The sequence below is a fragment of the Marmota monax genome, unplaced genomic scaffold, assembly GCF_021218885.2.
Source record: "Marmota monax isolate L192 unplaced genomic scaffold, Marmota_monax_Labrador192_F-V1.1 WCK01_AAM20220418_F8-fsc00076, whole genome shotgun sequence".
NCBI classification, from domain to species: domain Eukaryota; kingdom Metazoa; phylum Chordata; class Mammalia; order Rodentia; family Sciuridae; genus Marmota; species Marmota monax.
Genome location: NW_026692843.1, coordinates 6,626,427 through 6,698,515, shown reverse-complemented (window position 1 = coordinate 6,698,515; position 72,089 = coordinate 6,626,427). Strand labels below are relative to the sequence as shown.

Here is a 72,089-nt window from a genome sequence, read left to right as displayed (position 1 = left end):
CCGGGCAGACGGGGTCTGCAGATGGAGCAGACAACTCATGACCAGAGACTCCACTGGAGCCTGCGGTGTGCACCCGAACCCTGAGCCAGCCCTGAGGTGAAGCCGCGCATGATCAACACCCTCATCAGACAGGGGGTACATGAATGTGAACATAGGGTGCCCTGGTGACTGGACTCAAAGACCCACTTCTTCGGCATCTCTAGCTATGGTCTTCGAGACCACCTGTCTCCCCCTAACCTTGTCATAGAAACCCCTAGACAACAGTCACCGGGCAGCACCCTCCTGGAGACCCTCCTGCGGCAGAGCTCTTAGCTTTACCAGATCCTCTTTCTCTGCCCTCACCCTTGGTGTCCCTGGATCTCGTTCTTTAGATCACTGGACAAAGCATTCACAGATTCTGTGTCTCAATTAGCCTTACCTTTGTCCTCTGACGCCCCTGAGACAATCTCTGTCCCCCTCTGGGAGGCCCTCCAGCCTGGAATGACTGATGAGCCCCACCTTTGCTGGCTGCACACCCCTGAAAGCATGGCACCGGACCTCTCAGCAGCTGGACATCTGTGCAGTTTTCGCGGCTGTTATAAAAACCTGAGAACCAATTTAGAGGAGGAAAGACCTAGCTTGGCTCGTGGTTGCAGTCCGTGGTCAGCTGGCTACTGCTGTGGGTCTGAAGTGAGGCAGGACACACGGTGGAAGGGACTGCTCAGCCCATGGCAGCCCGAAATGCAAATGGGGAGTGGGGCAGGCTGGGAACAAGAAATGCCCTTCCAGGGCACACCCCACCTACCTCCCAAGAATCCACTCAAATGATTCATTAATCCAACTCATTGACCCACTGATAAGGACGGAGCCCTCATGATCCTGTCACTTCCCCGGGCCCCACCTCTGCACATCGCTGCACTGGGGGGCTGACCTTCAACACTGAGCTTTGGGGGGCATTCCAGATCCAAACCAGAACAACATCCCCTCTGGATTTCTCCTATGTGTCAAATGACATTTAATCCTGTCAGTACACTTCTCGTTAGTTCCTTTTCTATTGACAAATCTGTTGAGATTGCTGAGTTTATTGCCAAAATATTCATGTACAAAGAGCTGGATACCCACCACCCCCCCCACAGTCCACCCTGGAACATCCCTGACGGCTGGCCTTACGGAATATCCCAGGGATGGACACCCTGGCTCATCCGCCAGCTTGCAGACCCTGGGCAGAAGCCGAATGTGTCGGGATTTTCTCTCATTGAAACCAAATCTGCTCTAAACTGCATATGAGTGTGCCAGGGCGTCTGCCCCCACTTCCTTCCACCTGAAAAGTGGGGCAGGGAGGGTGGAGACAGTTACCTGAATGTCCACCAAGAAGGAATCATGATTATGTCAACTGAGGTCGGTCATGGCAGGGAAAGAAAAGGCACCGACACTGACAGTGAGTCTCCCGTGACACCAACGTGTCCAGCATACGCCACAGCCCTGTGCAGGCCGGCGGGTGGGGGCAGGGGAGCAACATACTGAATGATGTGGATAAAGAAAGAAAGGAAGAAAAGCAAGTGTCTCTTGCTCTGTAAACTCATGAGGAATGGGGACCTGGGACATGACAGGAGTCCTGACAGGAGTCCCCTCTCCACAGGGCTCCAGGGGGCAGGTAGCGTGAGGCCGGCTTCCAGTGAGGCCACGACATGGTTTGACTCTCTGCAAAGAGCATGTGTAACTCTTGTAATTTATGAGGACAGAGGGGAATGTTCTCCAAGGCCCTGTGCAGATGAGGAAGCACCCTAAAGCCCAGTGGACCTGCACAAGAAAACCACGTGTCCACCCGTGCCGAGCCTCAAAGCAGCTTCCACAACAGGACCTGCCACCCTCCTCGACAGATGGGAAGTAACCAGGCCACCTAGCTGCAAGTGTGCAGAGTCCAGGCTGGCGTCCAGGTCCAAACCCAAGTCACAGGCCCTGTCTGTGTGGCCCAGGGACTCCTGTCTGCTCAGGGTCTCTTCACCTGGACTAATGCAGACAGCTTTAACCTCAGTGCAAGAAGCCCACCGCCCAGCCTGAGGCCACCACCAACCTGCTCCCACATAGCCCCAAGGGTCAACAGGCAAACACATCGTATTTGCTCATGGAAACCAACACAGTGCCTGAGAGCAGAAAACACTCAATAAACCCATGTGCTAGAATGTTCTAGAACAAATTCCATCTGCACATTGATATCACGTTTGAAGGCAGACATTTGAATTCCTGGTGCTCCTGAATCTGGGACCTTTTATGTGCCTGGCCTGGATGAAGATTTCAAACCACTGAGGTCTCAGTTTCCTCATCTCAGATGTGACAATCACACTGATGAGGTTGTCTGAGGACTGAGTGAGAATGAGTGTGGAAAGACCCATCACAACGCACCTGAGTCCAGCAATGGGTGTGTACACACAGTCAGCTTCTCGCTGAGGCCGAGGGGTCAGTGGCACGTCAGTGCTTCAAGAAGTGTCACTGGCATTTGGGGACAGGTGGGAACTCGAAGCAGCCTCACAAGGCTCAGAAGGCAGGGCCAAGCAAGCCCCATGTCTGCACCCAGTGCTCCTCTAGGACATGGCCGTCCAAGTGAATTCCATCCAGAAGGTTCTGCTTGTCACTAAACATCCTCCACACCTGCTGCCTGCCCTGACCAAGATGGAAACCCTCCTGGGGCAGGACGCCCCTCGGGATGCCTGGAGAACCGGCCTCCGGTCCCTAGGGCTGGCCCAGGAGCCCAGGCGGCCCTGCAGGCTTCTCTCCTCCCATATCCACCTCCCAAAGCAAGTCCCAGCCCAGGGGCCTTCTCAGGTGGACATGAATGTTCCTGCACAGAACACTCCTGATGGCTTTTACAAATGCCACATCTGGCTTGCTGAGTTAATTAACAGAACGGAATCGTGGTAAAAACAAAATAAGCTAACGCTGCTCACCATGGCAGCAGCAGGGGGAAAACCAAGCCTTCACAGTTCTGCACAGGAGAGTGCACCGTCGGTCAGCGTCTAAGTGACACGCATTCATTCCTTTGGCAAATACATTTCCATAATCCTCCCCTCAACCAGGCCAGTAACCCGCTACCTAAGTGTTGTTCCCTTAAGTTTTCCCAGTTCCTCTCTCGACCTTGAAACTACCAGCCCACAGCCAGACACGGGGCGGCCGGCCGAGCTCTGCGTCCTGTGTCCTCCTGCCTCTCTGCCCCTCCATCTCAGCTCGCCCCTGCCTCCTGTCTGCTGTCCACTGTGGCTGAGCCTGTCTGCTGTTCAAGGGGCTCTGGTGGAAGAAGGCCCGAGTGCCAACCCAGCCCCTCTGCTGACCAGCTGGGTGACCAGGGAGACCACAGAACATGAGTCCACATGGCAAACTGGGACAGCACGCCCAGGCCTGCCGTGAGGACGGGGCCTCGGGAGAATGCCTGACGCGCCGCCAACAAGACACACTTTACGAAATCCCAGCTGTTTGCAGGCCTGCGCGCTGCTCAGACTCGCCCCGCCACCCTGCCTGGGCTCAGGGAGGCCTGTGCTCTAGGGAAACCGCAGAGGCCTTGGGCTCAGACCCACAGGCCTGGCTCAAGAGCCCACCACGCACCGCACGTGCCTGTCCTCCCTCCTGAACTGCTGCACCTGTCGGCAGAGCAGGGTCCCCACCACCCGCAGTCTGGCTGCAGGCAAAGTGCACATCAGCTGCTGGTGCTTGGACACTGGCCCCAAAGTGGCCCTGTGACCAAGTCTGTGCCCCAGGAAGCAAACCCTCGGCATGGTCCATGTTCAGAGAGGCAGAGCCAGCAGGGACACTGGTCTCCTGAGGCCCCCTCCCTCAGCTGCTGGCAGAGAAAGACGTAGGAGCCCATGTTGATGAGGATACTGTAACTGCCAACTGTGACGCATCTTCCAATATCCTAGAACCCTGATGAGGATGTGTATAAGATTAACAGATGCAATTAGAAAGAGACTTTTTGTTTCATTTCATGCAGAATCGGCTTCTTATTGCACTTATTTATAATACCTTCACATTTTCAAAGTCAAGAAACTCAGAAAGGAAGCACAGCATGCCGAAGCACACCCCATGTTATCATCTTTGAGGAAAATGAGGACAAAACCACAAGATAAATCTCAGTGAAAATCCACAGAAACACAAAAATGCCCCTACGTGTGTGCTCAAGACCAGTGTCCTTTTAAGTTGGCTTCATAACCTCTCTGTGACCTTATAGAACATGGCAGCATCTACTGGCCAAGATTTGGGGCATGGAATAACAGTACTTTGGGACTCTGTCATACAGGATTCTCAGCACGTTTCACAGCCTTGACCGACAAAGTCGGAGGTCAGGCAGCAGAGGAGCCCAGTGCCAGAGCGGCTTCACCCACAGGCAGGCTGGGGGCAGGACCCCAGGGTCTGCAGGCACACCATGTGTGGCTGTGTGACTGCCCCCTGGCCAGAAGCCCAGGGCTGGTCGACAGGCCATGCCCTTAACCCCAGCTACAAAGAAAGGGTGTCTTTTGCCCTACCCTTTGCCCTCTGTGACCGGCAGCATTGAGGGCACGTCTCCTCAAACATGAGTAAAGTTAAGAGTCCAAAGACTCACAGAAAGTCCAGGCCAATTCAAGGATGCTGGACTTCTGACCGCTGCGCTTGAACTGAGACAGCCTGGCAAGCTCATAAGCACAGGGTAGGTGCTTTGTGCCTACGGAGAGGGGCATCCCAAACAGGCCAGACCCTGGGCCCACGGTAGGCAGAAGACAGCAGGGCACCCACCACCCAATGCACAGACCGCAAGGGCATCCAGTGACACTCTGACATGCAGAGCACCAGACACGAGACAGAACCACACTGTCATTAGCTGACGCCTACGAGGCCCAGCGCCCCAGGGAGGGAGGGAAGGACACCTGGAGGGAGAGGAGGAGAGAGGAGGAAGGAGCGGCCAGGGGAGGAGATGGGGCAGGAAGAAGGCCAGGGCCCATCTTCAAAACAACCAAGCAGACGGGACAGCACAAAGCCTGAGCAAGTTTCCTGGGGACATCACACTCTGGGAGTTGGGGCTTAGAACCAGGGTCTCTGCAGGACTGAAGGGAGACCCGAGGGAGCCCAAGGCCTGGCTGCTTCTCCAGGGCGCAGGTAGTCAGTCGTGAGGGTCGCCCACATCTCTGAAGTTGGGCAGGCTGCCAGCAGGAAGCCCAGACACTACATCCCCTCCTGACCACCAGGGTCCTGGGACGACCCTGGCCATGCACTCCCCACCTCCTCATCCTGCGATGGAGCAGCATCTTCCAGTGACTCAGCTGACTCTGAACTTGTGCCAGCCCCACGCCCTCCCACAGGCCAGCAAGCTGCCACAGCACAGCCCCGGCCAGGGACCCGGCCCTCCACGGCGCCGGCAACCACCACCAGCTCTGATGCCTTCTCTTGCCAGGGAAGCAGACAATGAATCGCCCACCTTGCTGAGTCCTGGGTGTCAACAGGACCACGTGGATGCGCCTTCATGGCACATAACAAGAGCATTAAAAATGACCTGTGGGAATCGTTCAGACTTTCAAGAGGCCTCTTTAAGGGTGGTGAACGAGAACTCCCTCACGGGAGGGTCACTGTAAGGTCTCCTCAGATGTTAAAATCTGACCAAGAGGAGGAAGGAGGGACCTCCCTTTCTCAGCTGGAAAGGGCTTCAGTGTGGGGAGCATGGAGAAACTGCAGGGACCGGGCACATCTGCTCTGTGGCGGTAGGCAGCTAGCCCAACCACAGCAGAGGGCACCAGCAAGGGGCAGGGTCTGCACGGGTGAGGTCAGCATCCATTGTGCAGAGCGCGCTGTGCGCCTCCACGTTCTCAGGTATGAGGTGGGGGAGGGCCAAGCAGCAGCCCCAGCCCCGGCCAGTGGGCACAGGGACCAGACTCAGCTCACAGCTCCGGGGCCACAGACACAGACACCTGTCTTTCAGCACACAGCAACCTGAGGCCCAGATGTTTGGAGGAAGAAGCTCCTTGGTGTCACAGCCCCACTGGGGACATCCTTGCCCTGCCCCACAGAGCCTTCGTGCCCCAGGTGCAGCCACTCCGTCTACCTCCACACTCAGAGCTGCCCCCTGGCACCCTACCACCATGTGGGAGACCCAGGGATTTTCCTTCTTCCCTGCCATGAGGGATCCTGTTCAGGGACCTCTTCTCCTCTCCTCTTCCTCCTCACCCTGGGGAGCAGGACTGGGCTGCCCTCCTGGGCACAGACAGTCCTAGGAAACAATGAAAGGTAGACACCGGCTGGAAGTGGGTGAAGGACATACAGGGAGGGTGGAGATGCTGAACGGCACCTCGGAACAGCCCGCCATGTTGATATGCAAACGTTCATCAGCCTGACATCCCTCTAGGACAAGCAACTAAAACACGCCTCGATTTTCATCTCCAGTGCTCCTGTGAGTCCCTCTGGGGCAAGTGTGTGACTTACAAGGCTCCAGTGTCACTCTGAGGGAAGCCCAGACTGAAACCGTGCCTTCACAACAGCACTTCCAGAAGTGAAGCCACCGTGAGCTTCTGACCCAGGCGAAGGGGCCCGCCCTTTAGCAGCCACCTGGCCACCGTCCAGGAGTCAGACACAGAAGGTCCAGTCGGGGTCACCCAGATACAGGGAGCCCTCAACCATCCTGGAACGTGGTCCTAGAGCAGCGTTTCCTTGCAACCTGGGCTCCAGGGAATTCACGATTAAAAGCAGAGACTGTTTTAGGAATGATAAGATTTTTATATTTATGTTTATGAAAAAGCATGTGGAATGGTCCCTGAGGTAAAAGGGCCTTTCCATCAACTCACACGTGCCTCTGGTTTCCACCCCGTCTGTGATGCAGAGTGCTCTTGAAGGTAATGAAGTCAAATTGCTTTCTCAATGTTCTGCAGCTCTGACTTTTCACTGAGAACCAGAGAGCTTTTTATTGAAGTATCATCTTGCTGAGCACCTCTTTAGAAGGGTTGTGGCTACAATAAATCCAGCCTGCCATGGAACCTCTAGACAAAATGTCCCTTCCCCACCACTCACTGGGATAAAACAGGCACAATTCTCAGAGAATCCCAGGGCTGCTGGAGAACACCCAACTCTCAGTGGCCAAAGCCTCCGTGTCTTTCATTTCGATGCTGAGCTACATTTGAAACCAATTATCCAGAGAACAGGTAACTAAACATGTTCCCAGGAGAAATCTTGCCACTTGTCCTGTCACTAGGTTGACTTTGGTGCTTAGGAGGAAAGATAACCTGCCACCTTTGGACTTAAGAGACAGATCACCTAGCCCCTTTCCCAGGTGACGCTCCTCCCTCGGGGGACGTTGTGGCAGGAGAAGGGCGCCCTGTGGGGACCAGCTACTCTGTAGCTTGATTGTGGAGGGAGGAGCATGAGCCTGTACATGGGACAAAGTCACACAGAACCACTCACACAGACAAGTACACACAGAACTGGTAAATCTGAGTGAGGTTACCAGACTGCACCGGGGTGATACCCTGGCCGTGTGACCACCCTGAAGCCTGCCCTCCTACCCCCTGCTTTCTTGCTTCCTTCCTTCCTTTCCGCCTTCCTTGGTGCAGTGCTGGGAACCTCATGCAGGGCCTCCAACATGCTAGATGCATGCTGCACCACAGAGCTATGCCCCAGCTCTCGGCTACAGTTCTGCATAATGTTCCCTGGGGCCTCTCTGTATGATTTCTTACAATTCCACATGGACCTACAACTATCTCAAAAAGTGTTTTTCATGTCCCACTGGCTGGTGTCCGGACAAACCATACCAGAACCCAGGAAGATGCACAGATGGACAGATGGAGGCCACTCTGTAGCAGGCAGAGCCCCAGCCAGGGAAACATGCATACGTACACGGAGAAGGGTTCAGGGACAAACTTAGGACCTGCTGGCAGCCTGGTGGAGGGTGCAAGGCAGGCTGGAGAAACAGGGATGGAGGATGACTGTGGGGCATTCATAGGGAAGGAGGAGAAGGAAGCCAGTCTCCCCAGGACTGCATCTCCCAAGACTCCCAGCCAAATCCCACCCAAACAGCAAGGTTTCGTGGAAATGAACCAAACTTATAACTCTGACAGGTCATGTGAGTTTGGGAACCAGGCCAGTTTGCTAAAATGATTCTTCCCTCTTTAATTAAAATCCTTTGTTAACTGCCAAGCTAATGCCTTCCCCCAAGACAGACTAGATAATGTGCACACATCCATTGTCCCAGACAGGCACCATCCAAGAGGCTGGGGAGGCTCAGGAGAAGGGAACCAGGCCCAATGCACCCCTCATGGCACATGGGCACAGATGCTGAGCACAAGTTTGGAGGCACATCAGGGAATCCCTGCAGGAAACAGGGTGGCCCCAGCCAGTGCCCAGCAGACCAGGGCTTTGTGGACCCACACCGCCCGGCAGAGTGTTCCTAATGGACAGTGAAAGCACAGAGCGTGTGCCCAGCAGGCCCATTTGGGAGGGCAGGGAACCCAGAGAGTTTTAGAACTGCCCTCTTGGTCTGTGTCAGCCAAGCAAGGGCCCTGGGAAGACCTGGCTTAGATGTTCCAGCAGCTCCTGGCATGACCACAGCCATAGCACAGACTCGGAGCTGGGGCAGGGGGCAGATGCAGCCAGAGCAGCCGCCCACCAAGCCCAGCCCTCCTGGCCACGGGGCCAGGCTCGAGTAAATGATGAAGGGCAGCCTGGTTCACCCCCAGTGTGGGCCCGAGCCATCATCTTTTCATCTCATTTGAACTATTCCACAGACAAGAACTGGAATCCACAAAATAAATGCCCACATGTTCACTCTCCTACTCCTGAAGTATAAAATAAATATTCATCAGTGCACACTGATATGCGTGGTTGTGTAAATAAATAAATGAGAAAAGAGACAAATACCCATGAAACTCCAAATGGAATTCCAAGGAATTTAGGTAGAAGCTCCCCCTCAAAGTTGCCCCTTCACCGTAGGCTGCAAACTGACGTCCAAAAAGTGCAGCCAGCCAAGGGGAAGAGGAGGAATTTCTCAGCCAACTGACCAAGGGCAACAGCAACAGTGACAGGTCTGAGGGATCGTTGGTCCCCTTCACAGGAGGTGAGGAAGGGACACTTCACCCCTGTGGCCTTCCTCCCAAAACCACTCCCCCAAGAGAAAATCCTCAGACAAATCCCAGTAGAGAAACACCCCGAGGAACGCCTTCCCCTGACTCTTCAAACTGTGGGGACAAAAGGAGGACGGCAGAAAACCTAGGGCTGATGTCAAGTATGGACTTCAGTGAGGACCACGTGCCCACACTGGTCAGTGAGTGACTGTAACAAATGTCCCGCGCTAATGGAAGGTGCCAACAACAGGGAAACTGGAGCGAGATACGCGATAACTTTCTCAACTACCTACTCAATTTTTCCATAAATCTAAAAATATTCTTAAAAAAAAAAATAAAAGCACATAACCCCCAACTGTCACTGCTGTCCCTCAAGGTCTCTTGGCTCCCCGCTTTCAGGGAACACTTAAGATTCACTGGACTAAATAACAAAAGCGGGGCTGGCACCTCTGGTGTGCAGGCCACCTGCGGTCGGGTGTGCAGTGCGGGCACCGGGCAGCCCCTGCAGCGCGGGAGGCTGGGACCGCTCACGCGCGGACGCCACGGGCTCCGCCCTGCAGTCCCAACAGGCAATCCCGGGGCGGACGCACGTGACATCCGCACGGTGTACAGGTGCGACTCCCTGGCTTGGCGCCCTTCCGACAGCGTTCCAGGGGCTCCAGGGGCTAAGGCCCGAGCGGGAAGGCCGGGGAGGCCGAGAGCCCCGGACACCTGCCCACAAAACCCGAGCGAGCGCGACACGGCGGCGCGCTCCCGGCTCCAGCGCGATCCTCGGTCCTGGCACGCCCCCTGGCGCCCGGAGGCCGCCCCTGCAGGCGGTGCGGCCGGTGGGAGCGCGGTCATCAGCGCCCTCGCGTGGGCACCCGCCGCCACCGCCTGCCGCGGGGGCCTGCGCTCCAGATCAGTGACCAGTGAAGGAGGGCACTTGCCCAGAGCCTGCAAGTCCCTCGCGGCCTCGACCAGACACAGTGTCAGGAAAGCTCAGGGCCCACTGGGTCCTTCGTTTCTAGTACTGTGCTCCCAAAGGCCTGGCCTTCGGAGGGCAGCTCTCTGGCCACTTCTCCCTCCAGGAGAGCTACTCTTAGCCTCACCCTCGGTCTACCATTAGAATCAACTCCTAAGAGCTCGGCCCTAGGACTGAGGTGGAATGCCCCTGCAGGGCTCGGGGGCCTGAGCATCCAGCCTGGCCGGACTCTCCCCAGCGAGGCCACCATTACATCCGTTGGCTTCCCAGGAAGGCGCACAGGGAAAGGGTGGATCCTGAGCAGGCCCAAAAGGGAGGCTGTGTCACCAGGACATCCGTGACAGAAGTGCACTGCCCCCCGCCCCAGCAGGGTTCAAGGCCTGAGCCTGAGCCTGAGCCTGAGCCGCAGGGACTCCCAGAGGGCACACGTGTCAGCATCGATCCAGGGCCCTTGAGGAGGTGGGGGTGGAAAGGGAGGCAGATCTTGCGCCTGTCCTGACCCAGAACAGCCCCCAAAGCCTGATCATTCTCAATTCACGTTGGCAGGCGTATTTGTCAAGGTAAGAACACAGGGCAGATTTTCCCGGGTGGTGTAGTGTTTGCACACGGTAAAGGGTCTCCACTGGACTGCTCTCGCGGTGAGCGTGGACCTGCTTCACCCTGCTGCCCAGGGAGCGCCTGCGTGTGGTCCTGGCAACCACAACCAGATCAGGAGACAAACTGAGGACAAGGGCGTCCTGTCTGGCCCTACCCCACCTCAGTGTCAGACTTACTCATCGGGGAAATCTCATCTCCTCACAGACTCAGCGTCAGGAAAGCTCAGGACCCACTGGGTCCTTCCTTTCTAGTACTGTGCTCCCAAAGATGAGTGGCCTCATCTCCCCACTCGACTCCAGTGCTTGCTAAAACGACCACTCCCTGTGGTCCAGTGCCCTAGGCTCCCAGCCTGGTAAACCTACATGACACTCCTTAGGTGACAGGGTGCAGACCTCTGAGCCTGTTTCCCACAGGTACAAGCAGCACCCAAGACACTAGTGTTGGGCCCACTGGGTCTTTCGATTCTAGTACTATGCTCCCAAAGGCCTGGCCTTCAGAGGGCAGCTCTCTGGCCACTTCTCCCTCCAGGGGAGCTACTCTTAGCCTCACCCTCTCTGTCTACCATTAGAATCAACTCCCCTCCACCCTGCTCAGTGCCCTTCACATGACCACCTGGGGCTGTCTTCCTTCCCAACCCACAGGAGTGGATTTAGTGACCCCTCACGCAATGTGGAAGTAGAAGCCAGACCCTGGAACCAGGAGATCCAAGGTCAAACCCCAACCCCACCAGACAGTGTAACCGTGAGCAGTTTCCCCTCACTGTCGTGAGAACTAACAGGTTCCTAAGTTGGTGACTGGTATGTGGACTGTCCTGGCAGGAGAACACACACAACAGGGCCCCCGATGCTGACCATAACCACACTAGATTATGTGACGTCTCTCCAGCAAACAGCTTGTTCATGCTCCAGGAAAGTCTCAAGGAGAGCACCAGGTAAATGAAGAGACCTTCCACAGATCTCCAGAGGACACCCAGGCAGGCCACCGACCCCTACCCAGCCATCCCCAGACCACACCCTAGCATGGCTGCTTCATCTACTTCTGGCCCGGGCAGCCACAAGACAGGACTCTCATGTAATGCTGTCATCTCAAAATATTTTTCTTTTGTGATGCTAGGGATTGAAGCCAGGAGTGTCCTATGGCGAGGGTGTATCTCTGGCACACACACCCCATTACTGTGAGACAGTCTATGTTGCACAGGCTGGTCTCAAGCTCACTCCTGCCTCAGGCTCCCAAGTAGCTATGGTTACAGGCATGAGTCACTGTGCCCAGCTCCAATCCTCAAAGCTCTCTAACCCTGATGGGACAATAGCATGTGAGCAGGAGGCCAACCCATGGGCTTGTGGTGCTCCTGATGCCCCAGGAGCACAGAATCCCAGTGGACATGAAGGCATACCCATGACCAAAACAGCAGGTACCAGCCCTGCCATGCTTCCCAGGTAAGCAGACACAAGCATCCAGCAGAGGGCAAGAGCATCCTAAGAAACACAAGCAGCCAAGAACCCCTGCCCTGTGGATGTCTTCTCCATCGATAGCATCTTCTCCTTCAGACCTGGGGCTCTACGCACTGCACTCAGGATGGGGCGAGGGAGGGAAGGAAGGAGCAGTGCTGTGAAGGCTGGCCGGAAACCAGCACGGGAACCACAGGCCACCACTTCCAGATTCAGCTGTGGGACAAGCTCCCTGCCCACCAAGAGCTCACGGCTCCGGGACCAGGCCCTCCTGAGGTGACACCAAGAGGCACAGGAAGGCGAGTGCCCTAGGTTACTCCAAAACCAGTGCGCACTTCTTCCCTGCCGCATTGCCAACTGGGAACTTTCATTTAGAATTCAAGAAATAAGGGAAGAGGGAAGGATAGGTGGCCAGGCTCTCAGGGTACCCAAGCTGCTTCTGGGTTTTGCCCCTCCCCCCGCCCCCGCCATTATATCCCCGCTCTTCCTTTTAGGGCACAAACATGGAACAACAGCATACAACCATTTTAATTACCATGAAAAAATTCCCAACCCTCCCTTCTTCCAGATATCTCCCTGCACAGGTCAGGTTACATATCTGAGGAGTAGCAGTCCTGACACCTTGACCCCCGCCTTGGGGCCCCACAAAGGTCAGGCTCTCCCCCATAGGGTTCATGTGGGAAATCTACAATTTCCTTAAATAAATGTGGCATTCCATAAGAAAAATAAATACATTATCTACTATTGATAACCATTTAGATAATGGAGGGAGAGAATAAGGGGGTTTTAGGGTGGTTTTGATTTGCATTTCTCTGACAGCTAGAGATGGTGACCATTTTTTCATGTACTTGTTGATTGATTGTATGTCCTCCTCTGTGAAGTGTCTGTTCAGGTCCTTGGCCCTAAGATACCATCTCACTCCAGTAAGATTGGCAGCCATTATGAAGTCAAACAACAATAAGTGTTGGCGAGGATGTGGGGGAAAGGGTACACTTGTACACTGCTGGTGGGACTGCAGATTGGTGTGGCCAATTTGGAAAGCAGTATGGAGATTCCTGGGAAAGCTGGGAATGGATCCACCATTTGACCCAGCTATCGCCCTTCTCGGGACTATTCCCTGAGGATCTTAAAAGAGCGTACTATAGGGATACTGCCACATCAATGATCATAGCGGCACAATTCACAATAGCTAGACTGTGGAACCAACCTAGATGCCCTTCAATACATGAATGGATAAAAAAAATGTGGCATCTATACACAATGGAGTATTACGCAGCACTAAAATTACATATAAGAGGTTGTGAGGGGAAGGGGGGGAACAAGGGAGAGAATTGAACAACAGCAGATGAGGTAGAGAGGGAAGATGGGAGGGGAGGGGAGGGGGGATAGTATGGGATAGGAAAGGTAGCAGAATACAACAGTCACTAATATACCATTATGTAAAAATGTGAGTGTGTAACCGATGTGATTCTGCAATTTGTATTTGGGGTAAAAATGGGAGTTCATAACCCAATTGAGTCAAATGTATGAAAGATGATATATCATGAGCTTTGTAATGTTTTGAACAACCAATAAAAAAATTAAAAAAATAAAAGGGGGTTTTAGAGTCAGAATTTGCTAAGTCGTGAAACTTTAAAAGCCATGCTAATCCTAACACAAATGCCACAACATACCAGGCACTGTGGCACACTCCTATAATCCCAGTGATTCTGGGGAATGAAGCAGGAGGATCTCAAGTTCAGTGCCAGCCTCAGCAACTTAGCAAGACCTTGTCTCATTTAAAAAAAAAAAAAAAGAAGAAGAAGAAAGAGAGAGAGGGAGGGAGGGAGGGAGAGGGAGGGAGGGAGGGAGGGAGGGAGGGAGAGGGAGGGAGGGAGGAAGGAAGGAAGGAAGGAATTAAAGGGCTGGAGGATGTAGCTCAGGGGTAAGGCACCCCTGGATTTAAACCCCAGTACCACATTTAAGGAAATAAAAAAATCACATTTCAGAAGCCGAAGACATCTCCAAGTTAGCTAGATGACACAGCTCTACTTCAGGTACCCAGGACACTTCTGGCAGAGTGCCTAGGCCTGGACTTGGGGCTGATTCAAACCCCACCCAGCTCCTTGCCCTGGAAGTGTGTGTGTGTGTGTGTGTTGGTGGGGTGGGGGGTAGGGGAGATGCATGGCAAGCCCAGCCCATACCCAGCCCCAGACTCTCCCTAAAGGCTGGGTGAACTGGTCTCTTCCAGGTCTGAAGATCTGCAACTAAGACAAAATTGTGTGGAAAAGGCCAAGACTGACATCAGAAGACCGTAACAGTTATATGAACCTGTCCATTTGGTTGAATTAGGCATTAATAGGCACATCAGTTTGTATCCATTCCTAGGACTTAACATCTGAAATTTGTATTAAAAAAAATTTATCTGCAAAGAACCAATAACTAGAAAGAAAATGTTTGAATTTTGATAGTAAGTCCCTATTGTCAAATTTAAGAAAATTGACTTTAAAAATTAAAACCAGAAATCGTGTTTCATATTGCAATCTTAAGCTTTCAACTTATATGACTGCCGGACAGGCCTTATTTGTATAATTTTTTCCAATGAGGCAGGTAATAATTTTCAAAGCCAAGTGCTTAGATCATACTACACTTGTTGCAGAGATTAAACTTATTTTCTTGAAAAGAATGCAGTTTTAAGTTAACGAGACTTCTAATTATAAAACGAATGCCTGCTATTTTAAAAGTCTCAAGCGACTTTCAACACATTCACCTACAGGCATCCCCAAACCAACTGCTGAGCTTCAGGAAGTCTGGGTCAGAAAGACTGAGGCCTGGAAAGACAAGAGCAAGAACTCTGCCTGGCACTCGCCCAAGCTCCTTACCACAGGTACAGAGGCACTTAACCCAGGCCGTCTGCTGAGTGAGGGCCTCCTGGGAAAGGTGGATTTCAGGTTTGGGTACCACATTTGCTTGTACAAGTGGGCCCCTGAGCAAGTTATTTATCTTCCCCAGGCTCAACTATAATCTCACTCACTCCCTCTTGTTAGAAAATTTGGCAGAGGAAGTTCAACCCAAGATACTTACTTTGTAAAATCTACTTAATAAAACCAGGCTAGGAATGGCTTTCAAAACAGCTTGCACGAACAAGATCTCCTGACCAACGCAATTGTGGTCAAACATGGGTAAATATAAATATTCCTGTGTCCAGCTCCTCATCCCCCCATACCCTGCAAGGCCCCTGGAGTCAACAAGACCAACAAAGAAAGAATAAACCATGAAGGACACAAAGGCAACCACCCACAAAGTCCCCTGACGGAACCCAGGAGGCCAAGCAGAGAATGATGTCTCTGACACCGGGTTTCACCCAACCATCATCCCAGAGGTGGGAGTTTTCCTGAAGTGCGCTAACCCTGTGACACCAGAGCTACAGCCTCTGGCCACATGTGTTCCCAAGCTGGATGGAGGTAGGTGCTCATGTTAAATGGCATTTCATTTTTTGAGTGTATATGGGGTGAGGGGTGCCTATCAAATTTGTGGTAGCAGAGATTTTTGCTTAGCAAGGTGAGGGTAAAAGTTGACATAGTAGAAAATAGAACAGGAGGCCCTTGTATACAGAAATATCATAAAAGCCACATGCAAATGATTCCAGTTTGACAGAAGCATATAAAAAAATTATAGACCCTTCTTCCATGACTCTCACAGCCCTGAAGCTAATGGCTTAATAGAATCTGTTTGATTTCTACTTCCACCTGTATTTTTTGCTTACACAGTGATTTTCATTTTAACAGAAAAAAGTCATTCTCAAAAGAACCTTCTCTATACATAGTGGCAAGAAAAACTTCAATCCCGGGGCATCCCAGGTCCTAGCAGGAAACAAAGCCACATCTACTTTCCAACTGGTGCAGAACAGACCAACCTCTACAACGCACAAAGGCCATCAATCAGCTCTCTGGTCCTTACACCATCAAAACAGGAGAGAGACACAGCCCAAGTGCAGAGGCAGCAGCAGAACTCCGGTGATGGGCTGTGTGTGCGACCCCTCCACCCCTCTCACCTCAGTTACTACCCTTCCTACCTTAAGAGTGTTATGCAACTCCAGCTGCCTGGATCAGCAGGCTAGGAGAATTTAATGAAAACAGTATGTGTCTGAGGTATCACAACCCTACAACTCACAGAGATGAGTTCAAAATCCTGATAAAGGTCTCCACCAGTGGGGCAGCTTTTATCCCAAATGATTCAGGATCAAAACACTGTTGGAATTTTCATGGCCCTGAGAAAAGCTCTCAACCTATCTGAAAGGCTAAACCAGTATTCATTATAATGGTTAAAACAAGCCATGAGGCTGCAAACGGACTGACACTTTCCTGCTTTGTCACGACCACTCACTCTTCTACATACTGACAAAAGCACCTGCTGTGACACGCTCCATGAGGAATCCCATGCCTCCTGAATGTGCCTGGTGTGCACCCTCGAACTGAGCAGGGGGTCTGAAAGCAGACCTCCTGTACTGCCTCCACGCTGTCACAGTGCGGGGCTCAGATGCCAGCAAAAGGATTTCATCTCAATTTCCCAAAGCTGCAGAGAGAACGCTCGCCAGTGAGGGGAGCTGCTGGGCTGGTATGTGAGCTGCTCAAAGGCTGATGGGGAGGGAGCACAGCACAGCTCTCAAATTCTCAATACTGATATTCCTCCAGCTACAAAAGCCCACATGTTAAGAAAGAGAGATTTAAAAGGGACTCATTACAGTAACTACATGGTTAACATCCCTACAAAAATACACCTTTTTACACACTTATTTTAATTGAAGATGTTTATTGCATTCTATTTTTGGTGGAAAAAATGTAACATATATTTATTTAGTACAACCTTGTGAGATGCACAAAGCATAACTGAGTAAGAAGCATTTTTTATTCCTAGTCCATTTCTGAGGACTAAATCATGAACTGCTCCACTGTAATTAAATATTTCTTATAATACTTGGGCACCACACTTGTTAATTTTCTCCTCTCAGTATAGGTAGCAATTCACCATTTTCTTTCAGTTCCTAAAAATAAAAAAAAAGTAACAATAATGTAAATGCACATATAAAAAATGAAAACATCTTTGCAAGTCACAGCTTTCATCAACACCTGAGAACAAAAAGGAACTCCTATTGCATTTACACCCCCAAGTCTTTCAACATTCTCAAACTAAACATTATGTCACAAAAACCGAATATAGCCGTTCCTTGGTATGCACAGGGGAGCAGTTCCAGGACTCCCAGGACGCCAGAAAGCATGGATGCTCAAGTCCCTTGCACAGAACTGCACAGTATTCACATACAGCCACCCACACCTTCCCATGCGACCTGTGTCATCTCCAGATGACCTATAATACCTAATGCCAAAGAAGTGTTACATAAGCAGCTGCTGTGCTGAATGGTCTAGAGAATGACAACAGGGGCTAAGTCTAGACGTGATCAATATGATGCTTTTTTTCCCCAGATACTTTTCAATACTCCATTGGTTGAATCTGTATATGGAAAACCGCAGGTGCAGATGGCCCTGTGTGTGTGTTTACGCATGCAAGCATGTAAAATGAAAAATGTAGGTCTATTTTTGTTGCTTTACGGTTATCCAAAAGCTAGTGTTAAACATTTTTTTCCTCCAGGAACGAGATCAGCAAAACTACCTCACTAATGTGTTTCAGAGCCATCATGGCTGCAGCACTCAGCAAGAAAAGAAGCCGGAACAGATGCAACCTCCATATGAAGGCCCCACAGACAAGGTGCTCAAAAGCCCTGGCTTTGTAAACGTGCACTAGTGCCATTTCAGCTGGGATGGGGTTCCTCCACGTCATGAAAGTGCATGCTAAAAACCTTCCCTTCACAATATGACCAGAAGTAGCACTTCTTATTAGTTGTCTTCCACTTCAAAAATCAGAGATCTGACAGAGAAGACTTGCTAACAAAGCAAGCAGGAGGAAGGCCTGAGGGTAGTCTGGGCCTTGGAGGAAGCTCAGCAGCCCGCCTTCTGTGACAGTCCCAGCTTCTCAGGAACCAGCATTCCAGCTGGCCCTCCACTTGACCTACCACAGCCACCTCCCAGAGTGGCAGCAGCAGGGTAGAAGGTTTCAGGGTGTCAAAGCTGCAGCTTCCCTTTATTGTTGTGGGCTAATCAACAGAGCTGTGCAGCACACAGGTGCTAGATGTGGGGCTGCCCTAAGTTCTAGACATTGAATGTAAGAAAAGTTATATCCAACAAGCCAAAAATTAGTGTACCCATCAATCACTTGCTGAGCTCCTAAAGTACACAGAGCATCAGAAGGGATTCAGAGAGTACAAGAGGAACCTCTCAACATGCTTATTACCATCCAACAGTTACAGAGTAATAACATCTGACTGAGGCCAGTGATCTGCAGCCACTGTGGTGCGCAGGGCAGGGCCAGTTCTGGGCCTCCAGGCTCCTGCCTCATCTTCACGCACCATGAACAAATGAGGGAGGATAAAGAAAATGCAGGAAGAAAATCATGACAACATAAAAAGAGGCACAAAAATTTCAGGAATAGGAGCAAATGTCTCTAGCTGGAGGGAGCCAGACATTTACAGACCAGTGAGTTTTACAGGATAAAGAAAACAAGTTTAATTACAGACTATGAAAGAAAATCCAAAACCAAGGGGACAAAGGTGAAGAAATGCTGAAAAGCAGGAAAATATGGAAGAAAGCTCTATGGACTTAGTGCACTATGGTTTTTTTAAGCCTGGCCACAGTCTAGGGCTCGCTGAATGCCAAGTGAGAGTTTGGATACTGGCTGGCAGCTGGATGGGAGCTGACGAGGTTCTATAGAAGGCCCAGAGCAACAGGGAAGGAAATCGCTGGCTAATCCAGGAAGAAGAGGATGAGAACAGTCTGAAGCAGCAGAGACTATGAAAAGGATGAGACATTATACACTCCAAAACAGAAGTACTAGTCCAGAACAGGCAGACTATGAGGCTGGAGAAAAGAGGAGTCCGACAACCCCAAAGTTTCCATTCAATGTGAAATGATGGTTTTCAAACGTGTCCCACTTATCAGTGCTGGAGGGTAGTGGATAGAGTCTCCTTACCTTAACAATATCCAATCCTCCAACAAGCTCCCCTTTCACATACAGCTGTGGGTATGTCGGCCAATTGGAGTATGCTTTTAATCCTTGCCGAACCTAAAGAAAAAACATAATCCTGAAACCTTCCTACAACATCTACAATGAAAGCTAAACAAAAAACAAAACAGAAACCCCAGAACTTACTTCTTCATCTTCCAATATATCAAACGTTTCATATTCAACACTACAAAAAGGAGAGAACATTTTAACAGGAAATACAGTTGTAAAAGAAAAAAATTATAAGACCTATTTGGTGTTTTAAAAATAGTCAAGAAAAGTAGATATTGCTAACAAAATGCCCTAAGTTCTAGGCCAATGGAAACTGTTTCACTTCTTAGATCTGCCAGGGATGACAAAGAACAAATCACCACAGGACACAGATCTACCTGGATCTCTCTCTAGACAAAAAAGGGTCAGACCCAGGGTTAGAAAAATGTTCGTAAATAACAAAGAAAGGGGTCATTAAAAAAACGACCTAAAACCAGCCAGCCTCCCCTCCAGGCCCAGGAAAAGGGGGAAGACAGAGTGGGCCTGAGGTAATAATTACGCTAACTTGACCATATTTTCCTTTATAAAATGCCAAGATAATTTGAAGAAATTAACCATTTTTCTTTTTGCCTCTAACATTACATTCAGTCTAAGCTTTTAATCCTGCTAAAGAATGCTGAAGTATTTAAGATTACCTTCCCTATAACTTCATAGGGTAGGCTAATATAATCTATTTAAAGCTATGATTTAAATACAAATTATAATTTTTTAAAAAAGCAATTGTGAAACAAGGAAGAGAAGTAAAAGTAAGCAAAGCATCTGACAAGCCCAACAGAATATTTGCTACGTATCTCCAGGTAAGTGGTTTTGTTCTGAACCACAGAAGTCACCGGCAGTGTTCTCACCTGGCAGCTTCACCACGGAGCACATCAGAAGAAGAGGTGCTGCAATGTAAGTTCAACTGGACCCCTCTCAGATCCTGGTGATGGACCTTATGTGTGCCCATCAGTTTCATGTGTTGCTTAGAAAGTACAACTTTTTTAAAAGAAAATTTTAAAACAACCTATAATATTCTCCCTGTCCTATCTTTACGCATGGTGAGAACACTGGCCCAAAAAGTTCTACTTTGGTCTTAAGTTAAAGCATTCATAAAACATTATAGCAAAAATAAATAGATTTTAAAAGTATGAACAAATCCAGACATTAAAACTGAAAAGCATTAGTGGCAGAACTAAAGTTAGAATTTTTTAAATACACCATTTGAAAACAAGATTTACATACCCAGTACTATTCAGTATTTCCAGAATTTGTTTGCTGAATCCACATTTTGCTTCCTAAATTTAAAAAATTACATTTTTTTATATGTCCCAATTGTCATGATCGAAGCTAATGCTTTGTCAATCAATGCAGCGCTTGTCCAATGTCATGGCCACTACATTTGCTCGGCTCCTGTGACTCTGCATAGCCCTCTCCTTCAAGCACTGACCCTCTAGACATCTTCCCAGACACAGCCCATAGACCTACTCAGGCATGCAGCCTCATAAGGTGACATGTGCTTTAGTGGCTCATGGTCTGTGTGGTTAGAAGGTGCCTGAATCAAGTCTAGACCTTCTAGAGAATTTCTTCCTTACTTGATTTACCTGAACACACTTAACCTTTCTGCAATAACTAAAATAATCATTGTCATGTTCCCAACTTTGACCCCATTTTAAAAATTTATCTTTACATTATATGGCATCAAATTTTGGGGGTGGTTATGGAAATCTTATGCTTTTTTTTCATGCCACAGGACCCCAAATCCTAACAATCTTGTGGAAAAAAATTGATACACATAAAACATTTTAAAAGTTCCAACAATAGTGTTTCTGAAATGTATGAATTCTTTCTGGGCTTTCAGAAAAAAAAGGACTGTTGAGAATAAAAATCTACTTTAAATAATCTCAAAAGGGGCGGGGGGGGGATGCCGCTTTATCATTACTAGGAGTTATTCATTTCCTCCATTTATTTTTAACAAATACACTGAACCAGTGAAAGAATCTAGATCCTAACATAGCATGGATTTCAACATGCTAAAAATTCCTATGATCTTCCTTGCTGTTATTACTTTCGTTATATTAACTAATTAGTTGTGTTAACTAATGAGTTTCATTATATTTGTAATATTAGCTTTCATATTCCTTATGGTGACCTGACTCTCAAAACAGTCCTGTGAAGCCCATTTACAAGGGGCAAAGCAGCTTTCTATGGCTGAGTCACCTGCCCAAGGTGTCCTGTCCTATGTGTTGGGCAGTTTCCTCACTCTGTCAGCCTCAGCTAGCACAGTGGTAATTTCCACACCTCCATGTAAGCCAAACCCTGTTCAGCTTTGCCTATCCTAATGACTGGCTGAGAATTCAGGAAATTTAAGACAGATTCAATTGTTACAAAACCAGTAAAATACAATATAAATGCAATGGCTAGTCTGGGGAAATTACCATCTTAATCCCAATCCAAAAGTTAATTAGTTTTACTCAAGCCATCCGTGGCAGTGATCTATCAAACTTGATATTCAAAATGATGCAAAATTAATATGTATTTTCATCAAAGATACTACAAGAACCATCTCATTATAAATGAGAATTACTCATTCATCAAACATATGAGGAGCACACACACCAAAGCCAGGGTTTGTTTCCCACCATGGACACTTGTACTGTAAGAACCCAAGCACTACCAGCTTCCCCGCACAAAGTACACCAAAGCAGCCCACACACTCAAACAAAGGGTAATGGGACAGCAACTAGCAGACCAGCAAGTGTTAAAATAGTGTTGACCATGTTAGCTGACAAAGTTTGGCAGCAGAAAGAAATGCACCCTGCTGAGATGTTGATGATAAAGTCAAGCAAAATGTAGATTACTTTGCTTGATCTCCATAAGCACCAATTAAGGCCTGGATAACTTCCTGATACTGCTACAGCTTCATTAGCTAAAGCTAGGAGAAGAAGATTTAACTGTCCCCTTGTTGCAGATGTTAACATCAAAAGAAATTACAAATAAAACCATTTTTGAGTTCTTTACCTGTTTGTTTCCTTTCATAAAGAGCATCACAGAAGCTTTATTTGTCAGCACTTTAAGCCTGAAGAGAGAAAATTGATATAAAATGGCTCAGCTCAATTATTAAACACCACTTTTGCTCTGCATCATGAGTAACATGCGTATTTGAGGGATAGCAGGATGATAGTTCACAGCTTTGAGTGGTATTAAACAAGCAAATGCACTGACATTTTCCTTTATTTCACGCTCTCCCTGAGCCACTGTAAAACACAATATGGCTTCCTAGGCAACGAATGTTCCTTCAAGTTGCAATTTAAGCCCATCAACTCAGAGTACTAAAAAAAAAATAATAATAATAACCAAGTCAGGAAGGAATTATTCAATAGGGGGCTCATCTATTGGGCAGAATTTCCAGAACTAGATCCACGAGCCCTATGTCTCACAACTCTGCAGAGTTCTGCACTCCTAAGGCTCACAGGGCAGGCTAGAGGATGAAAGCGTTAAATCCTAGAACATCGACTAATGCTAGCTGCTAAAAAACTAATGCAATAATGACTTTATACCACCTTTCAAACCAAATAACCTAACTCCTGTCAGGAACTTTAATCATCTGTAGTTAGCCCCAAAGTTTAGTCACACAAATCTCAGAAAAAGTCAGCGTGGGGACAATGGGTCACACCACCATATTTTCACTCCACTGGTGCCACAGGGTAATTAATCCACAGCTCAAAATCTCTCTACAGAAAAGTCACAAAGAAATGCACAGATCAAGAACACGGCCACATCATCTCACCTCCAATGAAGTCTAGCCCATTCTCAGACACAGCAGCAGATGCAGAAACAGGACGCTGGCCCGCATCACTCACCCAGACCACTCTGCACTGTCAAAACACGTCACAAGCCCACAAACTCTGCTCACGAGGTACTCTTTAAATTACTATTCAAAATACACTAAATTCTGCTGGTCTATATAATCCTGGCCAGTTACTGTCTGTGTCTAAAACACAGGAGATTTAGAAGCAGTACATTCAGAAAACGGAAGGTCCAGTGGACAAAAGAGCATAAACAGCAATGAGCATCTATTTGAGAAGGAAAATGGGCACTGAACAGCAAATCTAGACATAAAAGAACAGCTGTCTTCAGAGGCTACAGCTGCCACAAGCCAAGGGCGTCACCACACTATAGGAAAGAACAAGTGAGGACCGTGTGGTCAACAAAAGGACACCACTTTCTCATTAAGAGGCAAGAAGGGCAATTAAACTTAAAAAATAAATAAATAAAACTTAAAAAAAAAAAAAAGGCAGGAAGGGTGCTGGCTGTGAGGGGTCAAATGGACACCCACGGAGCACTAATACAGTCCTACTACCCACGGAGGACCACTTCACTACTCAAGCACGAATGAACAAGGTATTTATTATTAAACACTAGCAGAAATTTTCAAAATATTAAATGATAAGAAAACTTTAAGAGGGAGGTTTATTTTACAAACTCAAGCCCAACTGCAAATGGCTGACTTGATGTATTTCAAAATCAATTCCTTTTTAAACCTCTACATTAATCCATCTGTATCTGAATAAAAGTCCCTTTAATTCTCCCTACATACCAAAGTCCAAAATTTCTATGAGTTTCTTCTAAAGTTGACTGAGATCCTCCATAAAATAGAGAAAAGTTTTCCAGCTCCAAAATCTGCTGGATTTTAAGGTGTCATAGTTAGAAAGGCAATGAGACGTATCCAGGGTCTGATGGGAAGTCTAACACATATGCAACATCAGCTTCTCACACCGCACACACTCAGGGTTCTAAACAAGAGTGCTGTGTTGACATCCTCAGGCAAGAACCAAATAACAGGATCCTGGCTCCAAATGCAGGGAGGGAAGAAAACTTGGTTAATCCACCTGAAACCATGACTTTCCAGAAGAGCAAAGAATATCTAAACAATCACTAAACTGTTGCTAATGCTTCTCCAGTTCAAATTAGAGTTTCCCAAGTCTGTTTAACTAGTTTGACAGCAAACAATGACCCCTGGCAGGCAAACATCAAATCTTTGATTTTTTTTAAAGAAAAAGCAACGCAAAAACAGGATTTAAAAATATTTTTAAAGTAAGAGTAGACTCTGTGAAACTTCTATAACACTTACCTTTCCTCTAATTTGGGAGCTTTGGGGCAAATTGTATCTAGTTCTTCAGATGCTTCTAGCTCCTGAAATAAACATAACATACACATCAGTTTAAGAAACCTTTACTATGACATAAATCTCCATCACACCATAATACTGATCAATTACCTATTCAGAGATACTTTTATTCCAAATTGATATTAGTAAATGCAGAGATTCATGTGTACTTTAGACTAATTATAAGTATGCTCTAAATGGAATTTCTTTACAAGGTACAGATTTCTCAATCTTCACCTTAATTATATCAAGGCCTCCTATGAGCTCTCCAGAAACATAGAGCTGAGGATAGGTGGGCCAATTGGAGTAAGTTTTGAGCCCCTGCCGAACTTCTTCATCTGAGAAGATATCAAAACTGCTAAACTGAATATTATGTTTGTGAAGAATTTCCACCATCTGCTTGCTGAAACCTGCATACAGAAAAAGAAAACAAAGAATTTAGCATGTCTCTCATATACATAAACACGATTATAAATTAATTGAGAGTACATATCACCCAGTGAACACAGATGCCTGCCTTTATTCTGCCAGTGATTTAGCTGGCACAGCTGAATAATATGTGAAGAGAAGATACATCCCAAGCAACTCTCATATGACCTTGAACCACACATGTTCAGATATGACTTAACTCTTTAACACAACTGGAAGCTTTAAAAAAAAAAATGGATGTGTATTAATCAAAGTTGCTCTTACCATTAGGAACATTTTTTGTGGAAGGAAATTTAGTGGCTAAAGAGCAGAGAGCTCTGAAGCTCTGGCACCATTCATCCACCGGAGGGCAGAAGGCCCTGGACAGCCACCTCCCAGTACTTCTGAACAGCCCCTCCCACTCTCCCATGCTGAGAGTGGAGGAGAGTCAGCTCTAGCTAGAGGAAAAACTCAAGACAGCAGTTATTTTTAACCCAACTGTGTACTTCCACTGCCATTTTCCTGCTTCCTGAGTGCCCACTTGAGCAGTTCTCAGTCCTCAACATCTCTAAGGACAGATGAGAAATCAAGGAGGGACATCTTCTCTCTCAAGCTGAAATGGGCACAGCACATTGAATTTTAAAGCCATCTTCTCTGTCATTATATATGAACTGTCAATAGATTGACAGTGTTCTTTCTCATCTCATGTCATCACTTGACAGTTTCTTTTCTAAAACTATTTACATTCCCTAAAGTGTGTAATGTAATTTCTTTGCTACACTGTAGTGACAATTTTATGTTCCATGATTTTATTATACTTTTGTGACACATTTCTGTTCTGTACTTTCTTGACATCATCATCTTATTATAACATTAGTACTGAAGAATAAGAGTGTGAATCAGTCTTTTATAAACCTGTTAGTCCAGTCTGAAAAAAGGATATTTTTCTTTCCATAAACTAATTCTTACCAATCTTTTTTCCTAGTTTGAGCCACCCTACGCTTTCACATCTCATCATTCTTCTTTCCAAACATAGTCGTAACTCACTAGAAAATAACCTATTCTTCAGATTCAAAATTCCTATAAGACTTAACAGCATTTGCAATTATTTTCAAATCATAATATTCAGCATAAGATTAACTGAAAGATAAGCTTAACCTGATATCACCCAAAAGCATGTTTAGTATTAAAACAGATCTACAACTGAGCTTCATTTTCCAGATCTGCTGTTGAAGATGAAGCACTAGTATTTATTTGTACAGCTATAAGTTCTTTTCCTACAACAGAAGTGTTAAGTTCATGTACAGCCTGCAGTAAAACACTGATTCTGAAATTTTTTCATTCATCTGGGAGTTCATTAGTAAACAGCTAACGGCTGATTGCTGATGGTTATTCTGCTGCCAATATATTAACTCATTTCTACTGTAACTGGCTGAGAAAGAGCTTTATTTTAGCTTTAGGCAATTACATGCAGACTAGAAAGATTGATTGGTAGTATTTCATTTTTAAGGGTTAAAGTGGTAGACTGGAAATGTTTTCCTTATGGATAAAGTAGTAAGAAAGCTTTATTCTAATGACAAAATATTTACACAATTTGAAGAAAAATGCATGCAAGAAATAAAAATACTTAAAAGTAAAAAAAAAAAAAAAAAAAAAAAAGATTAACTGCCACAAAGTCACCATTTCTATCTGCAGTCATGTCTACTCATGACATGAGTAATACACCTAACTGCCACATTTAATAACTATCTAACAATAAACCCCTAAAGAATAGTTCTGCAATATGCTTTTGTGACTGAAACAAGGCAGATGACTCTCACTGCAGGAGAAATTTCTATGGTCAGACACCTGCTTTGCTACAAGTCTAACTTCAACAGCTGTAAGAACTCCCCAATTACTTAATTAACTTGCTCTAAGACTTAACAATTCTGTTTAAGAAGACAGACATCTCAGTGCTTCTAGAAACTCTTCCTTCACACCTAAGTGTCCTCTCTATCTTCCTGAGCTGCACAGAACAGGGACAACCAAGTCTTTAACAACTGAGGCTCTCTCATGATACACCACAGGATTCTACAGGCAGAATCCACAGCAAAGGATGAGAAGGCAGAGCTGTGGCCTGCATGGGAGCCAGGGACAGGCTCCAGAAATGGCTTTTCCAGCTTCCTGGATTCAAATTTAAATGTTATTTATTCATGGTTTTCTGACTTTCAGAAAGGGAGATGGGGGCCATCAATTTAAAAATCAAGTGTAGCCATAGTCTGCAGTGGCCATCAAAACGGTGTTACTAAAGCGTAGTACTTTCAAAGCGAACTCTGCCAAACCAGGAGAGTGGCCACTTGAATTCACAAGGTGAAAAAAACTTGGTTTTTAATTACAGGAGCTCACCTACACTTCTTCTCTGAGGTGCTAACAAAGGAGCAAAAACAATTCTCTTCTAGGCAGGCTCAAAAAGACAGCAGAAGGAAAGGCCTTATGCTCCCAAAAGAAAGCAGCTTCAGGATGAAGTTATGCAGCAAAGCACACAGAAAGGGGAAAAAGAGCCAGGGAAGGAAGCAGCAGGGCTCAGACACAAAGGAAATGCTTTCTAAGTATCCTAAGCAGACACTTTATTAGAACCAACGCCTAAGGCAATCTGCTCATTCTATCTGCTGGGTAGGAAAGACAACACCCAAAATATCAGGAAACAGAAAAGCCCTTTAAAAATGGAGTTACAAAGTCGTAAAGAATAAAACAAGCCTTAGAACAGAAGAAACTGTACTGTTAGACCATCTGCATCTAAAAACCTTCCTTTAAATTCCCTAGTTACTTATTTCATTCCCTAAATATCTATAATGCTGTGTTTTTCAGATTGCTCTAAAACGTGTTAAAACTTTTTGATTTTTATTTGTGTAATCTTTTAAATGTCAGTTTTATCATAAATGAAGTTTAATGAAGTGAAGAAAAATGAGTATTTCTAAGTTTACCTCTAATTTGCTTGAATATAACATCTACATTGAAAAGGCCCTCCAAGACTGACTTTACCCCAACACTCCCAGGAGGAAATGGGGGTAGTTACTTGTGCCCAGTTACTAAGCAGGGCCAAACGAAGCTCACTCACTTGACCATGCCCATCACTCTTCCAGCACACCCTTTCCTCTTCTGGCTGAGCATCCCTTCCCCCAGCTTTGGTTTTGCCATTTGCCAGTTTCACCAAGTCATCATTCAGATCCCAAAGAGGAGAACACAGCATTAGGTTTGCTATGTAAAAACTAGCAGACAGGTTCGCCACATTTTATAGCCAGTTATACTGCCCTTCAGACTGGAATGAAGGTACTGAATAAAATCCATGAGACTGATGTGAGTCCTCATATTAGGTGGGCTCATAAACTGCCAGAAATGGTTTTCATGCAACACGTCTGTTGATGCCTTAGCTAATCCTGCGACAGACCAGGTTAGCCTGTAGTCCCTTCAGAGAAGGTGTCACCTGAAACGGAAGACACTGACCAGGAAATTTTTTAGGTAGAACTAAGAAATAAAAGAATCATTTCTTCAACTTTTAAAACAGAATTTATCTTGAAACTTTACGATTAAAAGTAGACTTTTTCATAACTTAACATATAATTTGATAACCATATAGGGAAGAATTTAAAATTGAAATTTATATTGGAAGCTAGGCTATTTTTATAAAGTCACATTGGACATGTAGAAACCATATCAATTACATCCTCAATTTTATTGCCACCTATCTTAATAAGTTCCCTCCTGTGTAGTTGAAACAAATACTCTTAAGAGTCTCAATAGCATCATCAAAAGTCATTGAATGCTCAATTATGAAGCATAATAATGTTGTACCAGGCACAGTAAAAAGAAAACAACATAAACCCAATACCAGAGGGGTCAAATAACTCTAAAACTTACTTAAGGACACAATTACGAGCATCTATGTGTATAGAAAATAAGGGTACTATAAGCCAAGAATTGGGAGTCTTTAAATTACTAGCCGCTATAAATTGGAAAAGACAGCAATGGGCAAATAATGCAATCATTAGACATCAACAACAGGGAAGGCAAGAGTACACAACAGGCCCACGAACACTATGAAAATATTGCAGATTTTTAAATTACTGAATCTGATGAGTGAAGAAAAGGAGGTGGCCAAGAAAGAAGCTGTTAAGAGCAAAACTACACAGGCCAAAGGCCCATCAACAGAGACAGCAACATGGCAGCAGGAACCTGATCTCAACTCCGCCACTGGTTGGCCTTGGGTGAATCAACTTCCCATCTACATGGATAAGACAAAGGTGCTGAATTAGATAATTTCTAGGACCCCTTCTGGTTCCAACCTTCTCCAAGTTTACAACGCACACTAATTCTTCTCATCTACTTGTCTGATGCCCCTGGGAATCAGAACCTGTCTGGTTTTCTACAAGCATGTGAACAGAAGCAAAAGATGTCCACCCCAACTGCACCCTACACTGGCAAAGCACCTGCATAGCTTACACCATCTCAAGCACAGCTTCTTACCACAGCGAGGTTCTTGAGGGGTTCCTTTCATGAACAACATGCAAGGAGCAGCGTGCGTTAATTTCTTCAGGCGAAGGTTAAGATCTTCTTTAAGATGCTCATTAGCACTAGGTGGAAAGGAGCCACTAGATGCGTGTCGCTGCACTTTTTTGGTCAACTCTGGAGCATGTGCACCATCTAATCGGTCAATTTTCTGAGAATTCTAAAGTTTAAAATGTCATTTAGAATACATGTGGCATTCCTTCATCAGAGAGATTTTAGACTCAAATTATAGCGAGTACATACATAGTTCTAGTCAATTTTTAAACAAGTCAACACTGTTACTGGAGAAATAAAAACCTGATTATCAACTGCCTGAAAGGCACTCAATTTAGAAATACATGAGCCCTTTTATTGAGAATGTGTGATGAAAATACTGCACCACCACAGTCAAACCATCCAAAAAGATCTTCTCCCACACTCGCTGGGATGCATCTATTACTAAGTATGAAGTATCTGAAGAACTATGGTAATACCGTGGGTACCCTGAAGCAAAGATTTGCCTCTGCTTCCTAAAAATCATCAATCAAGCCAGAACCAGCTACATGCTTCATAATGCTTAGGCACATGCCCTAAACAAGCAACTTCTGATTCAACACAAGGGAACATTACAATTTGCAGCCAAGGGTCTGTACTTTGGTTAAGAAGTAACCACCTGGCTTTTCTCTCTGGCCCTTCTCATCAGCATCAGGGCAAACAATGAGACCACTGGGGAAAGTGCAAGGCCAGGAAAAACCAAATGCCTCATGTTAAGGGGTCCAGAAAGAGTAAAAAGGAACCAACATGGACAGTCCAATGGACCACTAGAGATGGATGTTCTTGTACCACCCTTTATCCTTACCTTGAAAAACAGAAAGGTGGGAACAGAAATAATTTCATATTTTTCAGATACTTCAGGAACAGCTTCAGCTTCCAACTTTAAAATAAAAAAAGAATTTAAGCTTGATTATTACAAGGTCCTTTTTTACTGCTTCAACATGTAAATCAGTTTCACTTGTATTACCCCTCCAAGTAGCTGGCGTTTTTAAGAGTATGGCAGAAAAGTCTACGACACATTTACATTGAAATGAGACTCACTGGGCTGGCATGCCATCCACGGAGTCTGCAGTGTCAAAACAGGTTCAGAGGTTTTTATTTTGTTGCACATTTCAAAAGATGCCTGGAGGCTGTGAATAAAATTTTTGGTGCACTAGTGACCTAGTAAATTTTCAATCATATGCAGCTACTACTATATTGAAATCCATAAATCACTGACCCCAGTTATGTCATGATTACAGTGCTTATTTTCTGCCCACAGCAATTCTTGCTGTTTGCTCTATTGACTAATTTCAAGAGGCAGTACATCATGACTGACAGTTGCAGCCTTCTGCAAATTATGAAGCAAAAGGAGTATTTCTTCAATAAACTATTGATGTCTGATAAATTTTACTTTTAACTCCTACAAGGCTGCTGGACACTAGGCAGATATCTTGCCAAGTTACTTGCTTCAGGTCTATTCATACATGGAAATTCACTGTAAGATGATTATACTCTGTCTGATGATTTCCTTGAGGCTCCTCAACAAGATATAATGTGATATCTGACGACGTGGATATGAAGGACATTTAGAAACACAATTTTGTAAATAATTAGAACACAATTACTATAAGCTATTTATGTAGGTCTTTATAAACTATACTTTGAGAAAAACCAAGATATATTTTTATCTCACAGGACTGTCAATTTAATATAAACTTTTTGAAACCAATAAAAACCTACATTCACATTATACCTATAGGAAATAAAATTTATTGATAAATTGTTAAAAAGTGCTTAAAATATATACACTGAATTTCTTCAAGAGTGAGATATCTCCACTGGGCCTGGAATACTATTTTTATCTACAGCTTTACCAGTCAGGTGATTTCCATTAGATTGAAACTCAATGCAGAGGGAGGAGGCCATCTGTCTGTGATCTATGCCTTCCACCTTACACATTTTTAGATGCTGCTCCACTATCTTGTTTTATCTCTTTAGAGCACCCTTTTGCAACAATATTTTTAATTAATTTCCATTTTTAAAAATGCATTCTGTATCTTAAATTAACATCAACCATTCAATAATCTGAAAAAGGTGCAAAAAAAGATGTTTTTCTCAGACAGCTGTTCAGAACACACTTTTTCTTTAATTTTAGAAATGTATGCACCATTCTCTTTAAGACATGCAATTCTGCACTCTGAACAAGAATGCCAGAGAGGCTGAAAACAAGGGCATGTCCACAGTGTCACTTCGGCTCATTAGCCCTTCCTTTCGGCTACCATCTGTGGAGCACCCACCACATGCTGGGTATTGTGCCGAGTGCCATAAAGGTTCCTACCCTTGTACTACTGGAGTCTAACAGAAGAGACAGACATCCCATCACCAAGCAATGCCATGCAGGAAAGAGGCAGGGTGGTCTTAAATCAGAAAAATATAGACAGCATCCAACTCGTACAAACTCCTACATGCTTTCAAAATCTGATCTCTTCTGATTTTCCTACTGGTTTCCCACAAGGTCTTAAGACAGCTCTTCCTGAAGCAAATCACTTGCTGTTCCTACTGAAGTCGAAGGATCACCACAAGTGCCTCCCTTCAAATCAGCTCCCAGAAAACAAATCTAAGGTAACGGTAACAAACAATTCCTACAGAACAAGGAATAGGAATACAGAAAAAGGCACAACATCCTCCAGAATGTCAAAGGCACCTAAAGTCCTAGACCTCTGCAGGGCTGGGGATGGAGGTCAGCAGTAGAGTGCTTGGCAAGCAAGCACAAGGTCCTGGGTTCAATCCCCAGCACTGTTTCTCTTTTTGCTTTTTTAAACCCTTTTCAACATGAAAATTCTTTGAAAATATTGGATCTAATACAACATAACAATTTTAATCACAAATAAATATTTTTAAATGATCTGCAGTCAAAAGAACTCAAAAGATAACTAACAATAGCTACCTTTCATAGACAGCCTACTGTAAAATATGACCCTTTTGTATCCTCCTACTTTGAAAGGTATACAGCACATTATCACCCTAGCTTTAAAGCTGGCAAGGTAAAGAGGAGGTGTGATTAATTTTAGACGTCAATTTGACTGGGTTCACATTATACCTATAGGAAATAAAATTTAACTAATAAAGCATTATCCTGGGTGTGTCTGCAAGGGTATTTTCTGAAGAGACTGGCATTTAAAATCAGTGGACTGAGGAAGGGGTATCTACCCTCACAATGTGTGAGGGCCACATAATAGGCTAAAGCCCCAAATAAAACAAAAATGCAAAGAAAAGGCAAAGTCATGGGACACCCATCTCCAACACTTGGCCATCAGAATCCCAGGTTCTCTGGCCTCTGGCACTTGTCCCAGTGACCCCCACGTTCTTAGGCTTTGGGCCCCAAACTATAGAGTCACACCATCAGCTCCTCAGTTCTTGGGCCTTCAGACCAGAGCAGCTTCTCGGCTTCTTCAATTTGCAGAGGGCAGGTGGTGTAGCTTCTTGGCTTCCATGACTAGGTGAGCAGATTTCCACAGTAAATCCCCTCTCATACAGCTCTCTCTGTATACATAGATCCTACAGGCTGTTTCTCTGGAGAACCCTGACTAATATAGAAGATCACGGAGTAACCTGTGTCCACGGACACACAGTTAATAAGTGGTAGAACTAAGCACAGTGTGCATGCCTGTCATCCCAGCTACTAGGTAGGCTGCAGCAGGAGGATCACAAGTTCCAGGCCAGCCTTGGAAACTTAGCAAGACCCTGTCTAAAATACAAATAAAAAAGAGCTGGGGGTGTAGCTCAGTGGTAGAGCATCCCTGAGATCTCTACCCACTAGTACAAGCAAACAAACAAAATAAGTGGCAGAGCTGAGAAACCATAAAATCTATGCTTCTTTCCACTATATCACAGTTAACTTTTCTTCTACTACAATCAAAAAGATAACACTTTAAGAACTGGATTTATATGTGCCTTTGAGACCAAACAAACATGAACACTTTCAGAATGAAATCTGAATCTCCCTGGTGGAAACCACTTGCTTCTACTCCAAGAATCTCAAGCCCTGGATTCTTCTCACCAACCATTCTGTGTATGCATGAGAAGGAATGAAGTCAGGGAAGCATGAGGTTAATCCAGAGGTGGGGAATTCTCTCTATTTCACTTCAATTTAGCAGGGTCACCAAAGACTGGCATAACAGTTACAGTTCACAGCCACAATTTACTCTAGGCCAGACACAGTTCCAAATGTTTCATGTACTGACTCAATAGCCTCTCAATAACAGGTACTATCATTAGAACCATTTCACATCGTGATTGTACAGACATTTAGAAACTAGACATTGTGAACTGTATCTTTAAGTTAGTTGCCTATTTTCAAAATATTTTAAAATAAAACTATAAAGATTCCCCTTTTTTAAGGAGAAAAAAATACATATTTCAGTATGTTAACTCCTCAATGCCCTTAACTTTTTACCTTAAATTATAATGTACATCAGACATAAGTACAGCAGTTATTATACAAACAAACTTAATATTAAATGAAACACAACAGCATAAAAAACTAACCAATCAGCCAGCTGCTAAGTCTGATCTGGGGAAATTTTGTAGTACAGTGCATTACATGATAAAAGAGAACCACAGGGGAAAAATCCATTTTCAGATCCATTTGATTTGTTTCTCAGATATACCCAGCAGCACTCAACTTGTTCATCACCATGTACTACTTCCTCCTTCTCACCTCCTCTGCCAGATACCATATTCTGAAAGATTCTATTGATAAATGTATATGCACATTATAGGTAAAGTACTAACAAAATCTTTTATTGGAAAAGAAAAGACATCTGACATGTTTTCAATTCTATTCTGAATAAACATAAGGTTTCTATACAACAGAAACAACTCATCTCTGTCCTCTAAGACCTTGGAGGTCTGAGAGCCTGGGTAGGGCCCACACCTTAGGATTCCAACCAGATAACAGTAGCCATTCAGGCAGCTGGAGGACCACCCATCCTAGACAGCTGTGGCACCCAGGGGGCATTAGTGCACTTCCTAGTCTTCATCAGGACAATAAGAGGCTCAGAGACAGTGAGTGTGAAAGCCTTGCCTTTCAACATTCACACCAAAACTGCACAACTAACTTTTCTAAGGTGATATTTTTATTCTCTCCTACAAAATAAGAAATTGTTGGCAGTCAGAGGACCTTACAATCTGCCATCTGAATGATTTATTTAAAGTGACTATAGAATTACTGCTCACAGTGGTATCAGACTTGGTAGTGAGGTTTTAAGTTGTTCCAAGTGCTTAAGTGTCTCAGTGAGCCAAGGACTGGAAGCCCTTGGAGCTACTTGGGTTGTCAGGGCACCTAAGTCTGACAGCACCTTATTTAAATGACTCTGTAAAAAGATCACTTATTTAAGTGACTGTAAATCTCACTGACAAAAATGAACTAATCCCTACATTTTACAAGTCAAGTCAAAAATGCCAAACTACTGTATTATCTTAAAAAAAAAAAAAAAAAAATGAACAAATCACATTAGAAGACACAGACAGGGAAGCTGGGCAGCATGCCCTGGAGTCCCACCTACCTAGGAGGCTTTGGCAGGAGGATCACATGAGCCTAGGAATTAGAGACCAGCTTGGACAACATGCTGAGACTCTGTCTCAAAAGAGACACAGATAAAGGCAGCAGAACATTAGTCCTATAATCTAGAAATATTTAGAAGCCCCTATTAACAAAAGAAAGCTGTTTCAAAATGAACTGCATGACTCTTACTGGAAAAGGCCAATGATTTCTCAAATATTTCACTTCTTATTTGTTCACTGTAGTTCAGCAACTGCCTTTTAACTACCTACTTTACAAACTCCATGCAAGTTACATTTGCCCTCGATGTCTAGTGAAATACCACAGAATGAGTTTCTGCAAAGTGGTGGCTCTTAAAAGAATGAGCAACCTGGCACTGCTGTCACCCCACAGGGGCAGTCACGCTCAGGTGCCCCAATAACCCAGCAACACCCAGGGCTTCCAATCTTGGCTCATTGAGACACTTAAGCACTTGAACAACTTAAAATCTCACTACCAACTCTGATACCAATGTGAGCAGTAATTCTATAGTCATTTTAAATAAATCATTCAGATGGCAGCTGAGAACAATGTGTTACCTAAACCAGTAACACTATACACATAAAGCAGACTTCAAACAATTACCATCATCTTGATTAATCTTACGATTGGATGTTTAATCATTCATTTCACTGGTAATCATTATCTTTTATCACTGACCAAACATGCAGCTTTAATGTCCCCTTCTATTATTTATATTGGACATTTTAGTGTTACATCCTAAGGTTACATTACACATTTCGTTGGAATTTTAAATAAGTCCTTAAATTTTAAAAAGTTGACTATTATATTCATATTTGTTCCATATGCATAAAGAAACACTGGAAGGGTTCATGCAAAATTAATGTAAGCAGTTACATATGGGAAGGGACAACAGAGCTGATAGGCAAGACACGAGTGAGAAGCATACACTGTTTGGATTTTTGAGCCATCAGAGTACAATACCTATTTAAAGCCAACATCTTACAGAAACTGTCTGAAAATATTATCACCAACTATATAGAATTCTGTGTTTTCCATTCACATAAAAAGAGGCATTCAAACCAACAATAAAAAATTAAAAAAAAAAAAAAGAGGCATTCAAATAGTTCATTTCATTTTTAAGCTTACATGTGGGTATACTTGTTTATGTGAAGTCTGAACTCAGAAATTCTGGTTTTAAAAAACAAGGCTTTGGTTTTTCTGCTTGCTTTGAATCTTAAGGATTCAGACTTCTGAACACATATGCCTGCCTTCCCAATAATTCATTATTCTCAACTCATATTTTAGCCTTGATGCCTAAATCAGTACCAACTCCTCAATGACAACATTAAATGTGTTAAATCAAGTGAGCTAACCCACAGTCAAAACTATCATTTTCCTAGTACTTGTCTGCTCAAAAGCAAAACCACACAAAACCAGAATAAAAACCAAAGGAGGGACTGAGAGCAGAGCTCAGAGGCACAGTATGTGGTAGCCCAGGTTCAACGCCCAGCATCAAAAGGTGAGGAAAGGGAGGTAAGGAAGAGACTGCCTGGCTTCCCTTTCCTCTGCGTCCTGGACAGGTTAGATTTTCAGCTTCCACAAGTCTGCGTTTACCCAGTCCAGGACAGCAATTTCATCCTTTCCCCAGGCTACAGCAACCTGTACAGACCCTTCAGGAAGCCTTTTCCACATCCCACCCAGCCTTTCCATGAATTAAGTCTGGTTAATACCTTAACTATCCTAAAGCCACAATTATCCAGAGAATTATCTCACCTGCCCTTTCTCTCAAATAACTCTGCCTTTGCCCAACCTGATACTTCCCATCCAGGTATACCAGGGAAAGTGTGGTGATTTCTATACTAACTTGAGAAATGCAAAATGACTTTAAGAGTTTTAATTATAATCTACTGCAAATATCCCAATGCTACTTATAAATATTTGGAATTCCACAACACTCCTTTGTATTAGTTAATAAAATCTAGTCAAATCCACAACATAAAACACATAACACTGAAAATACAATACCTTCACAAATGAAACTTCACGGTGTTCTTTAGCTAACTCTGCCATTACATCGTTCATCTGTGCACACTGTGGAGCCCATGGCGCCCAGAAATGGATCACAAGGAGGGACCTGTGAGTTAATGAAACAAACTTCTTAAAAATTATATTAACTTTGGAAATAAGTAAATACTGATGTAGAGCAATACTACTACAAAAATAAAACCTTTAAAAGAACTGCCTAAATTGTTTAATATTGTAGGATTTTGGTATATTATAAGCAGACTGAATTCAAGAACATTATGCACAGCCTGAGACCCTTTTGGATGAATTTTCAAGTCAATATTTCTTAAATTAACAATTAGCCCATGTAGCTAGGCATGGGGTACATGCCTGTAATCCCAGCAATTTGGGAGGCTAAGGCATGAGGCAAGAAGATCAAGTTCAAGGCCAGCCTCCATAACTTAGCAAGACTGATCAAAATTTAAAAAATAACTTTTAAATTTTTGTTTAGTTGTTGATGGACCTTTAATTCATTTATTTATTTATATGAGATGCTGAGAATTGAACCCAGTGCCTCACACGTGGTAGGCAAGCGCTCTACCACTGTCACAACCCAGCCCCAAAATAAAAAATTTTTAAAAAAGGGCTGAGGATGTAGCTCAGTGGTTATGCACTCCTGGGTTCAATCCCCAGTCGCCCCCACCCAAAAAAAAAAAAAAAAACCTAGCCTGCATAAAGTGGTTCTGAATGTCCATCCATCTCAATTAATAGGTTTATAAATCAACTCTATTTTCAGACTCCTAAGGAATTTCTGTATTAGGGGCACCATGTTTGTGAATATCATTATTAACATATTTACTTTTTTTATACATAGTATTGTGTGGAAAAGGGGGTATGATTGTGACCATAGGAATAACAATAAAATGTTGAAAGCAAAAAAACAAAAATGTCTCTTACAAAAACAGCCTCTTATAATTTTAATATTATACCACAAATGATTTTCTAAGTAGTTTAGTATGAACAGATAGAATAGCAGATTAATAAATTACTGGCTATGTTCTTAAGAGCCTAAATGCATATCTACCTTAATCATTTTTTTTATTTTTTATTTTTTTTAGGTGTAGATGGACACAAAACAATGCCTTTATTTTTATGTGGTGCTAAGGATCGAACCGAGGTCCCACCCGTGCTAGGCAAGAGCTCTACCGCTGAGCCACAATCCCAGCCCCTTAATCATTTTCATACAAAATAATTGTGGCAAAAATAGCTATCTTTATTTCTATCCTCATATCCAACCTAAATTAATTTAGTTTTATAGGATGCTACATTCAAACACTATCCTCCTCAAAAAAAAAAAAAAATTGAGGGAAAAAAGTTACATAGAGGAAAGAACCAAGGACAACCAATGTTTGAGAGGAAAAAAAAACTTTTAGTTTTTGTTTTTTTTTTAGTTGACGGACCTTTAATTCATTTATTTATTTATGAGGTGCTGAGAATTGAAGCCAGCACTATAAAAGCCAATGAGATAACAGGTGAGAAAAGAGCAGGCCCATGTGAGGAAAGTGGAAGCACAGGGAGGATGAGGAGGCTGTCAGAGGCAGGGTTTAGCGACGGTCCAGGAATAGGCGAAGTCCAAGGCTAACTCCAGCTCTGGCTAGAGACTGAGGGCTGGAAGTGGCAATGGCCTCGAACTCTAGGACAAAGCTGTCAGCCTGGGAGGAGAGAAGTCTAGTGGGCTTTCAGTGAAGATATCTGCATTTGACCTACAGATCTGGGTGGGAAAAAAAAGCCACACCATGTTGCAGAGGAGACAGACTGGACCCACGGTCAGACCTCAGGGCTGACCAACACCAAGTCAGGCCAAGTGGAGGACAAGGAAAGGAGGCCTAGAAGTAGGAGGACGTTAAAGGGTCTCAGAGAGGTGTGAGAAGGAAGAGTGGGTTGAAGTTACAGTTCACCAGTATGGCATCTGCCTAACATACACAAGTCTCTGGAATCAATGCCCAGCACTACAAAACACAAAAAGGAGTAACAACCATTAAATGCATCAAGAAAGGGCAACTAACATTACCAAGAGGAATGTGAATGGGCTAACAGAAGCACATCAGTCAGCAGCAGAGGCAGACTGAAGGTAAGAAAGCAGAAGCTGCTAGAAATCTACTTCAAGAGATTTGTACCATGCACAAGAAAAGGACAGATCTAAGGAATCAGCTTTTAAAAAAAATTCTTGATACAAGGAAATCTTCATATGCGTATTTTGTGCAGGGACAATTCAAATGGAGAGGGAGAGGCTGAGGACCAGAGAGACAGCTGAGAATGCATGGTCTGCAAGGAGGCAGGAAAAGGGCCTCCAGAGTAGAGAGAGGGGCAGTGTCCTCTGTATCAGAGCCAAGGAATAAACAATGAGTAAAGCCATAGCTGGGTGCCTATAATCCCAGCAGCTCGGGAGGCTGAGTCAGGAGGATTGTTGAGTTCAAAGCCAGCCTCAGCAAAAGCAAGAGGTAAAGCAACTCAGTGAGACCCTGTCTCTAAATAAAATACAAAATACAGTTGGGGATGTAACTCAGAGGTAGAGTGCCCCTGAGTTCAATCCCAGGTACACCCCCCCCTCAAAAAAAGGATGGGTAAAGTCATGTATAAGGAGCAGGGGATCAGGCTACTTAAAGTTCTTTTCTCTCAGGTACAAAGCAAGGCCATCTGCTGAAGGGAAGAAACTGAAGGACAGCAATCACAGGTAGGACTGATAAAGAGGGGAGAACTGCTGGCTGCACAACAAAAGTCTAGGAGGGGCTCCAAAGGAAAGCCCGCCTATGGCAGCAAAGGACATATTGTGGGGCCCCCACCCAGCAGATCATGATCTGCATTCAACAGATGGTGGCAGCAGCACGGGAGGGTGAGCAGGTGTTCAGTATGGGCTTTGAAACATTTAAGAAGCAACAGTGATACTTAACAGTTTTAAAATGATGCGAGTATTGACAATCATAAAGGTCAGCTCCAGGACTAAAGAGGTGAAAATTAAAAAGGATAGGAAAGGAGAAAATCTCAGCTATGTTGATTTAGTATTACAATTCTCATGTTGACACAATACATCAAGACAGTCTTTTAAGGCTTTTATCTTGAGAACATGACTGAAGTTGAGGGTACTAAAATATCCCTGATCTGTGTTATTCTTCAGTGTGATAGGCTAGAAACAAATACCATATAACTGATTCTTGTTTAGATGGGGTGTTAGAAATTGAGAATCAGGCAGATTCATCTGCTCTAAAAATGACCCTAACCATGATGACCCTAGCTGGGTGTAATCCCAGCAGCTTGAGAGGCTGAGATAGGAGGATTGCGAGTTCAAAGCCAGCCTCGGCAACGGTGAGACGCTTGTCTCTAAATAAAATACAAAATAGGACTGAGGATATGCCTCAGTGGTTCAGTGCCCATGAGTTCAATCCCTGGTACTCCCCAGCAAAAAATTAAAAAAATAAAAATAAAAATGACCCTAAAGTAAATTGCTTCAAAAAATTATATCCCAAAAAATCCTAGGTGGGGATTTGAAATTGTCATCAGTACTTACATAATTCAAATGGAAATAAAAGAAGCCAAATAAAAGAATTGAAGCAAGGTCATCTTGAGATAAACCCTGACTCAAGCTTTTGCAGAACTAAGGTGTCCTTGCTGGACAGTAGAAGAATCGAAACATGTGAAGTTCCTCAATTAAAAATGTACTGACAAGGGGGCTGGGGATGTGGCTCAAGCGGTAGCGCGCTCGCCTGGCATGCGTGCGGCCCGGGTTCGATCCTCAGCACCACATACAAAGAAAGATGTTGTGTCCGCCGAGAACTAAAAAATAAATATTAAAAAAAATTTCTCTCTCTCTCTCCCTCCGTCTCTCACTCTATCTTTAAAAAAAAAAAAAAAATGTACTGACAAGGAGGGATGGAAGGAAGGAACAGAGGGCAGAAACTGTGACTCTTTTACAGAAAATTCAAGAGCACTAATCTACAGTGACAGAAGAGATCTATTTTTGAAGAAGGGGCTAGAGGAACCCCTGGGGTTCTATTTTCCTATTTTGAACGGTGGTTACTGATATGCATACAACTGTCAAAATTCATCACATCTGACAATGAAGATCTGTGCATTGATATCTCAATTTTTTAAAGCTGGTACATCAATTTTCACCAAATTGACAAAAGGATTTCTAAAATCAAAATATTTAATGATAAAAGATGGTGAGAGAAGCACTTCCATATCTTGCTGGTAAAAACTGAGATCTTCCAGAAATTCCACACATATATGCTGATACCTATTCCAAGGAAACAATTTAAAAGACAAAAATTTATGAATATGAATTTCCCATTACTTTACATAGCTAGTAACTGGAAAAATCTAATGTTCAACAATGTAGTTTTTTAATGGTCATAACAAAATATTATAAAGCCACTAAAAATCAAATTTTCAAGGAATTTTTAATGCCATGGGGAAAAATATCACAATCTGATTACATTTTTTAAAAATTAGAATAGGTAACTAGGCTTTGTAATATTATAAGCCCACACGAGTTTAAAAAAAAAAAAAAAGAAGAGTAGGCAAATAAGCCTGAATTCAAGTTTCAGCTACATCACCACCAACATGGCTTTGAAGAGTAGTTTAACTTCCCTGCACTCCCACATCTGTGAATAGCATTACCTAACACCCTGAGATGTTAAGAACAAAAACATAAAAGTGTCTTAGTTATACTAAAAGCATAATTTTAATGTTAGTAGTTAGCCATGATACTCACATATCATGCTTTACTTTCAGTATCAATTAAGTATATTATATCATATATTATACATCCAATATTATAATGACATATACCTGAAACAAACAAAATAATGTCCTCTTTTGGATTATATATAACAGTATTATCTTCATCTTCATGGATTGATTGTTCAATATGCCTAATGCATTGTTTAAAGAAAACACTTAGAGAAAGATCAGGATGAAATCCTCACTTGCGAGATTTCAGACCACATAATCAATCTTGGTTCTTCATCAATACAACAGTTGTTTTTCTGTTTTTACAGGTTCTGCTACTTCAGTTTTTCATCTGCAGTTAACACTACCATTTACTATCACATGCTAGACTCAAGTATTTTTAAAATGGGTAAAACCTCTTAATTACTCTGCAAATGTGTAAACATCCCCATTGTATAACCAGCTGAGGTTCCAGTAACTTACATACACATCTAGTAAGTGGCTTAAGCCAAGACAAAAATCTCAATTCCTATCAAATTTTAAAACTGAAAAGCAATGACTTGAAAAGTTCATTTAAAGTGTTACACGGAATACTACTTAATGTTCTTAAATGTTTCTATTTTCACAAAGAGCAGCAAAGGTTCCCTCCTTCCCCAGATGTCACACTTCATTTTCCAAGTGCCCATTTAGCCTGGTGACCTTGAAGAATTTAGACTACTGGGTCATCTCCAGGGCAGACCACAAGCAAGAATACATCCAAAAAGTATATGAACTTGAACTTTCCCCATTAAGGATTGTGAAACACACAAAAAATAGTCTTCTCAATGTAACGGTAAATTCAAAACATTTAAGGACAGGTCCACACAAGTCCTTAAATGTTATTTAAGGATTAAATTTCATTAGGCCACCTCTGGTGTCCTTCACTGTTGTGCTGCCTGAACATGTGTTGGTTAGTTGGATGAATCAGAACCCAGCTTCCATCAATGAGTAATGTCATCTATCCCCTTTAAAAAAAAAAATCGCAGGTAAAACTAAAATAAACGCCTAAAGAACTGTTTGTTTCATTCGTTTTTGGTGCTGGGGGTGGAACCCAGAGCCACCACTAAGCCACACCCCCGGCCCCCAAAGACCAGTTTTAACTCACACTTGAACTTCCTCACAGCGGTGCAGCGCAGGGCGCTTCCCGCTGCCAGTCCCACAGCAGTTTACACTCGCCGTCTCCTTGCACCCGAGGCAGGCACTGAGCCCGAGGCTCGGTTACTACACTTGCCGGGGTTACCCGCTGGTGGGCGGCCGAGTTGAGGGTCCCAAGAGAGGGACACCGGAGCGAAGCGCCAGCAGCACAGCATAGCGTGGCCCCCACGACCCGGGTCGGGCAGCACAGCGGTCCAGCCACCCCAGCTGCCCGCCCTCGCGCCCACGCACCCCAGGGTCTCCTTCCGCAGTCCGCTCAAGGGCGAGAAGCACGTGCGCAGCCCGGGCGCCCCCAGCCGGGCCGGAAGCCGAAACGACAACGGGCTGGGCGGAGCGCGACCCGGGCGGCCCGGTGCGCCCTTCTCCGGCGGCGGGGAGGCTCCGCGGGGGTCTCTGCCCGCCCCGCGCTGCCGAGTCACGGTCCAGCCCGGCCGCCCGGGCCAGACGGCGGGGGATCCCGGGTCCGGGCCGCCGTGAGGCCGGGCGGCCGCCTGCTCGCTGTCCCGGGAGGGGCGGGCTTCGGGAGCCGGGCGACGCCGGCGCGGCCCGAGGCCCAGGCCCGCCAGACGCCAAGGGGCCGCCCGCCCCGCGGCCCGACCTCCCTCCCACCACCCGCCATCCGCCACCCACCGCCCAGCTTACTTGGCTTTGAGGCGCAGCAGCTCCTCAAAGTGCCCGGCCGAGCGGACCTCCACCACCGCCGCCGCCGCCGCCTCGGCAGCTCCAGCCGCCCCCGCCGCCATGCTGCAGCCGCCAGTCAGGAGCAGTCGAGCGCTGGCGGCTCGATGGGGTGGGGCGGGGCCAGAGCGCCTGCGCGCGGGGAAGCCCCGCCTCTCCCATCGAGGCCCCGCCCCACCGGAGACCCGGAAACCTGGCGCGGGGCGGGGTTGTGCCGCCAGCTTCTGAACTTTCCTCGCACTTCCTGTAACCTTAGAGACCAAGCCCGGGGCTGTGATAGCGAGAAGTGTCTGAAGTGAGTGCGAGTGAAGGTGGGTTACAGCACTGGCAAGCCGGAATCGATCAGCAAGGGAATTGCATCAAGGTGGGGATGAAACGGGAAGTCTGGGAACAGAGTAGCGGTCTTGGAACCTCAGCACTGACAAGGTGCTTACAGCTGGGTCCTGCAGCACCCGACCCCACGCCCTCTGTGTCGGGCTGGGGGCGACCCCCATCCTCCGCGTGCCATTCCCTCGACGGAGGCCTGCCGGACCCATCCCCATTGCTACCTTGGTGCCTCAAAACCAGGGTGGCGCCGCTTCTTCTGAGCACCAGGATGCACATTTCCATGACCCCTGCCTCCCTGTCACTCAGACCTTCTGGCCTCCCGCATAGGTGGCCCTCCAAGTGCAGTCCTCTGCGCCGGTCTTAGGTGATTCCTACAGATTCTTGGCCTGGATAAATTTCCCCATGCTCCTAGTTTTTTCAGTCTCCAAGGAAACCTCAACAGCTAGCCCAGAGTCCAGTATCCATCTGCTTTGGGAAGTACACTGTCACTTGTAGAATGTCCCCAAACCACATCAGGCCTTCCCTTCAAAGCCCCTCTCCTTTATGGTTCCATTTTCACTCAACACCTAATACCCTGGCGCCTGCCCAAACATTCAGGACTCTTGGCTGGTCCTCTGGCTCTGACTGCGCACTATGTCAAGCACTAACATGGGCATTCATGTCCTAAACTGTGCTTGTCTCCTCCTGAGGCCATGTTCTTAGGTAAGATGGGAGCTGAATCTCCATCCCAAGCGCCTGCATTGGAGCCAGCCAAAGATCCATGCTCCCAACTCACCAGATTTCAAAGACTGCACAAAAAACCGAATGTGATATATCACTAATAATGATTGCATGTATTGTATTGATTGCATGTTTAAATAATGTCACTTTGAATATATATTGGGTTTTGTGAACTATATTAAATTTATCTTTCTTTATCTCTGGTTATTAGGACATTTTAAGTTACAGACGACTCTCACTGTGGCTCACTTTATATTTTCTATTGGCAGCAATGTTCTAGTGATTAAAAGTAGCCTTAGGAGCCCTGTTTACATGTGTGCCTCACCTTGAGAAATAGATGTTACTAAAAACATCAGTTATATTATTCAAAATGCAACAAGAGAGCCAATGAGGATCTGTTTTGTTTCTTGGCAAGAGTGTATAGAAATAAATACACAGGAGTACAAATAAAACTAGGGAAATCTGGAAAAGGCAGATTGTATGCTAATATCAATATCCTGATTGTGATACTGTATTACAATTTTGTAAATGTTAGCATGGGGAAAGTATACACAAAATCTCTTTGTATTATTTTTCAACAACTGCATATGAATCTATAATTATTTTAAAATAAAAACTTTAGTTGATAGAAAACAAAAAAAAAATGTAACTAAAAGCTTAGATACTACCGTGAGGAAAAATGCAATAGGAGGAGGGAAATCACATTGTAAAAACAGGATCCTACTCTGAGGAGCTGGGGTTGTGGCTCAGTGGCACAGCACTTGCCTCACACATGTGAGGCACTGGATTTGATTCTCAGTACCACATAAAAATAAATAAAATAAAGACATGTCCGTATATAACTAAAAACACTTAAAAAAAACAGGATCTTACTCTGGTTACCATTTTTAAGCATTGACTTGTATGTAAATAAAATATAATTATATAACTGAATGTGGCATAGAAAAGGTCTCTAGAAGAATGCCCCCCAAGCATTAGGAGAGATTGCCACAGAAATTGTCCACTTCTTTGTGTCATTTACACGTGTTCAAAGAACATGGATTGCTTTGAAATTTAGTGAAATTTTAATGAAGGAAGGAAGTATGTTATAATGAGTATTTTCTTAAAAAGGAATAATCATCTCTTTGACATGACTATTTTATAAATCCTGATTTTTCCTTTAAATGGAATTTGCTAAAAGTAGCATACACCAGCTGTGAAGAAGGCTCCCTACTTTTTTTTTTTCAATTTGTGTGTAACTTTATTCAAATTTTAAATTGCACTTTAAAAGCACCAGTTTTGTCTAGCTGGGCATGTGCTGCCTTGCTCAGGTCTTGGCCTAGAGGAGGTGAAACGAGACGCTCTCTCCAGAATTATAACCAGGACATCCAGGTAGAGCTCCAAGGAGAAACAGCAGGCTGCTACATGAAGAATGGAGGCTTTCTGTGCAGTCTGAAGGAGTTCACAGTAATGCAAGAAACCATAGACCAATGCCTTTTTCCTCAACGTGTTGGTCAGCTTTGCATCACTGTGACCAAAAGACCTGATGAGGACAATGTAGAGAAGGAAAAGTTTACCTTAGCTCAGTGTTTCAGAGGTTCAGTCCATGTAGACTGTAGGGCTGAGGTGTGGGAAGGGAGTGATAGAGGAAAGCTGCTCAGGACATGGCACCAAGAGGGGGAGAGTGAGGATCCCTACTGGAAGAAAAATGAAGACTCCTGGATGATGCCCCAACCCTGCCCTTCTTGCAGTTACCACTGTTGCTATCAAGTGGCTTGGGGGCTGCAGACTACCTCTTGGCTTTAGAATGCACTGACTCTTTGCTGCTGGACTCCACACAGAGCCAAGCTGCATCGGGGGCGCTGGCACACCCAAGGTGTGGGTGTGTGCAGATAATAGGCAGTGCTTGCTGGCCTTTCAGAGCACTTGCCCAGTGTCCATGTTCTCCACTCAGGGTCCCTCAAGCTGATGTGAAGACCATCACTGCCTAACCCCCAGCTTATACCTAAGGAACTCACCCAGACACCCCACAGGGAGGGCAGGCCCAGGACTCACCCAGGCACTGTCAGAAGCACTTCTTGCCCACCGCCACTCTAGAGAGTCTGGTCATCTCCCTTGGAGTACGCTAGGGCCAGAGGAAATGCTGGCCATTTCCATGCTCAGTGATTTTGAGCTGTTTCAGAACACGGTGGTTTTGGCTTTCCTTTATGCCCTGTTACACCCAAAAGCTCAAAAACAGAGCAAAAGAGTGGGCTAATTTGGGTCCATGTCCCTGTGTGTTCGTCCTGGACAATGACATTCTGCTGACCCCATGTATAAGCATTATTCAGTGGTATCTGTCCACTCCATGGGGGAGGGGGGCCCTCTTGGGACAGCCCTGCCTGGTGAGGAATGGCTCTCCCTGCACAGCACCCTCCTCAGGGCCACATTCAGGAGAAGTAAGCTGCCCACAGGTACCATGTGGCCCTTCAGGAGCTGGAGCATAAGAACCAGAACCTGAGGCTCTGGGCCTAAGGGCTGAAGTCCTGGCCTAGGAGGGCCCAAGCTCCAGTGGGGAAGGCCAGAAAGGGATGTCCTGGACTTTGGGGCAGCAAAGAGGCACCACCTAGTGTCCGTGAATTGTCTGCTTTGAAGGTGTACGTGCAGCGTGATTATTTTGAAGGATAACAACAACTAATATTTACTGCTCCTGAACAGACAAGGTAATATTAAACCATGAATTTCTGATGCGTCATTAGTTCCTGTGGCTGTGTGTTACTCAGTGGGTACAGGGCCTGGTACTGCAGAGGCACAAACAACCTGTCATGGAGGAATACGTATCTTAAATGAGGCTTGGGACCCAACTCCCACCTGGTGGGGGTCTCTAAGCCCCACTGAGAGACACTGAGAAACACAAAGGGGTGCTGGAGGAAAGACCAAGAAGCAGGACATTAAAACATGTTGTCATTCAAGCCAAATGGCCAACAGTTCCCTTCTTTTAAGACTCTTAAATTCCAATTACTCCACCCCTGAAGACCAGTGGAGAATAACCCCAACTAGAGGGAATTAATTTCCTTAGGAATTTCACTAGTACAAGATTAATGGAGCCCCCCTGCAGAGAATGAGCAAAGCTGTAAGTACCGCAGATTTGCACCTGAAGGATACATATTTTAATTTCAGTTCTCAAGCTGCGATAACATCTTCTGAGCTACTATAAAAGCATAAATGAGCCCCAGCACGTCTGCTGAGAACCTGTTCACACAAAGCTCCCTGGGGGAGCCTCAGCCCACCTGGCCCAGCGGGAGACTGATCCCCCATGCTGCCAGCTTGGGCTTGGGTCATATAGGCGCTGAAGATGCAGTGGCCATGGCCTGGGCACAGGACTGGGAAAGGCCAAAGCAAATGTTCCTCCCCAAAGCCCCTGACCTGCCTAGATCAGGCTGACCCAGTCTAGAGCGGAATCCCTGGATGGGATTCTCCTAAGTTGGCCATTATCCCAGGTCACAGCCCTACTACCTACCTGGCATGACCGACACCAGTCCCCTGCCCCAGACAACTAGCCTGGACCCACAATGGGGGAACCCAGACATGGATGGCTCCCTCACCTTCCCCTTGTCACCAGAGTCCTACAGGGAATTTTACCCCTCAGCTTCTCTGGCCCCAAGGAATGGCTCTCCAGGCACAGCACCCTCCACAGGTGGGACTTGGGAACTATGTCTCACTAAACCATGACTGGACACTGGGTCAAATCAAGCAATCAGCCCCTTCCTTACGTTGGCCCAAGGGCCACCTGGCAATAGGGTCCCTTCTCCTGTCATTCTGATAACCAAGGACCAACCTAACGTGTGGAGGTGGGGTGAGCCGCCATGCCTTCTCTCTTAACCCTTACGGTGGGGACAAGTCAGCCAATTTCCTGTACTCTCTTCCTTACCAGAAACTGTTTTTATTGGGAGAACCTGATGTGTATGCTTGCTATAAAGGTTGTTTATTCTGTCATAGCTAGATTTTTATTGGTTGTATTTTTGCTGCACTTGCTTGAAAAATAATTATTTTCAAAGAAAAGAAGAATTACATATCCAGTAAACTAAATAAGACTCACTGTTTATTAGGGACCTCTGACAGCTCCTCAAACGTGAAAAAAGATTTCCAAGCAGTGAATGGACAATTTATGTGCAAGTTTATTTGTAAAACAGATTTCAAGACATACTTCATCTTGACTCTGCCAATAAAAATACATTCCATTTCTTTTCAGAAGTATGTGCTATCTGATGGTTTCACAGTAATCTGGTTTCCCCCTAAGAAGATCAGACCGGCTGCATCAGCATGTGCCCACTAACCTAATCTAGTTCCAGCTTTGGTTTCAACATTGTGGGACTGCTATACAAGAAAAAAACAAACAACAACAACAACAAAAAAAAAAAAAACTGTGATCATGTCCCATAGAGTCCCATAAGGCACTCTCTAGAAGGAATACATTTGTGAGAAATGTTGTTCATAAATCTTAACCCAGTCACTGCAGTCTCCAAAAATTCTTCAGTAAAAATAATTTTAAACATGTTTTGGTTTACAATTTATATAGGGGAAAAAAATCTATCTTGGTAGTTGACCACCCATTTTCTCTTCCCTATGTAAATTCTCATCACCTCTCCCCCATCAAGGACCAGCCCAGGAGCTGGTCACTGTTGTAGGTTGTAGAGCAGCTTCCAGGCTGCAGGTGGCATCCGCTGCCTCTCCGGGTTGGAGAAGGAGCTGCCTTTGTTGAGCGGTTTCTTTATTCACCCCAGAGAGACCACTGTTGAGAATTAACACACTGACTTTGGTCTGCTGTCTCTTTGGAGGCTCTGCTGAGCCACCCAGAGCACCTGCTTTTTCCCCTAACCCCCAAACTTTTAACACTTTCCCCACCCCTTTTTGTTCCAACCAGCTGTGTATTTGAGATCCTGTAAATGTCACTAGTCTGGACCATGCCTGCAAAAGCATGCTAGCATGGGGTAGACAGGATGGGGATGGAAGGAAGAACTCAGCACAGGGCTGTGCATTGACCATTCCCACATGCATCCGGACTTCCCCAGGGCCGCTGCCGCATGATCACCCAGACACACATTCCACTACAGTTCACAGCACCAAGCATGCAGAGCCTCCACATGTGTTTATATGCAGCTGTGTCCTCTTTTGAGTCAAAATGTTTTACAAATAAAGTGCTGTGTGTGTGCGTGCGTGTGTTTGTTCTCCAACTCCATTGATAGTCAATTTTCTCCTCTTGTTTTTAATTATTATTTCCTATCTAAGAAGGTAAGGACAGGAAAGTAAGGACACAGATGAACTTGCTTTAGGTCACAAATAAGACCACTTGTAAAATCAGAAATAATCCCTTAGGGATCTAAGAAGTTTAGCCAGATACACTCAGGCTGCATGGCTCCAACACTCCTTGGCCCTTCCAGACACAGGGTTCCACCCACGTTTCTTCCCCTGGGTACACAGGCCCCTCTTTCCCACTCACCCAGGTCCTCTTCTATACAGGGCTTTGGTATGAAGATGCCCCCTCCCAGAGTACCTCTGGAGTGTCCAGCAGACACCAGGCACATTTGCCCCTCCTCCCTGCGGAAGGGATTCTGGGTAGAGATCAGGAAAACACACCCCTTAGAGACAGCTCCTCTCTGACCAGAGGGTAGGGTAAGTAGCTGGTGCTGACACGTGGCAGAGGCCAGCACAGCCTGGAAACCTAATCCACTGAAATGTAGTGAAATCAATGACCACCACAGTCCTACCTGCCCAACTTCTTCCAACGTTTGCCCCATTATCTGAAATATAAGAGGTTTTCCTCTGGGGGCAGGAAAAGGATCACCGATTATTATATTATTACTTGTCATCTGAATTTATTTCTCATCTCTTCCAGAGTTGTCCAGCTGGGGCTGTGTGAGTGTTGTCCCACCGTGAACGGACACGTGGAGCCCCGCAGGCGGGAGCCACAGGACTGGGTGCTCTCAGCACCCTCCCCATCCAGCCCTGGAGTCCCCTGGCAGTGTGAGCAGCTGATCTAACCAAAGCTGGGGCAGATCAGAGAGGTGGGAAACAAGGAAACGCCCCTGGAAGATGTGAACACCTTTGGACTTGCTTCATACTGGAGGGACTCCTCAACAGAAGGGGCTTCAAACACATCCCTACTTGGGATTTAAATGGCAGGGAATGCATTTTCTGTGAAACCATGGCTGGCTCTGTTTCTTCTTCTAAGGCAAAACAAAAAAGAAAGGAAAAGCAAGCCACTGAATGTCACGGGCCACACAGGCCCCACGATCCCAGAATCTGTCTAAACATATAAACCATTTATACGGTTGGTATTAATATTCTCCTGACGAAGTCACTAATTTGGTGAAATCGGGCTTATTTTCATCAAAAGAAATATTCACATATTTTGGTGGCAACATTACCTTTGGACTTTCCAGCTACAATATTGTTTTTTTTGTTTTTGTTTTTCAGTTCACACCAGCTGCAATGACTGAGAAATGAATAAGAGGAGACAATAATGGGGAGTCAGTCATCTTCCTGGGATGAGGCAGATGGGTTGGACCCCAAAACAGGTGTCCCTTTTCTCCATGGAGCTAAAAGACAGAGCCGTGCTCAGCCCTCTCTGGCTGAATCTGCAGAGACAGGACAGTGACAACTCTGCCAGCCAGAGCCCATCAGAAGTCTGGCTGTGAGCAGGTGGCAATCCTGGGGGCTGCTGGTAGGAGGCAAAGGGCTGCCTGCAGCCTCGGGGGTCTTCAGTGGCCTGCTAACCAACCGAGCCCTCTGGGTGGGAGCCCCATTTTCTTAACCACTATTTTATTCCTATTGTCACAAACTCTTCAGCCTTCTCTGAGACTGCTGGACACCAAAGCGAGGTTGTCATGAATGTGGTGGAGATCTTTATTTTCTAGTTCCCATACACACTATATCATCACATCATAGTGACACTAGAGGAGACCAGACTCCCTCTTGGGGGGAGATTCACAGATGTATTCCTGGCCACAGAGTTCTCTCTCCTCTTGAATCAGGTTATTATATCATTCCTTACCCAGAGCTGAGTTCTTATTGGCCATAACTGTATTTACCCTACAGAAACATGTCCTTTTATGACAGGTATAAATATTAAATAACAATGCTCTGGAATGAATACTTGGTCACTCAGAGAGCTGGATGAATTCCAAATGAATCCCAAGTCCTAATCTTTCCTTAAGTAAAATGTTCCATTTTAAAAGATGGCCATAAACATCTTCAGCACTATTTAGCAATCCCTTTGGAAGGGGCTGATCTCTTACTTACTGGAGGATGTGGTATGTGAGTTTGCCTGTCTTTGCTTTTGTTTTATAATTTCAAATAGTCAGGAAATATTGCATTCACTGGCAATCAATTTATTTTGATTGATAAAAAGGGGTTAATAAAAACTCCCTTAGAAATAAAAAGAAGGTGAATAGTAATATATCTTTCATGGTGCCTTCTTTCAGCTGTGCATAAAGAGAACAAGCTTTTTACTTCTCCCCAATAAGTCTTCTCCTCTTATTTTCTATACCTAGTGAGTCATTTATAATCCTTATTATTTCCAACCCACACACTAATGCAGCATCAGTCATATTTCCACATGCTGTGTTTTTTCCTCCTTACTATGTTCTGAAAGCTGAAAGGGAAAAACACCCTCTAATTTATATGAAAATGCATACCAAAAATGGATTACCAAACATAACCAATGTGACTTCAGACACTTGAAAATAAAGAAATTTAGGATGAAATATAAAACATCATGCTGAAGTTTCAATCTATTGTTAAAACAAAGTCTAACAGAAAGTACACTGCTGTGTGGCATTTAGCAAACATTACCAGGCTATTAGAAGCAGAAATAGATTAAAATGAGATACAATTAATGAGTTTCATTCAAATGTGAAGCTATTGATTTTAGAAGGCATATTTGAGAGTATTAATGTTTTTATTTATCTACAGAACCTATGAAAAAATGCAAAATGAGAGATTGTAAAATCCTTGCCTACTATATGTAGCAAGTGTTTACAGTTACTTTACGGGTTGGATGTAGACACATACATTATATGGTATCATATAAATCTCTAATTTGCATGAGTCACAAAGTCTTTCAATATTAAATTCCTGTTTTGGGTCATCTTTACAGAGTACACTTAAAAATTTTATTCCACAAAGGTATTTACGGAAGTCGAAAAACAGTGGGTTGTTATTTTATTATTATTTTTTTCCTCAATAAAGCATGCTAGATTATTATAAGGCTTGCATGTAGAACAATCTGTACTGAGTCTTGCCATTAAAAAAAAAAAATACAGCCTAAGCTAAAATGACATTGGAACAAACCCTTGACCTTCACTAACACAAGCATGTGGCTGACCTAAGGAGAACATCCTTCTGATCTAATCCTCTTGGGATAGAAAAACCAGACTGTCCATAGTGAGAGAACAGTGCTAAAGCCCTCACAGAAGGTGAGAGACAAGGGGCAGCAAAGCTTAGGACCCCTGGAGACAAGCCAACCAGCCATTCTTTGGCAATACTGACTTGCAAACATAAGAAACAATTATAAAGATGAGAAGTGGTCTGTGCACGGCTTTCACATTCTCATTATGCTGTTTTTCCATTTAACATCCCATCCATGTTTGCTCCAACAGGGCCTCCTTAGCCACTAACAGTCACAGAGGAGGCAGGAGGGCAGAGGTATCCTCTCCTGGAGGCCCTCCAAACACCACGGGCCACTCACTCACCAGCCTTGTGCTGAGCACCCACACTGGGCCCCTGTGCTTGGCACAGGACACAGGGCTAAACATTCAGCTCACTCGGCTCACCAGCAAGGCAGATGAGCAAGCAGGGGGCACCATTAAAGCCAGCAGATTCTGTGGAGCATCCAATGCCAGGAGCAGTGAGAGGGACAAACCTGGAGCCTCCATGGCTCTTCCACGGAAAAGGCCTGGGGGAGAGATGAACATTGTCTGGATGTTGAGCAACAAGAATGGAGGGTAGGAGGAGAGGGCAGGGACGACTTGAAGTGAACACAGGAGGAGGAGAAGCCTGATGTGCCAAGGGCTCCTGGTTCCTGAAGGTACATGCCCGCTCCAGGAAGGTGAAGGCCAGGGAAGATGGAGGGAGGCCCTGACCTGCAGACCCTTAGGAAGGCAAAAGTCCTTAATTGCAGGTTGCTATGTGCAAGCCACTTCACACCCAAAGGCACAAATCCACAAGAGCAGAGGCTGTCCACAGCAGAGATACACCTGAGAAAGCCACTCTCTGACCTGCATTCCCCAGGAGAGCACCTGCAACTTCTGCCCTTGGGTAACGGAGGGAGCTGTAGCTGCTTTTATTTTCACCTAAGCCACATTGCCGCTTAGTAAGAAGTTATCCCACAGGAACTAGAAGCCATAGAACAGCAGGAAGGTAGGAAAGGAGACCGTGTGCTCTGCATTCAGGCAAGCTATTGGATCACTTTGCAGTCCTAAACCAATGGGCAATATCTCTGTGACTCAGTCTTGTTTATCTGAACATGAAGATAGATCTGCAGTGTCATTGGAGGAGTCACTGAGATCAAAGAAGCCAAATTGACCAGCAAAGTCTCTAGTTTAGACAACTATTTCCTGAGTGCCTACCATATGCCTGGCCCTGCACAGTGAACAAGCATTCTGGTATGTGGAGGATGCAAAAACTCAATCAGTCAAAAGAATATTAGGGCACAGCAGGGACTGCTGGAGACTGGGAGTAGGCACTTACAAGAGGAACACCAGTGGCTGCTTTAGATTAGGTGGTCGGATGGACAAAGCTCCTGTTGGGCAGGGACACTTCAGTTGAAAAATGAAAAACAGGAAGCAGACCAGGTGTAGCATAGGGGAGCATCCCAGACAAAAATGACAACCAGTATTATATCATAGCTAAAGAAACAGTACACTCAAAAAAAAAAAAAAAAACAATAAAAACAACAACAACAACAAAAAAACCTTATACTAGTGCCCAGGAAGGGCTGGGAATTTCTTAGGAGGAAGAGAATAGGAAGGAATTCTACAGCACACCTACTGTAAGCCAGGATCTGCTCTATAGATTCTCCATATACCGTCTTCTACTTCCCAACAGGATGATCAGAGGTAGAAGTTCCTAAAGGAAGTCCTTGGGAGTTTGAAAGGGGGAAAAACAGAAGTAATATCTTTGCAACAGCTGCGTGAAAATGGTTACTGGAGGTGCCCGCCAACTTTAGGAGTAAGTGTGGCCAGGGAGGAAGGAGGCAGAGACCCACCCTTAGGAAGGCGGAAGCCCTTAATTGTGGGTTGCTGTGCACAGGCCACTTCAAATACAAAGGCATGTGTCCAGAATGAAGAACCAATGCTGTCCACAAAAGAGATGCAGTTGAGGGCTTATCAAAGAGAGTGCTGGCTACTCCAGAGGGACCTCGCAGAAAGCAGAGAGCATCCCACTTTCATAAAGCAAAAAGGGGACAGTGATCTGGCAGTTAAAGCAGCATACTCAGGACTGGAAATAGAGAAAAGAAGGACTGGGGCTCCAGCCACCTCCTTCCTGAGACACTTCCCATGAAGGTGGGTGCAAAAGGAGTTAATGATGCATGGAAAAGTTACTTCTATTTTAATAGTTAATGAATTTTCATTGTGGTAAATATGTATCACACCAAATTTGCCATTTTAATCATTTTTAGGTGGGTGGTCAGTAGTGTTGAGTACATTCACAATGGTGGGCCACCACACCACCACCCATTTCTAGGACCGCTTCTCTCACCAAACTGAAACTCCCTACTAAACGCCTATCCCCATTCCCCTGGCCATAGCCCTGGCACTCACCCTGCTACTGTTTGCCCATAGTGCCCAATACAATCGGACTCAAAGATCTTTTTATGGATAGCTTACTTCACTTAGTCGTCAATGTCCATCCATATGCCAGCATTTCTTTCCTTTTAAACCCATTAAGTCCCAATTTTACAATTCTGCCAATATTTCAGTGAAACAGACATTAAAATAGGTTGGAAATCATAATCTAGAAACTATATATTATTTTTTCCATTTTATTGGTGCATCGTGGCCCATATATTATTATACACCAACTTAAGCAATATTATGATTATTAGATGATTACATTTGAATCCTATATATTTTAAAGTTTGTATAGGAGTTCCACATCTGGGACGATGTGACAAAAGGGGGAAAGGCAGAATGGCATTACATCACTGCACGTACTGCACCTTCTGCCCTCACTCATCCACCAGTGGAGCTAGGGTTGCTTCCGTCTTTTGGATAAGGTGGCAAATTCTGTGATGGACATGGGCGTTCCTGTGCTTTCAGTGATTTCTGTATGTACATATGGCTTATATGGTGATTTTATATTTGAGGAAACAATTTCAGTAGCAGCTGTAGCACTTCATATTCCTTTCAACACACGAGCATTCCTATTCATATCTGATCCAATACTTTTTGTTATTTTCATTTTCTTTTGATAGCCATCCTAATGGACATGAAGTGGTATGTCAAGATGGTTTTGATATGCACTTCCCTAATAACTGATGATGTCGATCATCTTTTCAGTGCTTACTGGCCATTAACATATCTTCTTTGGGGAAAAGCTATTCTAATTCTTTATTTTTTGTTACTGGTAATTTGTAGGTGTTCTTTAAGTTCTGCACATTAACCCATCATGAGATACATAATTTACAAATATTTTCTTCATTTCATGGGTTACCTTTTCACCAAATATCATTTAATATACAAACATTTTAAAATTATTTATTTTTTTTAGTTGTCAATGAATCTTTTGTTTTATTTATTTATATGTGGTGCTGAGGATTGAACCCAGGACCTCACACATGCCAGGTAAGCACTCTACCAATAATACCAATAAGCCATGACTCCAGCCCTTAAAATTTTTTTTTAATCAAACGTTTTAAATTCTGATGTAGTCCTATTTATCTATTTTTCTTTTATTCACTATTGTTCTGGCATCATATGCAAGAATCCAATGTCATGAAGCTTTTCCTACATTTTCTTCAAATAGATTATATATTCACTTTAACATTTAAATAATGAGCATTTTAAACCATCATTTTATAAATGCTATGCACTATTTTTTAAATTTTCAAAAATTTAAATGTTGAGAATTTAAATTAATATATAACAAACAACAAAGAGAGGTTTAACATACATACCCTTTACAGTGAGCTCCCAAATGAGTGATGTTGGTAAATTGTGTGCTAAGCTAAACTGCATTTCTTATTTTTTAGTGCTGGGGATCAAACTGGGTCTCTGTACAGTAAGGCAAGTGCTCCCTCATTGAGCTACATCCCCAGACTAAGATGCATCCTTCTAAACATACCCACTGCTTTATTGGCTCATAGACTTGAGTTTCTTCCTCTCATTGCCTGGGAAATGGCTCTGAGGATGATTCAAACACCTTCTAGAGAAGAAAGGGTGTTCCAATGGAGTGGCTCATTTGAATATTCCATGCTACCACAGAAACCTAAGTTGTTTACTGTAAAATCTGACCTAAGAGATCTGAGGAGAAAAAGCCAAATCCTATTAATCCAACAAGATTTCATTTGCACCCCTATAAGGAATCTTGAAATGAACCAATCTGCTATTTTTTTTTTTCAGAGTAGAAATTAGAAGTTTATTAAAGGACAGCAGAAAAGACTTCTCCCGGAGGAAGAAGGGGACCCAAGAGGTGGAATCCGACAATCTGATATTTATGGGGCCTGATTTCCTCCACTTTTGTTGACCTGTAAAACTCATCCACTCTGTCTATCTCATTGGCACCCCTTTCTATTTTGCAGACTAGATGCTGCCTAGTTCATGACTTCCTAGTAAGAACGAATTATATCTTTGGAACCTAAAACTTGTTGAAATTTTGTTCTTTCACACATCTGTAAAGTAGCCATAAGGACAAAGGCTGGTGATACTGAAACTGGATAACAAAGCAAGTCATCCAACCTAAAGAGCAAGACAAAACATGTTTTGAAAGTAGAAGGAAGTAGTATAAGTCCACAACAATGCATTAAATCAACTCTGAAATGAAAATGTTCTGAAAATCATGAGGTTTTTTTCTCCTCCCATGTTTGGAGCAACCCTGTGTGAACCGATGAGACTATAATCTTTATATATCACAGTCAGGATAAATATTTTGAACAGTCACACATTTTTGCTGTAGAAATGCTTGGTTGTAGGGTCATAGCCCAGATCCCGTTGAAAGTTTTTATAAAACGCAGTATATATACCTCCCCCTTTAAAAAAATTCAAACATTTTTGAATTCTAAAAACACATCTGGCCCCAAGGGTTTTTGATACTGGATTGTGAGCCAGCAGTGGCAGTACTGTTTAATAGAGCACTTGTGTCAGACATGCTTCTCCGGTACTTTGTATGTAAACGTCTCCCCTAGTCCTCACCACTCCCTATCAGTCATCATCATCATCTCTTTCAAGGGAGGGAACTGAGTTAGGTTAGCTCCTTAATTTGCTGAAGATCATGTAGCAAGTAGCCTGAGTACGGCTTCATGCATTTCATCAAAACAGGGCTTTGTGACAAATGATGCCTTCCACTGAGCAGGACGGGAAGCTCACTGTGACCCAGACATGCCAATTTGGAGACGGGCAGTCAGGTGGTTCGCAAGGCCCTGGGTGCTTTCCCACTTTCCACTGGGGTTGCCCCAGCGGCTCCCGTGGTGCGGCCAGGCTGCAGCAGCTCCGGAAGCTACACTGGGCAACAGCAGAGAAGGCAGATCCACACACCCACCTCCTCCTTTCACAGGAAGGACAGTCCTTCCCAACTCTGCTCGACTGACCTCCTACTTCTCATGGGCCAAAACCAGGTCACAGGTCCCCCGCCAGTGGCTAGCGAAGGAATGCCCCGCTTTAATTCATCGACAGGGCCCTGGCTCTGGGCCCTACGGTGCGGAACCGCCGCGAGCTCGGCGGCGGAGCAGGAGGAAGCGGAGGGCCGGAGTCGGGGCAGCTGGTTACAGCAGGGGTCTAGAGCCTCAGGAGGGAGGACCTGGGCGCCGAAGCAGAGCGGCCCCGCCTCTGGGCCTCGGCTTTCGAGTGCACAGCCCCAGGGTCCCGGCGCCTGCGCCCTCCGGTCTGTAGAGGTGTGGGAAGCTCCCAAACTTATCCACAAGATGCCACCAAAAGCCGCAACCGCGCCCAGCGTAGCACCCGGCCACGACCTCGGTGGCTCCCAGGGTGCCGGCCAGAGTCCAACTCTGGGAGCCGAGGCGCGTCTACCGGACCTCAACTCCCAGAAACCGCCCGAAATCTCCCATGCGGATTGGCCCGCTGCGCCATCTATCAGTCTACCAACAGCAGGAAGAACTGCTGACGGTGCCCAACGACCAATCACAGGAGAGAGGAGGCGGGCGGCCCACCTGCCGATCCTTAGGCTGTCGTTCCAGTATGGCGGATACTAAACCAATGGGCCTTCGGCGCCCCACAGCTGATTCTATGACCGGGGAAGGTCAAGCCACCCCTCCCCTACGAAACAGCTGCATAGGGCAGACAGGCAGAGCCCCTCGAGCACCTGTCTCCGAAAAGACTGCGGCCTCTGCTACTCCGGCCTGCGGCCCTGGCGGTGTAGGGATTTCGCGCTCCTCGCGGGCCACGCCCCTAGGAACCTGGGCGTGGCGAGCCTGGGGCGCGGCCTCCGGGTGGGCCTGAGAGGCCGGCTGACTCGGGCCTGAGGCCGCATGGACAGCCTGGCGCTGGGTCAGTGGCGACGGCGGAAGCCGGAGGAGCTGCCGGTTCCGGGGGACGTGGTGAGCCCCGGGGCCTGGGTGTTAGGAATGGAAAGGCGCGTGCCCTTGGGCTGGCCCCCACCACCCTCGGCTGCGGGCAGAGCACCACCTGTAAGGCAGACTGGCCCTGCGGCCTGCGCCTCACCGGGGCGTGTCTGGGGGCGTGGCCACGCGCGAAACCGCGGCCTCGCTCCGCCTCCCCCCGCGCCTGCGCGGACTCGTGGAGCCCGGCGGCCGCAGACCCGCCAGCTCTTCAGGACCCGACGCCCGCTCCCTAAAATATGCACTGGGGAGCCCTCCCACGACCCCGGGTGTTCGGTGTCTAGATCAGATGGCCTCCCGCTTCCCGCACTCTGGACAGGTCCACGTGCCAGTGCTGCGCGGCTTCAGCCGGGGAGAGCGCGGGCTTGTGTGTGTGAGTGCCGGACTGCAGGGTGCGGCCGGCCGCAGCCCAAGGAGGGCCGGAGAGCCCGGCTCTGTAGCGGGTCGTGAAGGATCCCGGAGGGATGGAGCCTCGTGGCAGAGCTGCGTCTTCCCATCTGCTGGCAAAGGGGGCAGTTATTTTTTGACCTCACTTATTTTGTGGTCCCTTGCTAAGAGCAGCAAGAGCAGCCAAGATACCCAACATTTGCTCTTTTCCTTAGTTATTTCTTTGAGAGCTACAGACTTGATAAGTGCCAGGTCTGTTTTTTCAGATAATGCAGGCAACATTTTTTTCAGACATTTTTGTAGATTATCGAAATTGAGTATGGCGATTGGGGTGTAGCTCCCTAGCCCCGGGCTCACTTCCCAGGCCCCCTTCACATGAGTGACGAGGGGCGCTGGAGTGGTAAAGGGAGTGCTTAATATGTACAAGCCCTTGGGTTCAGTGACTAGCTTTCTACTTGCAGCATCTGTTCCCTCACTAGCCACTCACTACCTGATGTGGAACCAGTGCCACTTATGTTTCTGTCAGCAGCACACCACCTCCAGGGGCCAGTTATTGTATTTCCAGGATATATCAGGCTGCGAGCTTCTATTGTGGGTGAAGACAACATGGAGTTCGGTTCTTCTGCACATAACAGTGTGGAGATGAGCCAGTCCACGGTGGTGAAAACCAGGTTCCCTGAATTTAGGTGTAAGGCAGATGGTACCCAGATCCAAGGACATCCAGGTACCTCGAGTCCTTCTCTAACACCATCCCCTGCGTGTCAGTGTCACTGTCAGCTGCCTCATCACTGCAGTATTCACACTCCAGACAGTAGGGAAGCAAGTGGTGGAGTCTCAGGGTTATAGGACACTTCTAGAGCTTACTGCCACTGCCCTGTGGGAAATGTAGGGTGGGGTCAGAGTGAGGGCTCTCTGCCTGGTGCATCAGACAGCTGGGTGGGGAGAGCAGCCTGCTGTAGTCTTGCTGACAGTGATAGGAGGGCAGTGGGAAGGGTGGAGTCCCCTCTCAGGGTGGCCTTGAGCACCTGGGAGGGCAGTGGTTCCTGTTCTGAGAGAAAGCTGGTGTGGTACTGGGAGAAAATGGAGTTCCTGTTAGGGCAGGCTGGGTTCTCTGTGACTCTGGGACATTTAGTGGTGATATGGCAAATACTGCTAGTCATTGAGCAGTCACCATGTGGATCATCTGGATTTCACAACAACGTTTTATTGTTCCCATACTATAAATGAGAAAACTGAGGTGCGGAGAGCTTCATTAGCTGTCCTCCAGGCCCACAGCAAGCCAGAGTTGGAACTAGGATCTGTCTGTAGAGCTTCTCCTTCTAACCGCTGGGCTACACAGCTTTCTGTGTGGGGATCTTGGAGCTGAAACATGAGGGTTTCACAGTGTTGTCCTAAATTGGCCATCATAAAATGATGAGAAGTGTGATGCTGAGGGCTGTCAGAGACGGGGAGCCAGAGGTCATTATTGATCAGAAAGAAAGGAGGAGACTTAATGGAAGAAACCTTGAATGATCTATCAGATTGGAATTGCTGAAATTGAGTGCCAAGGTTGCAACCGCAGTGCTTCCTGACTGTTACCAAAGAATAACGATTTGGGTATCTTAGAGCCATGGTGTGTACTGCTTCTTAATTTGATAAAGTTCTTGTTTATATTGTACTGTGTCCTAGTCTTTGATCTAATAATCCAGATTGAGTTCAATAAAGTATCCGAGTGCTTGTATCAAGTTTTCTGTTCTCTCCAAGTTTTCTTCTCTCTCTCTCTCTCTCTCTCTCTCTCTCTCTCTCACACACACACACACACAATTCTCCAGCATTTGATTTCTGAGGAACTCCAACTATTTTCCTCCTGTTGGCAGCCCAGTGGCTCTATACTGAGTACATATAGCCATGATCAGAGTCCAGAAAATTGCCTGGCGTGTGATGCCTGGGCAGAGCCTGTCAGGTGCATCCTGGTCCTGGTCGCAGTTTCCTAGCTGAGCAGTCAGCTAGTGTGGTGACTGGCAACTGCGTGTTGGCAGCATTGGATCATTTCCACCTGCAGACATCTTTTGAGCCCCTGTTGTGGCCTGGGTCCTGGGTGGGCACAGGAAGTGTGACGCTTGGCAAGAAGTGTGGAGACCTTTGGAACTCCTGGCGAGATTTCTTACGTAGTACCCGCGCCTGCTCACATCAGTTCCCCTGCTCAGCACACACTTTTTAGAGTGATGGTGCCTGCTTCACACCTGAAGCTCTGTGTCACTCGGCCTTCTACCTGTGTTAGGGCTGTTCTCCAAAAGACCTCTGCTGGTGTGCCCTTGTGGTCCTGTGCGCTCCCTGTGCTTTTTCTACTTTTCTCCGTTCGTTTGGCTTAAGGGACTCTTTTTTTGATTGCATGTTATTTCCTTCACTGTATTATCAGCTGTAGCTTTGCTCTTTGCTTTATGATGTAGAGTGTTCCTCTGCAGCATTGTCAGGTGATGGTGTGCCACCTCACCCTTGAGCACCTCTCTCTTCCTTCCTCTCAACATTGTGCCTTATAGACCTATATATTACTTTGACATATGCTATAAACCTTATTTTGTATTGATATTATATCTGTTTTTAACAGTCAATCATATTTTGAAGAAGGTTCAATAACAAGAAAAAAACATATATTTATACACAGTTTCCATTTCCACTACAATTCTTTCTTTTATGTTGGTCTCTATTTCCTTCTGACATTCATTTCCTCCCCTGCCTAAAGGAATTCCTTCATTTTTTTTTTCTCCCTTTTTGGTGCTGAGGATTGGGCCCAGGGCTTTGTGTATACCAGGCATGTCTTCTACCTCCTAGCTACACCTGCAGCCCCCTTCAACATTTCTTATAGGACAGGTCGACTTGTGGTAATTTTTTTTCAACTTTTATCTGTCTGAGAAAGTCTTTATTTCACCTTCATATTGGAAAGATATTTCTACTGTCACAGAATTCTAAATAGAAAGGTTTTTTTTTTCTTTCAGTATTATAAAAAGATGTTGCTTCCTGTTTTGTAGGATTGCTTCCAAGGTGAAATCTCCAGTCACTCTATCTTTGTTTCTCCGTGTACATGTTTCTTTAATCTCTTTCTTTATCAGTAGCTTTGAGCAATTTGTTTATCATGTGCTTTGTGGTAGTAAATCCTCATGATTTTGTGCTTAGTGTTATTGTGATTCTTGAACTTGTGAGTTTATAGTTTTCATCAGATTTTTTGACATTTTCCTTCTTTTTTCTTTTATCTGGTGGTGGTTGGGATTGAACCCAGGACCTTGTGCATGCGAGGCAAGCACTCTACCAACTGAGCTACATCCCTGGCCCAAATCTGCAACATTTTTATCTATTGTATTTTCAGATATTTTTCTTGTTTCCCTTACTTCCTCTCTTTCTGAAACTTCAGTTATTCATCTGTTCCTGAAGTTGTCTTATGATGCCTACTTAAAGCCTTCTCTGTGTTCAGATTCTATACTCTGTATTGCTGTTTCAGGTTCACTAACCTTTTCTTCTGCAGTGTCTAATCTGCCATTAATTATATCCAGTCCATGTTCCATCTCAGATCTGGATCCCTGTCTCTGTTTAACATTCTGAACATATGCAGTTATAATGACCTTTTAATGTTCTTCTCTGCCGATTCTAGCACTTGTGTGATTTCTGGGCCAGCTATAATGGATTATTCTCATTACAAATCACATTTTTCCACTTCTTTGCTGACTTAGTAATTTTTGTTTGGATGTCAGACATTGTCAGTTTTATATTTTGGGTACTGGATATTTTTGGATTCCTATGAATATGATTGAGCTTTCTTTTTGGAACACAAGTAAGCTACTTGGAAGTACTTGAGCCCTTTGAGTCTTGTGTTTAAGATCACAAGGATTTTGGGTTTTACTGGTAGAGTCAGGCAATATTCCCAACCATGTTTGAGCATCAAAAATTGTCATTTCTAATCCTTCCAGGTGGTTCTTTCCATGGCCTTAGGTAATTTCATCCCTTATCCATGTTGATCAATATTCAGCTGAATGCATCTTTCTCTCTCCAAGCCACTGTCTTCTGCAGTAGTCTGCTCTGTGAGATCCAGCAACCTTGGCCTCCCTAACCTCTCATCAGTGTGTCCTAATCTCAGGGAGTTCACCAGGCTCCACCTGGGTTCCACCTCCTGTGCCACAGCCTGGAAGTGGTCAAGGCAACATGGACAGGCAGTCATAGGGCTAACCTCATTTGCATCCCATATCTCAGGGGTCAGCACCCTGTTTCTGGTTGGTTAGTGTCCTGAAGTCTGTTATTTAATTTACTTTGTCCATGTTTGGTTATTTCATGAAGGAGAGTAAATTCTATTGCTCCAATTTAACCCCCAAAAGTTGAATAATACAGGTTGATTAAAGGTTTTTAAAAAGGAAAAGCACATGCACTAATAAAGTTTGAACTTTGAAGGACTTAAGATGTTCAGGAAAATTAATTCTAAATTTTTCTACCCTGTTTTGATTTAGAATGTTTTAAAGGTTGTCTTTAAAAGACAAAAGCTCTTGTAAGTTGTACATGCAGCAGCAGCTTCATGAAAACAACTAGCAGTGTGACTATTTTCTATGCAGTTTAGCTCATCTGCTGTTTAATGAGTCTGTTTATCTGGGAACATCATCACCCCTCTAGACTCTTCTGTAGGTGGGCAACAGTCTGGGCTCAGTCCATCAGCGGACATGCTTTTCCAGTGACACCCACACAGTTCATGCCTCCGGGCCAGGATGAGCAAGCTTGAGGCTGTGAAAAGGACAGGTAATTCCTTGTCTCCACTGGAATGCTTTTGTTGCAACTATGCAAACTTTGATATGAGTAAACTGTAAAGTGCTATATGATATTTCCATGAGTCCTTGGTATTATGAATTGGTGAAAAAACAGAGGCAGAGGATATTTTAGGTCCACTCTGCTCTGTGGATTACTTCTGGACCTACCTTTGCTACTCTTGAGAAATTATCCAGTAAAGCTTGTAGTCCTTTGTCAGCAAAACCACTTAGACATATTGATGACTTTAACTCCATTCAGTGACCCTAAGCAGTCCAACCTAGAAAGCAAGAATGTTGGGAGTTAACTTTGCTAGCTTCACCCAGATTTTTTTTTTTTTTTAGCTCATCTGCTGAGCTCCCTGGAAAAACACTGGGAATCCCTCTTGATGAAGCAGACCCCCAGCAAAGCCCCATTGTCTTCCAGGGGTCACTCTTACCATTGAAGTAATTGTGACCCACTCCTCAGGAAACAAGTTAGTTTTATTCTAGAAAGGAAATCGGTAATAATTCATTTCTAGTTACAGCCCTAATGCAGATGTTCGCTCTGTCAGCCACACGTAGCCTCAGTCATTTCTGGTTTCTGGCAGATTTCTTTGTAAGTGAACTGAGTCAGGATGCTGCGAGGCCAGCAGGAAGGAGGTCTCCTCATTGGAGCACCTCTTTAGAGTCTGTTGTGTCTGCAGCTGCTCTGGGAGTGACTTGCCTGCTTCTGCAACTACCAGAGCCAAGCAAGGTGCGTAGCAGGTATTCAGGAAGCGTGGCTCGTGATGACTTAGGCGGATGCGGATGTTTTTAACTGAGAAGAAACGAAGGGAGGGTTATGTGAATGTGAGAATTGTTGGCATGTTCAAGACATTTATTTAAGGAAAACTATTCAGCTGGGGAAAGCCCCACCAGTGGCCACATGATTACCCTTCCCTGAGACTGCCACTCAGGTAGTCTTAGGTGCTCTCTTGTAGTCATCAAAATAGTGTTGTTTCTCTAAGTGCTGCCATCACCACCGTCACCACGGGGTTTGAGACTTCCTCATCACCTCAGAAATGGTCACTCCACTGCTGTGTTCCTTATCTAGATTTGCCCCTTCTGCAAATTTCATGGAAGTGGAATATCACAATATATCGTCTTTTTTTTTTTTTTTTTTAATATGTGGTCTTTTATATCTGGTTTCTTTTACTGATCATGTTTTTGAATTTCACCCATGATGCAGTTTATCTCAGTAGCATGTTCTTTTCACAGCTAACTAATTAAACTGTGTGGCCAGATATGGCAATACCTAAATGTGAGGTGAGGGCCACACCCACACATCCTTAGCTTCCTCAGAAGGGCCAAGCACCCTCGTGGCAGCTGAGGAAAGGGCTCTGTCTTTATTTTCTTTAGTCAGAGTGACAGTTTTTCTTTGCTCGTGTGCAGTATCTCCTCAGCATAGCTAGCCCTCCTAGCATTAGCTAACTGGTCTCTTACTCTGACCCATGACTCGCTCATCTCACAGCTTGCCTACTCTTTGCCAAGCTAGACTTGGTTAAGAGAGTAGGCGGAATGATCTCGCAAACTGATTTAAGGAGTCTTTAAAAAACTGGCCATGGCTAAATGAGACAGCATCAAGGTGTTCAGGACCCTTTGGTCACAACCCAGTTTGCCCTAGCAATGTGGGAGCTCAGTGTGAGAATCCTAACTCTGGTCCTCTGTCTGCTTGACATTGTGCCAGATTTCAATGTGCCGTAGAAAGTACACCTTCCAAGAATGCAAGGTCATTTTCCAAATGAAAATGTCATTGGAAGGAATCTTTACTTGATGGAAACCACGCATTCTTTCTAAATGGTAGTCTGTGGGGCCTTATCAATCTTGGTCCATCCAGTGTTCCTGTTCTATATGCAGACCAATGGTCATCCATATCAGCAACTCCAGCAAAAGTAAACTTCTTTAATTCAGTAGAATTAAAATAAAACTAAACTCAAAAAAACCAAACTCAGCAAACTGTTTCCTGTAACTAGGACTCAACCAGTCTCAGACATTTATAATACAAATGATCTTCAGGAAAAGGCCATTAGTCAAAAAAATTCTCAAAGTACTTTCAAGATGAAGGATTCGATTATTTTTATTTTGTTTATTTTTGTATAAAATAGATTTTCTCATGGGCTTCCTATCCTTTGCATTACTGAAATCTAATGACTTACATTGATATTCTAATATATAGTATATATACTTAACTCACATATTAAGGATATGTGCTTAATCAGGGGTGTTTGATATGAAGAATGTGTCATTTTTTTTGCTCTGCTAATTGAAGCGTGTCCCCAGTGCATTTCTGTGACAGTTCCCAGGGTTGCACACACTTTAGTCTCTCCATTCCTTGGAGGCATGGAGCAGAGAGGTGGACTTCTAGAGGTGGCATGGAAGTCCAGTCCTCCCAGTGGAGCAGAGGAAGGGGGTTGAGGGGAGGGAAGGGAATGGGGAAAGGGAGGGAGAGTGGAGTGAGTGCGATCAGACTTTCCTGTGTACACGTGTGAGTGTACCACAGTGAGCTCCACCTTTATGTATGTCCTTATGCACCAGTTGAAAACAAGTTTACACAAACAGAAGAAAGATCTACAGGTAGGCAGGAGGGAAGGGGTGGGCGGGGCAGGAGAGGAAGCAGAGGGGTTGTACTGAGGACAGAATTGGAGCAGACCATCTTCCATGCTCCTTTAGTTATGTCAAAATAAATTCCGTATATCCATAATAAGTTAATAAAAAACTGGTAAAATGTCATATGTGGTCAGTTCTCAATAATCCGTAGTAAATAGCAGAAAATATGAATAATTTAATCCATTCTACTGGCTGAGGGCTGCCAAGCCATAATCTCCCACTCCCCAGAGGAGCACCCCTGCTGGCCTGGACCTCAGCATGGCTTCTCCTTCCCCCACCATAGGGTGTGAGTTCCCCAGCCCCTCTGCCACTGAAGAACACTGGTTTGTCACCTTGGATGATGACAGGTCTCCCGACTTTAGGTACCACATGTCATTTAGCCACACAGATGTTTAGGACAGAGTTACAGAAGTGTCTTCGATTTCATCAGAAAGTGTAGGCTCCAGTTTCCATTTGTTTGTCTCTGCTTCTCTTTTTAGTAAGTGTGAGGTTGTTGAGGGAAGTCACCACTCTGATGCTGCCGATGGAGACGTTAAAACACATGTATTAAATGGTGTGGAGGATATCAGTATTTCTATTCTTCCCCTTTAGCCCACATTTTTGAGAGTTGGCAGCACACTAGTTTTAGCATGACATGCTTCTTTCGCAGTGTGAAGGTGGCGCACGTTCTGGATAACTGGAGATCAAAGACTTGGTCTTGATCCTCTAACTTAGGTGAAGGCAGTAGAGGGCTGCTTGATTTGCAAAAGTCCCCAAGACGTTGGTGGATGTACTTTGATACACTAGAATGTGACATAGAACTCCAGTGCAGTGAGAGTGTGTGGAAACCTGCAGTTTCATCAGCGGGGGAGAAGACCACAGTGACCACAGACCCTGGGAGGGGGAGAGTTGGTGCTGTGGAGGAAGCGGACCTGGTATGTGGTGCGGCTGTGAGGGCAGCTAAGCAATACAGGTTTCTCTGGAAACACAGGAGCCAAATTGTGGCTAGGGGATTTGGGTCTGCTCTACAGTAGTTGTGTGGCATTGGGGCATTGTAGGTGGTTCATTTTAAGTGGGAGGTGGACAGTTTAGAAATACTGAGAAGAACACACAGGATGGCAAGGGTCTGAAGCACCTCTGAAATGGATGGTGAGGGGGACCAGCCACGGAAAGTGCCTGAGCTCTGTCTTCAAACACAAGAGGATGTTATGTCCAACAGGAACAGCTGTTTACTTTATGTTGCTCAAGAGGGAAAAATAAGAATCATGAGTGGAGTTGTGAGAAAGGAATTTGGTTTAAATCAGTATTTCTCGAGTGTGATATACAAACCACTGGGAGTATGGGGGTTTTGTTTTGTTTATTACAAAACTTTTTGCCAGGTGTGGTAGTGGGCGCCTGTATTTCCAGTGACTCAAGAGGCAGGAGGATAGCAGATTCAAACCCAGTATCAGCAACTTAGGCCCTAAACAACTTAGTGAGACCCTGTCTCAAAATAAAAAATAAACAGGGCTGGGGATGTTTAGCACCCCTGGGTTCAATCCCCAGTACCAAAACAACAATAAAAACTTTTTATATTGAAATAGTTTTAGACTGTCAGAAAGGTTGCAAAGAACAGTGTACAGAGTTCAAATGCACCTTCACCTAATAAGCAAGCTAGAGTAAGATCGCAAGCCTTAGAGCCAACCCTTGTACAGAATTATAACTGAGCTCTTCCAGGTTCCAGTGATGCCCTTCTTCAGCTGCAGGCTCAAATCCAAGATCTGATGTTGCTTTTAGTTGTTTCCTTGTCTCTTACAACTTGTGACCCTGCATCAGTCTTTTAGGGCCTTCACACATTTAATGAGTGTGGGTCAGGTAAACTTGGTTGCCTGGTGTTTCCTCATGAGTTGACAAAGGTCACGTGTCTGGGGCATTAGCACTGTAGCACTGGTGCTGTGCTTTCCTTGTTTGTTAGTGTGCGCTGCTGGGGGTGGAACCGAGGCCTTGCACGAGCTAGGCAAACACTCTCCCACCCACTTACCCCAGCCCAAGGTGTGCCTCCTTGGTGCAGCATGCTTGTGGCATATGATGTCAGTGTGTCTCTACTGGTACGTCAGCCTTGTCACTTGGTAAAGGTGTTTTATCCACTTAACATTATTATTTTCCCTTTATGATTTATATAAATCTTGGGAAGATAACTTACAGACTGCAAATATCCCTTTCGCTTCTTAAATTTCTGCCTACCAATTTTAGCATCTATTGATACATCTTATCTGAAATGATTTTCATTGTATTTTACTTAATCAAAATTTTGTAATGTCCTCTTTTTTTTACATTTATTTATTAAAATTTGCCTGTAAAGAACTCTTGTCGTTTCTCCCCCATTTACTGATTGTTGTTTTTGTTGTGGGTGTCATGGGCCTTTCTTCTGTGGCTTACGTAGAATCCAATGCTGGTGTTTACTGTATTGCTACAATTATTTTGGATTTGGCCATTAGGAATTGCTCTAGGTTGGCACCCATGTCCTTTTGACACCCTTGTCCTTTACAAGGACTTCCTAAGGCTTTTGGTTCCACAAAGTACTTCAGGCTCATTGTATTTTCTCCATTCTGTCCCTGGGTCAGCTGTTCCCATGGAGCCTGGATGCCTTTCATGGGAGGATGGCGTTTAGCAGTCAGCACCTAGGTGCTGCTGGGCTGCGGTGTTCTCTGCAGCTGTGTGTGTGCACATACACGTGTAAGCACACTCATCTGTACATGTGTTATTTCTGAATCTGCATCAGTATGTCTGACAGACACCTCCAGTTCCAATCCAACAGACCAGATTCACTGTAGCATTCTCCCTTTCTTTGTAGTTTATTTCTTCAACAGTGAGAAACTTGCTCTGGTCTTTTATAGTATACTTGCTTATTTATTCAGTGCGAGTATAATGTAGTTTCAAAATTGCTGACCTCGTGAGAAACAGACTTACCAACCAGGGCACATTTTTTGTATAATAGTTCATTTTGGTTTTGGCCTTTGCGTTTCTAGTCAAAACAGTACTTTGTAAAACTACTTAGGGTGATTCTTTTCTTCATGGTGGTGTAGTTTTCATTTCTGAGTAGTTAGGTTCATTTATTATTGTCTGCAATCCATCTGGGGTCCCCTTCTCCTGATGTCCTGATTGAGTTGAATTTTTACTTACTTACTCAACCATTACTCAGTTGTTAGGATACACACCCTGACTTCCTCTTGATGCCTCTTCCCACCTCCCCTCTCCCATCCACCCCCTGTAGGAAAGCCATCTCTAATTTCTCATGTATCCTTCTTATATCTCTTTCTTTTTTAAAAATTTTTTTTTAGTTGTAGATGGACACAATATATTTATTTATTTTTGTGTGGTGCTGAGGATCGAACTCAGGGCCTCATGCATGAGAGGCAAGTGCTCTACCACTGAGCCACAACCCCAGCCCCTATATCTCTTCCTTATATGAAGGATAGCATATTATAGATTCTCTTTTGCACTTCTAGAAATCATGCAGACTGGTCCATAGAAATTTCCCCCTTTTTATAGCAGTGAAGGGCCGTGTTGCTGTGTGTTCAGACTTTGTCCCCTCTCCTGCACAGGGCACGTACCTCTCCCACTACATTGCAACTCAGCAGTGTTGCCCCTTTCCACTAGGATACACACCCTGACTTCCTCTATTTTTTTTACAGAGTTCAAATGTACAGAGTTCAAATGCACCTCCACCTAATAAAGCAAGCTAGAGTATGATCGCAAGCCTTAGAATCAACCCTTGTACAGTAGTATAACTGAGCTCTTCCAGTTTCCTCTATTTTTAAATAATAATGTTGCTGGAGGTGGATTGAGGGTAGGTACTCAGAGGTGAGTGCTTGGGGTAGAGCGTGCCAAGATTTGTTGGGTGTTGCCAGATTTCCCCACCATGTTTGCATTCCCACCAGCTGGACAGAACCTTGCCAAGAGGGAACTGGTCATGTTTAAAATTGTCAGTCTAATGGATGACAGATGATGTCTTTTTTTAATATGTATTTTTATTTGTTCTCATTAGTTATACATGACAGTAGAATGCATTTTGACACATCATACATAAATGGCGTATAACTTCTCATTTGTCTGGCATTACATGATATAGAATTACACAGGTCATGTAATCATATATGCACAAAGGGTAATAATGTCCGATTAATTCTACTATCATTCCTATCCATGCCTCTCCCCTCCCTTCACTCCCCTCTGTCTAGTCCAAAATACCTCTATTCTCCCCTCCACCCTTATTTTGAATTAGCATCCACGTATCAGAGAAAACATTCAGCCTTTGGTTCTTTGGGATTGGCTTATTTCACTTAGCATAATATTCTCCAGTTCCATCCATTTACCAGCAAATGCCGTAATTTCATTCTTCTTTAAGGCTAAGCAATGTTCCAATGTGTATATATACCACAGTTTCTTTATCCATTCATCTGTTGAAGGGCACCTAGGTTGGTTCCATAGTTTAGCTGTTGTGAATTGAGCTGCTATAAACATTGATGTGGCTGCATTGCTGTAGTATGCCGATTTTAAGTCCTTTGGGTATAAACCTAGGAGCGACTGAGTCAAATGGTGATTCCTTCCAAGTTCTCTTATGGATCAAAGACCTTAGGCACTAGAACAGAGACCCTGTGCCTAATAGAAGAAAAAGTAGGCCCAAATCTCCCCCATGTCGGCTTAGGATCTGACTTCCTTAACAAGACTCCTAAAGCACAAGAAGTAAAATCAAGAATCAATAAATGGACTTTGATTGGGCAAAGGGGAAGTAGGGAAGGGGAATACATTACCCTAGGTACATGAATGTGCCCTAGGTACATAGTCACATATGGTGTGACTCCACATCATGTACAACCAGAGAAATGAAAAGTTATGCTTCATCTGTGTACAATGAATTGAGATGCATTCTGCTGTCATAGATACCTAATTAGAACAAATTAAGAAAAAAAATCAATGAATGGAATGGAATCAAACTAAAAGCTTCTTCACAGCAAAGGAAACAACCAATAACATGAAGAGAGAACCTACAGAATGGGAAAAAAATCTCTAC

The 72,089-nt window shown here is 44.9% G+C and overlaps 1 protein-coding gene, 1 long non-coding RNA gene and 1 other non-coding gene across 4 annotated transcripts; 1 reads left to right on the top strand and 2 right to left on the bottom strand.

The window, feature by feature from the left end:
* Window positions 1-16,824: 16,824 nt before the first annotated feature.
* Window positions 16,825-43,600, bottom strand: Glrx3 (glutaredoxin 3). Its single transcript, XM_046448720.2, has 11 exons — window positions 43,448-43,600; window positions 36,905-37,013; window positions 30,137-30,211; window positions 29,257-29,458; window positions 24,583-24,755; window positions 24,310-24,371; window positions 22,197-22,254; window positions 20,421-20,473; window positions 19,296-19,335; window positions 19,116-19,208; window positions 16,825-17,076 (listed from the first exon to the last, which is right to left on the bottom strand). Exons 1-11 carry the CDS (start codon window positions 43,546-43,548, stop codon window positions 17,026-17,028), a joined length of 1,017 nt encoding a protein of 338 aa, XP_046304676.1. The 5' UTR covers window positions 43,549-43,600; the 3' UTR covers window positions 16,825-17,025.
* Window positions 43,479-53,045, top strand: LOC124095546 (uncharacterized). Of its 2 annotated transcripts, none has more exons than XR_009227137.1 (3): window positions 43,479-43,847; window positions 50,385-50,819; window positions 50,966-53,045. It is a non-coding gene; the product is annotated as an uncharacterized LOC124095546 (long non-coding RNA). The 2 variants fall into 2 exon arrangements; XR_006852518.2 differs by having other exon boundaries at window positions 43,484-43,794; window positions 50,966-53,044.
* A 17,344-nt stretch (window positions 53,046-70,389) lies between these two features.
* Trnae-cuc (transfer RNA glutamic acid (anticodon CUC)) lies at window positions 70,390-70,462 on the bottom strand. The gene has a single exon. It is a non-coding gene; the product is annotated as a tRNA-Glu (tRNA).
* Between the last annotated feature and the right edge of the window lie 1,627 nt (window positions 70,463-72,089).

Coding starts and splice junctions, on each gene's coding strand:
- Glrx3 (XM_046448720.2), bottom strand. CDS start 43,548: ATGGCGGCGGGGGCGGCTGGAGCTGCCGAGGCGGCGGCGGCGGCGGTG. Junction 24,372..24,582: donor GAGGCCTTGATATAATTAAG/GTGAAGATTGAG, acceptor TGTTTATTTCAG/GAGCTAGAAGCATCTGAAGA. Junction 19,209..19,295: donor ATATATTGGAAGATGAAGAA/GTAAGTTCTGGG, acceptor TTTTTTCTTTAG/GTTCGGCAAGGATTAAAAGC.